The sequence below is a fragment of the Amphiura filiformis genome, chromosome 8 (genome assembly GCF_039555335.1).
Source record: "Amphiura filiformis chromosome 8, Afil_fr2py, whole genome shotgun sequence".
Taxonomy (NCBI): Eukaryota; Metazoa; Echinodermata; class Ophiuroidea; order Amphilepidida; family Amphiuridae; genus Amphiura; species Amphiura filiformis.
In genome coordinates this window covers 51,457,991-51,525,508 of record NC_092635.1, presented here as the reverse complement: position 1 = coordinate 51,525,508, position 67,518 = coordinate 51,457,991, and the positions used below count along the sequence as shown (strand labels likewise).

General features: G+C 37.8%; 2 protein-coding genes across 3 annotated transcripts; one reads left to right on the top strand and one right to left on the bottom strand.

Moving 5' to 3' along the window:
- Nucleotides 1-13,015: 13,015 nt before the first annotated feature.
- On the bottom strand, nt 13,016-32,495 carry LOC140159191 (solute carrier family 35 member F3-like). 2 transcript variants are annotated; one of them, XM_072182576.1, is made up of 8 exons: nt 32,317-32,495; nt 27,343-27,851; nt 20,089-20,410; nt 18,743-18,968; nt 17,554-17,679; nt 15,856-16,045; nt 13,730-13,819; nt 13,016-13,285 (listed from the first exon to the last, which is right to left on the bottom strand). In XM_072182576.1, exons 2-8 carry the CDS (start codon nt 27,422-27,424, stop codon nt 13,050-13,052), a joined length of 1,272 nt encoding a protein of 423 aa, XP_072038677.1. In that variant the 5' UTR covers nt 27,425-27,851; nt 32,317-32,495; the 3' UTR covers nt 13,016-13,049. The 2 variants fall into 2 exon arrangements, with proteins under 2 accessions (XP_072038677.1, XP_072038678.1); XM_072182577.1 differs by having other exon boundaries at nt 32,333-32,495.
- Nucleotides 32,496-35,500: 3,005 nt separating this feature from the next.
- On the top strand, nt 35,501-63,847 carry LOC140159190 (uncharacterized). The gene is given in 14 exon segments (XM_072182575.1): nt 35,501-35,546; nt 42,852-43,064; nt 45,053-45,109; nt 51,162-52,700; nt 52,703-54,547; nt 55,611-55,710; nt 57,057-57,149; nt 58,593-58,646; nt 59,410-59,477; nt 59,480-59,509; nt 59,859-59,960; nt 60,620-60,698; nt 61,575-61,820; nt 63,384-63,847. Coding segments are annotated over 13 exon segments (4,380 nt in total). The 5' UTR covers nt 35,501-35,546; nt 42,852-42,968; the 3' UTR covers nt 63,455-63,847.
- The last annotated feature ends 3,671 nt before the right edge of the window (nt 63,848-67,518 follow it).

The following is a 67,518-nucleotide window of genomic DNA, read 5'->3' as shown; positions in this document are numbered from 1 at the left end:
AGAGATCACTTTATATAGCGAAAGTTGACTTAAAATTTGTGAGCAAAAAGTAAGCTGATCGAGGTGAAGCTTGACCTCCAATATCAGTTAAGGTGAACAAGGATGAATGCTTCAGGTTGGCTCAAAAGTAAAATTGATAACATGTTTAATAGTGAAGGTTTTGAGGGAAAATAGTGAACCTTGGGTAATAATTGGCATGCCACTCTTTAACAAAGGTGATTCCACCGATATGGCCATTGAATGTTCCTGCACTAAGATACAAACCGACATAGACAATGGCCCAAATTCAGATAGTAGTGCAAGTAACAATGGGGATGGCGATGATGATGATGATATTCAGTATTCAGAACTGGTAAAGGTAATTGGCAGCCAATTTGAGAGGAGAAACCAGCCGGCTTTGGAAGGTGAAGGTATTGAAGATTATTTATCAGTGATGTACTGAAGTTCAAATTGATTTTGAGCCTACAAACATCAAAGACCAAAATGCCATTAAAGTAGAAACTAAATTGAATAAAATATGTGGGAAATATTTGGTTATATTCCTAAAGAGAAAATCCCCAAATTTACACTATGTTTGACGAGAGGAGAACTGCAAAGTTTCAAATTTGAGAAGCATCCACAGAGGGATTTGGAAGGAATATAGGCTTTGGAAGGTGTTGAAGATTATTTTGCCAATAGTGATGTATCTGAAGTTCAAAATGATTTTGAGTCTACAAACATCAAGGACCAAAATGCTGTTAAAGTAGAAACTAAATTGAATAATATAGGTGGGAAATATTTGGTTATATTCCTAAAGAGAAAATCCCCAAATCTACACTAAGTTTGACGAGAGGAGAACCGCAAAGCATCAAATTTGAGAAGCATCCACAGAGGGATTTTCGTCCTCATCTCAAAAACTCCGACCATAAACATGGACGGAACATTTCAAATCAGACTACATGGGCAGGTATCAAAAAACGATCCCAATTTTGACAAATTTGGGACAAAATTGAATCATGGCACAACCCTAAAGTTGTTAAATCATTTGTTTGGCTTACATCTATGTACAGGATACACAGACACAAAGTACCACTCCATGGTCAGGACATAGACTGAGGACAAGTACAATAAATATGTGCGCCACCAACACATCATACACAAAGGAACTATGTCTACAATAAGTGTGCGTAGTGATAAGTGTACAAGGTACACGCTTGGGAGCGGTTCATTGTGCAGCAACTGCATAACATACGGGAACTCGCTACGGCCAGCTTACTTGCGGTTAAAGCACAACCAGGAACACTCTGAAAAGAGAACCAATGCAGACAGTTTTGTGCCAATAAAGCACCTTTTGCAGCTCGAAGCTCAAAACAGACTGAAAAAGGCAGCCAAGGTAAGGAAAAATTCTAAGGAAGAAAATTCGCCAGCTGCAGCTAAAACTACAAAAACTTATACGTGCTGAGGGGACAGTGATCCCGAAAGAACAGTCCCTTTTGGCCACTATGAGGGAACACCAGAATAATATGAGCAAGAGTTTTCCAACAAACTCGTTTGGGCGTTTGTTCTGGGAAGAGCAGTTACGTGCAGTCAATGTCAAAGGAACTACATGTTGTCGCTGGCACCCCATGAGGGGGTCGAATGTTATTCATAACCTCATTAATAAACGCGATGTGTGCGATCCAATTACATTTAGTTATTTGTGAAAACGTGAACGCAAATCGAGGTCATTAATAACTCACAATTGACCGCAAAATGCGTAATTGTTCCAATGGCGCACACAATTGACCGGCGTTTGCGTGTTGTTGTGCGTCAAACAAACAGATTGCGCGCTACCATATTTGCACAGATTGTGATACGCACTTTTGTTATTGGTCGTCCTGTTTTAGCCTGATCGAATTTTGGAAAGGGAAGATGTAAAATCATCTATTTTTATAAACTTTTGAGCAAAATTTTATGTTATTTTGTAAGGTGAAGAGATTAAAGTGACGGTTATGAATGAGGTTAATAACTTTGCATCGGTAATATATCGGGCATTGTGAAAAATCTAAACATTTTGCTTTGGACCTCGGAATATTCCTCGGTCCAAAGGCAAAATGTTTAGATTTTTCACAATGCCCTCCAAATAACCGATGCGCAGTTATTAACCTCTAATCAAACTGCCCCACAAATCTACCCTCAGTCAGTGCTTGCACTGGTCAACTCCACGTTCCAATTTCACATTTGAAGCGTTTGAACATTTATGCAGAGAATTTAAGATGGCAACTCTACAAGACCATCAGAAATTTATGGCTCTTATACATGACGAGATGAAAATCAAGTCTGATTTAGTATAACAAAGGCTTACGCATGCATTGGGAGAATGACTGTCCCAAAACAAAGCAGACTTCAAATATGGTGCTACTTTCTACAAATGCAATTGTTAACAATAATATGTCGTTTCCATAATACAATTGACCTATTAGTTTTAGTTGGGGATTTTAGGGATTATTTAGACACACACGATCGAAAGATTGGCCCCATGTCTTATGCCACTGAGAATTCTCAGCATACAAAGCACGGGGACTCTGCCTGTTGGTGAATAGTCTGTAGGCCTATTTCTTTAGTCTATGAGTCCTGTACATAAGCCCTGATTTGTACTGAAAACATGAAAAAAATAGTTGGGCAGAAAACATGGCAAAAATGCTCAAAAAGAATTGTGACTCTTTGCAAGAGCATTGAGAAAATGTTTGCTAACTTCAAAGTGATGTATTGATGGCATTTATGTTCAGCTTCCAGAGCATAGCATGTGAAAGGAATCTCTATTTTTTGCTGAGGAATTGCTTTGAACATCAACATGGTAACTTGCTAGGGAATTATGTGGCAAATGTCAAAATGCAGAGACCAAATGGAGAAAGACAAATTTTAGCAGCATGTCACAGGATTTAGCACCACGAAAAGTGTTGGGCCCTGGTTACGTGTGGGCATACGTGTTTGCCGACAAACGAGGACACACACAAGATTTTTCACCCTAAACTGTGGACCTACTTCCAACCGAGGACTGTCCTCGGTCTCAAACTGCTGCAAAAGACCTCAAATGCATGCTAGATGCTTTAAACGCTATTCATTACAGCGACGGGTCCTTAAAGAAGTTGGGGAAAATTACCCTCGATAAAAAAAAAGCGAGGGCAATAAATCTTGCTCCACTGGTTTCATTTTCCGAAATTGGATATCATTATTTGATCCCATTTGCTGATGTTCATCCTATAGCAAGTCAACACATTCACAGTGCTCTGGAGATAATCTTAGCTTATACTCGATCGCTTTTGCAGAATGGCGATTTTAGCGCATGCTCAGTGTGCACAATTGATGTTGTTGTGTACATTGAGCAATGGCAGTGCGATGATTTGTTTGAAAAATCAATTAAGTATGAACTATTACAGTGCCGGCTCATGTGCGCTCGTTCGCTGAGCCAAAGCACCGAGAAGATTGAGTATTGACGTTCCGCAACATAAAATAGTTCCAAGTAAAAGAATATTATTTAGAGGATATATTTATTTAATTTCATGTTTGAAATATTCAGTGAGTTTCTTATTTGTAAATTGTTTCAATATTCATTGCAACATCTTGAAATGTTTCGGATACAAAATTATTTACCAATCGCACTTTTCATATTCATCCGCGTCACATGGGGTTAAAAAGTTTCACTCGATATCTACTTTTCGTGGAAGAAGGACAGTTCAGAAATTTACCCTCGTTTATTAATTACTTTGTATGAAACTTTAGAATGTTCTAAAAAGTTTGTGAATTTAGCGCCATAATACACTGAAGGATATACTACAATGATGTATAGCACGGAGGATAAAGTCCAGGCAGTTGATGAGAGGGGAAGATGGGAAAATGCAACTGTTTTGAGTACGTCTGATACCGAAGATGGAGATATTACTGTGACATTTGATGGGTGGGCAGCCCTATTCAACCGCGAGGTATCTCCAAATTATGTGAGGAACAGGATTGCACCGGGAAGTAGTGGTGAGTATTCTGAAGTTTTTTAACCTCTTATTTGATCATTTGATGAGAGGAGAACATGGGAAAATGCAACTGTTTTGAGTACGTCTGATACCGAAGCAACTATGTTTTATAAGATTCAATTTCAGTTAGTCAACATCACTTTTCCATCATACCTTCATTTGGCAACATTATCCACCCGTAACCAACATGATTATCGGTATCAACAACCAAACTCAAGCGTAGATGCATACGGCTATTCATTCCACCCAAGGGCGATAAGGATCTGGAATAAACTTCCTGCTTCTGCAGTGAATGCACCATCAATTTCAGCGTTCCGGTCGACAGTACTCCCAGTCATCAGGGATCTGCGTCCACCGCCCAGCCTCAGATGTCTTTAAACCAATTGATTGTAGCACCAGCACCAGCACCTTGTATATACTTCTCCACTTTATGGCACTTCGTGATTTCGTTTGTGGCACCTTGAGTTTCACCGCACCGGCTGATAGGTCATTGGCCACCACCACTCCTAGTTTAGTCTACAAGACTGTTGAGGAGTATAACCACTGAAGACTGAAGACTGAAGAAGATGGAGATATTACTGTGACATTTGATGGGTGGGCAGCCCTATTCAACCGCGAGGTATCTCCAAATTATGTGAGGAACAGGATTGCACCGGGAAGTAGTGGTGAGTATTCTGAAGTTTTTTAACGTCTTATTTGATCATTTGATGAGAGGAGAAGATGGGAAAATGCAACTGTTTTGAGTACGTCTGATACCGAAGCAACTATGTTTTATAAGATTCAATTTCAGTTAGTCAACATCACTTTTCCATCATACCTTCATTTGGCAACATTATCCACCCGTAACCAACATGATTATCGGTATCAACAACCAAACTCACGCGTAGATGCATACGGCTATTCATTCCACCCAAGGGCGATAAGGATCTGGAATAAACTTCCTGCTTCTGCAGTGAATGCACCATCAATTTCAGCGTTCCGGTCGACAGTACTCCCAGTCATCAGGGATCTGCGTCCACCGCCCAGCCTCAGATGTCTTTAAACCAATTGATTGTAGCACCAGCACCTTGTATATACTTCTCCACTTTATGGCACTTCGTGATTTCGTTTGTGGCACCTTGAGTTTCACCGCACCGGCTGATAGGTCATTGGCCACCACCACTCCTAGTTTAGTCTACAAGACTGTTGAGGAGTATAACCACTGAAGACTGAAGACTGAAGAAGATGGAGATATTACTGTGACATTTGATGGGTGGGCAGCCCTATTCAACCGCGAGGTATCTCCAAATTATGTGAGGAACAGGATTGCGCCGGGAAGTAGTGGTGAGTATTCTGAAGTTTTTTAACGTCTTATTTGATCATTTGATGAGAGGGGAAGATGGGAAAATGCAACTGTTTTGAGTACGTCTGATACCGAAGATGGAGATATTACTGTGACATTTGATGGGTGGGCAGCCCTATTCAACCGCGAGGTATCTCCAAATTATGTGAGGAACAGGATTGCACCGGGAAGTAGTGGTGAGTATTCTGAAGTTTTTTAACCTCTTATTTGATCATTTGAAGGGTATGATTGTAACCATTTATTTCCTCGAATGTAAGTTCATACGTGCTGGTAATAAACAATTTCCAAAAGTTTAAACTGACTTTCAGCACAAAAATTCACTAACCTTGAATTAGTTGGCTTTACAGATTTAGATGATGTCCAAAACAGTTTGCGAGACTATGAGAATCAGCTGAATAAAAACACGGAACCAGAACAGTCACTGGCAAAACAAATGTTTGTCATTATGGTACATGTACTGTTTGTGAACATCACCTATCCGATAGCCTAATTCCCCACGACAAATCAGATGAGATTTCCTCTCTCTGTTGGAGAGACACTGAGATTCTTGAGATGGCTGGGCTGAAAGTCATGTCAAATTAGTAAATTCTTCATCCTTTTTGAATAATATTAGTGTCTACCTGATCCTCTTACAATACTCTTCTGCTGACTGTCACAGTTGGGGCAGAGGCACAGTTGATTGATAATATCGATCATTGGTGATCATAATAGGAATGATGACCTTTGATCAGCTTTATAATGGATACGATGATGGCAGTTCAGTCAATTTCATGCTCATGAGTTTTTAGTATTCATTTTACATGGTTTTAGTATTATTAATTCTTGAAATGTTGAAATCCTTCATCATTTCATGACATCATCTACATGTATCAGCAAAATGTTACTAGGGAGTGTAAAATGGTCAAGGATTTCTGTTGCATTGGAGAACACCAGCGGTAAATCACTAGCAGAAGTTCTATGTGAGGTCAGTAGATCCATACATAGAAAACAAAACAAAACAAGAAGCGAAAATACCGCCGACAATGGAAGGTCAATATAACATACAAATAGATCCAGATGTGTCACCAGTAGTATATGCACCAAGAAATTACAAAGGTGTCACTTAGAGACAAGGTAAAAAAAAGGAACTGGATCATCTTAATTGAAAAAAAAATATAATTTCACCAATTAAAGATCAAGTGACCCAGTGGATAAACAGCATGGTGGCATGTCCCACTTCTGACATCATATAACATGTCTGCATATGTGCATATTATATATAAGATTAGTCAGGAGGCTGTGAGAAAATGGTTTATATCTAATTCGGCCATGTTGTAGAACTCCATGATGGGCGGTATTTAGTTAGGTAACAATCAGGGTGTATATGGTTGGGCAGTATTGTGTAAATCCATATACTATAACAGTACCATGATTTCTCCTTCTACACAATTCAGGCCTTTCGTCAGTGTCAGGAAGTATTGCATACCTAACCAAAAACACACGTAATACTGGTAAAACCAAACCTTATTGTGGTTATAGAAACCACATCTCCAGGAGCAGTCCCTAAGCAAGTAATCCCTAAGCAAAAACAAACGTAATATTGGTGGTAAGACCAAACCTTATTCGCAGGTTCGAAATAAAGAGCCAAAATGTGAATGGAAACAAGTGAGATGCCTCTTAACCACAGCCTACCATGAAGCAATTGCACCGGATGCTGTGCAGTGCTGAAGTGACATGCAGCAACTGCAGAACAATTACATAAAATGTGAGGATTGCAGCGGCCCATTTGCATTATTTTGAGACGCTTCCTGCAACTCCATGCAATGCCACAGTCATCCAATCAACAATTGTCATTTCACAAACCCAAGATATGGACTGAGGCACGCTTTAGGGACTACAACATAGACATCTTTTTGGACAGGTCCGACTACAAGCGCTCCACCAGGAGAGCTAGAACTGGCTCATTAGTTTTTGATGAGAAGGGATGAAAAACGATATCAGAAAACTCTTGAACAACTTCAAGATGATTTACGAGCTGTTTTAGTGAAGGTTCGATCAAGTAAATGTGAGTGTAAAGCAGCAGCCGATCCCTTGAAAATCTAGCGAGGTAGTTGTTGCAAGTGTTATGGCATATTTAAAACATTTACCTTAAAAAAAAATCCTTAAAAGTCATGCGTACATTGCTTTAACATGTTCAACAAGTTCAAGGAATATTAACTGTATTAATTTTTTCCTTTTTATTGCAGTTGATGAATCTACCGCATGTACTTGTCATTGACACATCGGTCCTACTTGAAGATTTAGCACATATTCAAATCGATGTAGGACAGGGTAAGTACACTTGTGTTTATACATTGCTTTAACATGTTCAACAAGTTCAAGGAATATTAACTGTATTAATTTTTTCCTTTTTATTGCAGTTGATGAATGTTCAGAACGTATTAGTAGTAGACACATCGGTCCTACTTGAAGATTTGGCACATATTCAAATCGATGTAGGACAGGGTAAGTACACTTGTGTTTATGCTTTGTGATGGAGTGGGGGTGGGGACTCAAGTGTATGTGAGTGTTTCAAATAAGCGCATAAAGCCTGGGCCATTCTGACCTTTTCTCTAAAAAGTTATGTGTTGTAGAAAATTTTATGGGTTTGAATGGTACAATCATCTTGTTGGTGAGCCTGTGGAAGAATATATATTCTTTAAGAACATGCTTAGGGAGTTACTGAGCTGAATGACACAGAATGTCCTGCTTGTCCTAAGGAGCAAGGGAACATTTTCATAAGTCTGTGTTGTTCCAAGCAAGTCAGAAATAAATGGGGGAATAACAAATAAAGTGGGGAATGCAAAGAGACCAAAGAAACCAAAATATCATCAAGAGGACGACGAGGACGTGTCCCACGTGATCGAGTTCCTAGAGGCTGGAGTGAAGCCCACAAAAGACCAACGGCACACTGAGTCATTGGACATGAATATTATGCTAAAGCAGTGGGACAGATTGTCTTTGGAGAGTGGGGGGTTGGTCCGTCAAATTAAAGGGGATGATGGCAGCCACATGGACCAGCTAGTTCTTCCGGATAGCCTTCGCCCTGTTGCCTTGAAAGGTATCCATGACAACTTCGGACACCGTGGTTTAGATCAGACTCTCCAACTAGCCTGCCAGCGTTTCTATTGACAGATGGATTTTCCTCCTCATTTCACAGCTGGACTTCACATCTTTGTGATACAGTATGTGATTACAGGTAAAGAAACCACATCTCCAGGAGCGGTCCCTAAGCGAGTGATCCCTAAACATAATACTGGTGGTAAGACCAAACCTTATTCACAGGTTCAAAATGAAGAGCCAAAATGTGAATGGAAACAAGTGAGATGCCTCTTAACCACAGCCTAGCATAAAGCAATTGCACTGGATGCTGTGCAGTGCTGAAGTGGCAGGGAGCCACTGCAGTACAATTTCATAAAATGTGAGGATTGCAGCGGCCCATTTGCATTATTTTGAGACGCTTCCTGCAACTCCATGCAATGCCACAGTCATCTAATCAACAATTGTCATTTCACAAACCCAAGATATGGACTGAGGCACGCTATAGAGACTACAACACAGACATCCTTTTAGACAGGCCCGACTACAAGTGCTCCACCAGGAGGGCTTGAACTGGCTTGTTAGTTTTTGATGAGAAGGGATGAAAAATGATATCAGAAAACTCTTGAACAACTTCAAGATGATTTACAAGCTGTTTTAGTGAAGGTTTGATCAAGTAAATGTGAGTGTAAAGCAGCAGCCAGAAAATCCCAAGGATATCATCGCTATTGCTGTTTCCGTTGAGTGGCATGGGACATGGAAAGAGATAGGGACTATACCAAAAAGAAGGTCATCAGTGACTAATTTTCTCTGACGAGAGAACATGAGAACAGAGAGTGCAAACTATGAAAGGCTCCCTATGCAGAGGTAGTACCTGATGGAGTTGTATGTGTGTGCTTAACATGCCAGATCGTGCTGCTCTGGTAGGATCTACTGTGGAAGGCCCAGGTTTTCTGTTGCATCAATTGGTTAACACGTAAGGGACGAATACACCACTGCAGTATTGTGATCTGCTTGTGTGACAAAGATCAGTGTCTGACACTGATGCAACACAACCTTTGGTTAGCCTCAGCAAAAGAACCAAACTGATGAATTGGATTGAATTTCTAGTTTTGACATTGGCCATATCATTGCAGTCTGCGTGCATAGCTATTTGATGAGGAATGGCTTCGCTGATCCCTTGAAAATCTAGCGAGGTAGTTGTTGCAAGTGTTATGGCATATTTAAAACATTTACCTTCAAAAAAAAATCCTTAAAAGCCATGCGTACATTGCTTTAACATGTTCAACAAGTTCAAGGAATATTAACTGTATTAATTTTTTCCTTTTTATTGCAGTTGATGAATCTACCGCATGTACTTGTCATTGACACATCAGTCCTACTTGAAGATTTGGCACATATTCAAATCGATGTAGGACAGGGTAAGTACACTTGTGTTTATGCTTTGTGATGGAGTGGGGGGAACTCAAGTGTATGCAAAGATGTTTTACTTTAGTAAAACCTAGATACGCTGATGCCTATACTGATGCACGGCAGTGAACGTAAGCGTTCCGGCTGAAATCCAGAAATGACGTCATTTGTTCTGATGCTGCCACTTCCGGGTAACGCGTGAGAAGAACATGCCTTTTGCAAACAAAATGGCCGACTCGTCCGGCCCCTTTCCAGCGAAAATACAGCTTATTTAGCCAATGTGAACATGAGGTCATCGGTTATAATATTTTCCTATCATATTGGACTAACACGTCAGCTATATGGTATTTCACGATATAACAGTAATAAAAAGAAAACTGCAAACGTTCTTTCGTCGGATGTTTGACGAAGTGACCAGCTCTAATGACGTCATGATGTAAACAACGTCCGGGTCATTAATAATTAATTAGGTAAACCCAAATATGGAAACCTCCAAACCTATGCAAATTAGGTGTTCGACGAATCAGAATACGATCAGCCCACCTCCAAACTTATGCAAATGAGTTCAGGCGGTTACGTGAACATGTACAGTAGTTCGGCTCTTGTGTATACCGACCTCTGTGAGTGTATGTGAGTGTTTCAAATAAGCGCATAAAGCCTGGGCCATTCTGACCTTTTCTCTAAAAAGTTATGTGTTGTAGAAAATTTTATGGGTTTGAATGGTACAATCATCTTGTTGGTGAGCCTGTGGAAGAATAAAGGGGCGGATCCAGGAATTTTCAATAGAGGGGGCGCCGAGCCACCGCCACCGCCGCCGCGGCTCGGCGCCCACACAAAGTCAGGCGCCACTCTGCAAAAATACACAGAGTCAGGCGCCGATCTGCACAAAATAGAGGGGGCGTGCGAGAGAGTGATTGCTGATGACCAAGCGTATCCATTGCAGCAGGTGCGCAGTTCACTCCGTGGGGATGCGCTTAGTATAGTCGACGGGCAAACCTCGATCAGGAGCTTTTTGGCAAATCTCGACGAATTCTTCCTTGAGGAAGGCGACAAACAGTGCCTTCTATAGGATTTTTATGGGGCTCACCAGGCCAAAGGTGAGGGCGCATCCCAATTCCTGATTCGGCTGCTCTCCTTGAAGAGGAAGATCCTGGAGGTCGACCCCAGGGCAGCACCGCAGCTAGAGGCAGATACGAGGGAAGTATTCTGGAAGGGCCTGGCGGACACCAATATCAAGGCTGCCCTGCATTTCAAGTACAGCAGCGGGTGCGAGGTGACCGAACTCATGAAAGATGTACGTCAGCAGGAGCGTGCCGCTCCGAAACATTCCAAGAGCACAGCGCACGCTACTGCCCATGCTCACTTCGCAGAGCCAACTATGTCACAGGTCGAGAAACCAAAAGAAGCAGTAAAGAGGTGGAAGACCTCAGGGAGGAGGTGAAGCAGCTGAGGCTGGCCTTAAAAATGCTTTGGGCGTGTCTGTATGGGGTAATTACTATAAGCCGAGTGTGGTTACGGATTTGTTTTTGCTGTGTTCACAGCACACTCTAATATTGACCTCTTTTGATCCAAAAAAACACAGTTTCTAACTCATTCATTGCAGGGTTTAGTTACCAGTACTAAATTGGTTTCATTGTAAACATGAGGAAAAAACATAAGTGACAAGTATTAGGAAAAGTGTGGTTTGGTGGTGAAATTCTTTGCTCAAGTACATTTTTTCCATGATTACAGATTAATACATCTTTGCTCAAGTACATTTTTTCCATGATTGCAGATTATACAATGTTTTTGTGTATTCAGCTGCACCATGACAAAGCACTTGAAAACATACGGTATTCAAATATATTTCATTATTAGATTAATTAAAGAGGTAGAAATTACTGTAAAACCACTTAATTTTTTTAGGAATTTAATTTCTCTAGAGGCCTTATTTGTGGAATTAAATACCCACAAATTTGGCAGCTTTACATTAAATTGTAAGCATTAATTCCTGGATTAGCAAAATTAAATAACAATGAAAATGATGGTCATTGGGAATTAGCGAAATTAAGTACTTGCGAAATTAAATAGCTTTACAGTATGCCCAAACAGGCAAAGTATATTGGCCTATTTCAAATTCACTTCTTTCTCACATACAATCTAAAACAGATATACAAAACAGGCATAACGTAGCCAAGTCTTTGGCCTACGTAAGGCATTTGGCCTACGTAAGGCAAGCAAGTAGGATTCAAGGCTCATTGAAGTCTTCTTGAGAAGCCTTGATTTTGGAGTTTTTAGAAAGTAATTGTGCTCTTACACATGCTAATCTCAAGTCAAGCTTAAAAAGCTATGAATTTACAAAATTTTGGCAACTGCCAATTCAAGCACACATGTGATAGTAAAACTGGTCCATTTCCAATACATTTTAAAGCAGAAACGCCAAAATGCATCATCTGTAGGTCCTCTCTCCTTGAGATAAGATTGGTAGTGACAACAAAAAGCGTCTCTGCATGCGTGAGAACATTTTGGGTTTTCCCCCTTCACACTCAAGTACCGTATTCGTCCGAGTATAGTCCCACGTTCGAGTATAGTCCCACCCCCCATTTTTCGAAAAATTCCAGAAATTGTAAAAAACCTAGATGCTAGGATCATTCATGGTTGACCTAAAAAAAAAATTCAATGCATTTTGATATCATTAATAGAGTATGACATGAATACAAAATATCAATTTTCATATTAAAAATACAAAACATCTTGAAATTTTTAATTTTTTTTTAGGTCAACCATGAATGATCTTAGCATCTAGCCATCTAGGTCTAGGTCCAGGGACACTCCAAAACCAAAAAAAAAAAAAAAAAAAAAAAATTTTTTTTTTTGAAATTGAGTATAATCCCACCCCTAATTGTGAAAAATTTTCACCTAAAAAATGGGTGGGACTATACTCGGACCAATACGGTATGTTTCATAGCTAGACAACCTATAACATGAAGTGATATCACTACCAATCTCGATATAAGAAGAACTATAGTCAGTGGTGTAGTCAGGACTTTTTCAGAGGGGGGGGGGGAAGCAACTTTCAAGGGGAGGGGGAATATTTAACGAAAATTGTCAAAAATGGGCTAAACAGCATACAAAGGCCTACAAACTTAAGTATCAGGATGGCCAGCATCCTATGGGGGTAAGACTTCTCACAGAGGACAGGTGCCCCCCCCACCGCCCTCCTTGGCTACACACTACCAACTACAGTTAAGTCTTTGGCCAACCTAAAGCAAACCTCATCTTGCAGTCTGAGTATTGTGTTGATCCCTGCTATCCTCTACCCTATTCCAGTTCTCAGCTGGGTCCATATTCATGATGCTCTTCTCGCAGGGACATGAACCTTCCTTCCAGCAGGTGATCTTCTGTTGCCATGGTTCTGGCAGTAACATGATGATGAACCCAAGGATGATGAGAATGGTACCCCAGACCTTGATGTCGCCGTATGGGATATCTCGGAACACCCAATCAGCAGCTGTGTGGATCAAGAAAATATAAAAGAAAATAAATGGGCTATATTCTGAGTAGGATTCCTCTTTCATTGCTTTGTGACCAGAAGAAAACAATTACGGAGAAATTCATCTGTTTCTGGGAAATTATAGAAACTAAAGGCACGGTGGCGCAGCAGTACGTGCTCTGCCTCGCAATCGAGTTTGGGCCCCGGTGGTGCCAACGTATTTTACACTTGGACAAGGCGTTTACCTCACTTGCCTCTCTCTACCCGGGGTGAAATGGGGAGGTGTTATGAATATTGCCCATTGAGCACCACCCAAAGAGTATGCCTTGGCCACTGTGTGGCAGCTGACATATTCTAACAGCAGCAGAATGCATGTAAAGTGCTTTGATACATGTGAAAGGTGCTGTATAAATGCCCACATTTATTTAAACTATGTTAATAGAACAGAGGGGATAGACATACCTGCATTCATTGGAATTCCTATCAGGTTGCCAAGAGCTATAAATAGTGGGAATGTCACTGCTATGCCATAATTGGTAAGGAAGTTGAATACTAGGGTTGAAATGAACAAGAAAAAATAAGAGTTAAAAGTACTTAATAAGAACATTGTCAACTAGATGGACCGCGGTTCTCGGATGTCGCGGTTTTCGACGCACAGCGTCGACCGTGATGCCTCCACCAAAGCGAGTGATGTGGCACTCACAAGTTGAAACAAGCTTCAAGCCTAAATGTTGACTGTACCCACCAAATTTGCCCATATGAAAGTTTTTATCAATTGGACCTCAGATGACCCCTGGGTGACCCCTGGGGCCCTGGTGATCCCAAAATGATCTTCCAACAATTTGCTTCAAATGTTTTATGCCCATGCAACAGTTTTTACTAATTTGACCTCAGATGACCCCTGGTGACCCCAAAATGGCCTTCCAAAAATTTGACTCTAAATGTTGACGTATACCCACCAAGTTTCATGCCCATAAGATATATTTTATTAATTTGACCAGCTGGTGACCCCAAAATGAACTTCAAAATATTTGGCTCCAAATGTTGACTGTACGCACCAAGTTTCATGCCCATACGACAGTTTTTACTAATTTGACCTCAGATGACCCCTGGATGACCTCGGATGACCCCGAAATGACATTCCAAAAATTTGGCTCTAAATATTAACTGTACCCACCAAATTTCATGCCCATACGACAGTTTTTACTGATTTGACCTCAGATGACCCCTGGGTGACCCTGGATGACCCCAAAATGACCTTCCAAAAATTAGGCTCTAAATGTTGATTGTACCCACCAAGTTTCATGCCCATACGACAGTGTTTACTAATTTGACCTCAGATGACCCCTGGGTGACCCCAGATGACCCCAAAATGACCTTCCCAAAAGTTGGCTCTAAATGTTGACCATTACCTACCAAGTTTCATGGCCATATGACTATTTTTGCTAATTTGACCTCAAATGACCCCTGCATGACCTCAGGAGACCTTGACCCACTAACCAATACAAACTTGTTCTGAGGTCAAGACGCACCCACCCACCAAGTTTGAGGAACGTGTGACCCCTAGTCTCTGAGAAAAGAGGTAAATACGGAAAATGGGCCCCCTGACCTCAAATGACCTTTAACCTCAGTATATGACCTTGAATCTCACCAAAAAAAAAGTAGCCAGAGTTTTTGACCATGACCCACCTATCCTGAAAATCTGAAGTCAATCCGCCCATCCATGCCCGAGATATAGCATCCGGACGGAAGGACGGAAGCACGGACATTGCAAAAACAGTATGCCTCGCGGTGGAGGCATAAAAACAGTAAGGAAAGTAAGATCTTATCCTATGCTAATTGAAAAGGACAAGCAGTATGATGAATCGTCACACCTGCAGCAGAAAGTATGAAACCAGCATAAAACCTGACCATACTTGTCTAGCAACAGAGAGGTTCTGGGTTCAACCCTTTCTAAATTCCATTCACTAATGATATTTTAAACGCTTGCTTCCATCACGTCTATACTCAACCCATGAAGACAGCTCCATCCATTTGTCTATTGACAAGCGAAAAGCAATTATTATACAAATATTGACTGCTATGAGGGGCATGGTTAAAATTATAGGCCCAAGGTGATCTCAAGACTATGCCCCAAGGCGTAGCCGAGGGGCATAGTCATGGTTTTGAGATTTTTGATAATTTTAACCAAGCCCCGAATAAAAAGCAGTCAATATTTGTTTAATATACCAAATCTATAAAGATTCTTGTCATCTGTTTGGTTAAAAGCATCGATTTTGGAAAGAGAAATTAATAGTTTCAATGCGAACGGCACAGATTACAATCTGCGTTTCCGCGTAATTATAGCGAGCGCAAATATTAACGCGTGCGTACTATCATTTTACGCTGGGAACTATACCCGAATAATAGTTACTTTTGCGGGCATAGTCAAAACTATGCCCGCTCTTTTAACCAATCAGATGGCGGGAATCTTTAGATGAGGTATATAAAGTATTATAAAATACGTTCTAGTATAATCATTTAGGATAGTGGCGGGGGATATTATATTTATCACCCTCCGGTCAAAAACAGGGGTGTCATAGACTTACCTACTGTAAGAGCTGCACTACCGCATAAATATACCCATGGCATCTCCTCCCAATCCCATCTCTCTATATCTTGGTAATATAATATCAACATAATAGGCCATAGGAACGTAAGATTCAACCAGCCCAGTACTGTGAGGAACAAAGACACCTGACCGTATGTTGCATCATGCATATACCTCTTGAATAATACCTGCAATAGAATTTACAAAGAGAAAATATGGATGTTCATCAAATACAACTTTGAGATTATGCCTATTAGACCCCCTAAACCAGAAGGAATGGTTCAGGAGTGCCATTTTATTTAAAATAACTATAATTTGTGACCGTCCACGGCGAATGAGCCGTAAATTCCTCCCCCGGTCAATTTTGTTTATTTCGTGTTTAAAAAATAAACATCATAAACTTAAAAATGGCAAATCATTTGACTTCAAACGATATCCTGAAGCGGGGTTATGGTTTGTTAAACTTTGCTCCTTCAACAAAATTATAGCTTTTTACGTTTTTACATGTGTCTCTTTTTCCACATTGTTGGCAATAAATATCAAACAGTCATAATCGGGCGGTCATTTCAAATCATCCCCAAGTCAACGAGGTTTAAGAAAGTTCTCTCATTGTTAATTGTTGGTTATGCATACCTGTACAAAATACAATGCCTGGTAACCCACCACTTGAATAGGATTTAGCAATATAAGCAAACAAAGACCAGAGCTATTAAAAGTTTTATAGCCATCTAAGGTAGAAGCTTATTATCCACTTCAACAATAGGATTATTGATTAGTTTTGACTATCGAAATGAGACGGATGTCGGGCCAGCTTAAGTTACCGATGAATATGACCTTCGTACACATTTTACACCGTAACTCAGAATACAATTTAGGGATTTTACTGCTCATTTGTGCTGCCGGGTCACATTTAAGCACAATATTTTAACCTAATAACACTTGTGGACCCTAGACCTCCTCTATCTACTGCAAACCCATACAACCACTAAAACCTATCCACAGCTCCATGCATACACACACTTACACATGGCCAAAGCACAAACTTCAAATTGACAAACTGTGGTCACAGAGCATGTCAAACTCTGTTTTACATGCAAGCAAGTGGACACATCTTATACCTACCAAAGGTAAACTATTAAATGAACAGGTCCAAGCCACTTGTATTTTAGGTTTCAAATGACATCGATTCTGCTCAATTTGAATGAAGATGAAATGTCAACACCAAATGATACAATAGCTTGGATCTGTCGAAGTGCATTTTAGGTACATGTAGGTAGAATATTGTTTATGTCCCTGGACTGAGTTATCGGGAGTACTGAGCCCTGTTGCACATTGTGCAAACACAGCCTGCAAACGAGGTCCTCATTCTGCATATGATTGAATCCTATCTAACGGAGACCCAATTTCAATCCACACACCGTGGACCCACCACACCCGACAACTTCCTATCCAACTGTGAAGTCCTGAACCCCTTAAACGTGGACCCGTTTATGTTATTAGTGTTGTCCTGATTATATCCAGTAACTGAGCACACCCACGGTTGCAGGAGTGTCAACAGTCTCACTGTGTATCCTAATGTAGGTTCACGTTTGCAGGTATTTACATACGCACACACCCCCACATATCTGTGGCACAGATTTACTTCTTATTTATCAAATAATATATCAAAAACACAACAATAGTTTACTAAGTATACCTTGTATAATGCTGCACCTACTGCAGACAGTATTACTAAAACCACACCCAATATGGAAGCACTGCCAAAGCCATCAGCATAGCATATGAGAATTGTACCTCCTACTGACAAGAATACAGAAATACTCTGAAAAACAAACATGAAAGGCAAATAAAGTGATATTATATAGTATTGCTACACCTGGTTACATGACTGTGTCATTCATAATGTTATCCATTTACTACAATACTGAATAAAAATTTTTGGCACACTTTGCCGCTTTTGGTATTACCTCCACTCATCCATTATGCCCCACTCCCCCAATTCAATGTTGGACAAAGCCATGTTGTCAACAGGTCCGTGAGACCCTCCAACAGTGAGAAATGGGGGAGTCGGGATGGGTGAGATATGCTTTACATGTACATATATTGCATTCATGTTTCACTTGCCTCTCCAATTTTGATAGGGCCAATCATTTAGAACAAGTGTGCCAACTATTTTTTTCAAGGATTGTAGGTCTGGTTGTCAAGCTTTCATCAAGACTGCCAAAGCCAAAATAGTGTATAATATTGAAGACAGTTTTATGTGGCCCATACACATTGATTGATCAATATTGGAGGACTGGATACAAAATATTGAAGAGATCTAATGTAGTTTGATTTTACTGATGGTTGGACAATAAAATCACTATTGTGTACAGTGCACAATATTAGATTTTGTATCCACTCTTGTATCTAGGGCCTTTGATATTGATCAAACTGATTGTGTATGGGCTGCATTAGTTGTTGTTTTATCATTTTCTGCGACTCCTATTCTCCAATGAAGGCACCAGATGAATCAAACCTCCTTATACGCGCTTCTAACCAATCAAGGGTCATGGGTAGTTTGATTGACAGTGACGTCAGATGTAAACTAGTCTTTTTTTATCCAGTCTCAGATTATAATTTTTTGTACGGTAACAGTTTGCAACTTTGCATACATTAGTGACTATGTAGAAGTCAATTTTTAAATACAAGATATAGGTTGTATTGCTTTTTGCCATTGTAGCATTGTGTGACGATATACAGATAGTTTTTTTGAGTACAATGGTAAGAATATTTTCACGAGATGAAATATGGGCTGTTCTATTCAACGAGGCTATGCCAACTTGAATGGAACAGATAATAATGTGCTTTACACTAATAGTCAAGTTCTCTTCTGAAACACTTACCTTAGCGGGTAATAACACTAATCTCTCTTGTAGACATATCCATGAGCCTACATACACAAAGGCTGTATTGGTAGTGAATATAGCTGTGACGTCAGCTGGTTGAATTATTCCTAACGCCCTGGCATACATGTAGTTAACAGTAGCCCATATCATTGTAAATGGTCCGACTAACTTGAAACAAGACCACCATGTCAAACCATATGTGCCAAATATTGCTTGGTCTTCACTGAAAAAGGAAGATAAGATAAGATACTTAGTAGTGAATTGCAGTGGCATTATCAGGTTGAATGAATTAGTCGTAATACCCTGGCATACATGTAGTTAACAGCAGCCCATATCATTGTAAATGGACCAACTGAAAAAAAGACCACATGTCAAACCAGATATGAAGTTGAACGCATTAGAGGTAATTTTTAGAACAATAATTCCTGTTAAAATCATAGGTAAGCTTAAAACTCATGCTGAAATGACAAACTACGAACTAGGAATGATGACTTCCAGCTAACTCCCGGGTTTACAACCAGATATTCACCAATTATCGATGCCATTAGCGACCATGTGTGGCCCTCAGTGGTAAGCTTACTACACAAGATAGCATGGTAATATCAGCATGGGGCATTTATTGAAGGGGGGCTACTATTCGAGGAAATACGGTAATAGATGAATATTTAGCAAAACTGACCCAAGCAATGGCAAAAGGAAGTGCATGTTACACAGTGTCAACACCCTGTATTATAAATATTTTTTTTCCATACAGCCCAATACTCCGTTGAAATCAATATTCTATTATTGACACAGATAAAGAAAGTGTACATGTGCATTGTGTTAAAGGACGTGTACCTGGAACTTAACTAAATGGGCTAAACGCATTCCTTAATACCTATAAAGTATAATTGTCATTCTCAAAATTAAATATATCTCAATTTTTAAGTTGGATTTCAAATTTTTTACATTAAAAATGCAGTAAAAGATATCCACAGCAAGCTGCAAGGCCCCGCTAATTAGTGTACTGCTTTTCGAAAGTGAGTGTACTGGAAACAAAACCCTGGTTTTACCTGAAAACACAATTTTTTTTCTTGTAATAGAAACATCATATGGGGTACTAGAGCATGCACAAATCGTAATAATGTGTAGAATATAGAAATGCTGTGGTATCTCATATGATAGTCATGGTATGCTTAGCCTGAGTCGCTCGGCCTATCTCGAACAAAATCGCGATGCGTAGCTATTAAAAAACGAGAGGATTCGCTGTACTATCACAGCAATTTTTAACACAAAGATATAGGGATGATGACGATGTGTGTTAGTGAAGTAAATAAGACAACACATCGTTTTAACAGACTTACTCGTAAAGTTTCCTGAGTCCACCTGCCCTCTTCTCCCTGGATAGCACCATAGCACCTATAATATGTACGGGATAGCACACCATCATCCAAGCGGTTGTAAACCATATTGTGAAAAAAGGTCCATCAAAAGTAGCCGAGTACGTACTCTTAACAAACTGTGTTAAGCTGACCCATGACACAGCGATACCGAGTACAATAATAAGTCCTATAACCACCTTGAGTATTAAGCCCGTGGTGCATTTTGTGGATTGTTTTTCTTCCGGTTCCTCTGATAATGAAACGTTGAATGTCACCTCCACTTTACCAATATCACTATATGTATCTGAAAGAAAAATTATTATTAAAATCAAATGAATATAAGACTTGATATTTTATACGGCTCGTATTCGGTGGCAATTGTTAGGCTTTTACCACTACGCTGAAAAGTACAACCAGTAGTGATATAGTTAGTGACCAGAGTGATATAGTTGACCTGTCTGGTCTATATTCTGCATGTTAAAGAAAGTAGACATTGCCCCTGGACCCCACCATGGGCCCCAAGGCAGGTCCCTGGACCCCACATATTTACCACTTTGCGCCAAGGTGCTTGATATGCACGCAAACTTCCAGGACTATTTGGTCGCATGTCATAAGTTGGGTACAATTTCCATTACATGGTCAAAAATGACAAAAATGTATTTTTGGATATGTTGTATATATTGACAACATCTAATAATTAACACCATTTTTAACCTGATCAGATGCTTAATTTTTGAGATAATGCTTAATTACTAATTAATTAATACACAGGTGTCTATCTAAATCTCAATTTTCAAATGCGTTTTTCTCAAATCGGACCTCTATTACAAAAACGACTGTAAAATTTTTATTTTATGCAAGAATGTCATCAGATTTGGAGGATATGGTCTCAATACATTAATGCTTCATATGAACTATTTAAAATAATTGTACACGTATGTTAATTACATTGTGAAGGTCAATGACCTTTTTAAGAGTAATTGGCGAGACGGTTATTCTATTATTAAGGAAATGAATATCAAGAAGAAAAATGTACATTAGCATGTTGCTAAAAATACTGAAATTCAACTAGGATTTTATTAAAAATTTAAAAAAATGGAACATTATAACCATTTAAGGTGGTACTACACCCGTTGATGAATTTGTGACTATTTTTGCATTTCTCTCATTCTCTCAAAAAATAATAACACATTGGTAACAAAAGTTATGTAAATTATAGGAGTATTAGGAATCAAGTTACTACACTGGAATTTCAGTGACTCGAGACAAGCGGTATACTTTATTTATGATAAAAGAGGTACTGCTACAATGTACCTCATTTTTTAACTTACATAATGAATAGACGGGGGAATATATGAAAATAAGGGGAATAAAAAAAAAAAAATTGCAACAAAAGGTTTTTTAACTGATTTTGGTACTATGGGACCCCAGAAATAACAGAAAAAAGTCCCAAAAATCGGGCTTCGGAAAGTGGTTTTTCAAGATGGCGTCCAAAATGGCCGCCAAAAAATCTTAAAATTACTATAATTCATTTATTTTTCACCACAGTGTTGGAATTTTGGTGTCTAAACCCATGTTTTTGGGGTCAATGATTTTATTATGATCAACAAAAATATTGTAGAGTGATCAGATAACCTAGAAATCCAAGATGGCGTCCAAAATGGCACCGATACCCTTAAAATTGCTATAAATCACTTATTTCTTGTCATAGAGCTATAATTTTGGTGTCTATCCCTATGTTTGTGAGTTCAACAAATTCATTGAGACCATTAAAACTTTCACCAAGTGAGAGCATCCATCTCGAATTTCAAAATGGCTGCCATTTCTGATATATTTTGCCAAAATTGCAAGTTTTTGAAAATAACAAAGCTATACATTAATATATTTATTGTTTTATAAAACTGTTTAAAAATAATACAAAACAAATAAAATGGAATCATTAATTTTATTAATAAATGATTTATTCAATGTATTTCCATCAATAAGGATATTGATATATTATGGGAGCTCTCGATCAACTTCAAACAAGCAACTCCTAATTGGCCAGGAATAATTCACACTATCCATAGAGGAAACGAGCACCCGGGTCAGTCTTTGGTTGTGTTTTTGCCTATGATAGACATGTATTCAGGGGATAAGACCTGTATTCTTTCCACATTGGAGTTCCTTTGCAGTTTGGCAATGAAATATAACCTGTCACCAATAGTCATATTTGACCAGCCCTATGCTGAGATCATCCAATATTGCAGAGTGATCAGATAACCTAGAAATCCAAGATGGCGTCCAAAATGGCCGCACAAAACATCCTTATTTAACTTACTTATTTTTCACCCATGAGTTGCTATTTTGGTGTCTACACCCATGTTTTTGGGGTCAAGGATTCCTCTTTGACTAACAAAAATATTTCAGATTAATCAGATAAGCTATACATCCAAAATTGCTGCCTAAAATCTAGTATTTAGGTGATAGTTTTTAACGCAATAATGATCTATTGAAAGTTGACATTTTAGTATCTACACCCATGTTTGGAGGTCCAGCCAGAAATTTGGCATCCAATATTGTCGCCAAAATTGTTTTATACTGTATATTACCTGTCGTTTGAGGTTGGTAGTGACGTGACTCACTATGATTGGTTGGTAAAGTGAGAAAAACCTTAAAATGACTTGAACTGTATTTATATTATCTTACAAGTACTTCCCAGTGGGTAAAGACAACAGCCACAAAGTTGCCAGCACTGATGGAATCAAAAAAATGCAGTGCGATGGGTGGTTGGTTGGTTGGTTGGTTGGTTGGTTGGTTGATATCCCTACCATCCCTATGCAGGAATACTGAGACCAGTCTCCTAGTTAAGCTGAAATAGATTGCCCAATTTCAGCAATGATAATATAAAAGTCAATATTGGTGAGACACAATAGGCAGGTCAAATGTTGGCTGGCATAAATTGGCTAGTCAAATTAGGTAGAGGCGTAATCCCATTGGCTTGTAAAGAGTCTAATTTGGAAAAGAGTTCATACAATATTATGTAGACTCGGACATAGTTGGTATAGAGAGTTCATACAATATTATGTAGACTCAGACATAATAGGCATAAAGAGTTCATACAATATTTTGTATACTCAGTCATACATATAGGCACATAATGATGATGTTTTACTAGAAGCCTTCATTTTCAATATCATATGACGTTCCTTACTCAGGTAGGACTAAAATTCTGATCATTTTAATTGAGTTAATTAGCTATAGTACATCATTTTCACTCTCCATCATCTTCCATAACTATTTGATTGCTGTATGGGTTGTAACATGAGTCAGTTTGGCAGGGTCCGCATTTAACATGACATGGTAGTCCGTATATCTTTGGCAGCTGCAGCGAGGTGGGCACTTTTTGCAATTACAGTGGATCATTTTGAGTAGGTTATCAGGGGCAGCCTTCATGTCAGTCATGATCGGAAACATCTGATTACTGTCTATTTTCCACCCCTAGTCCAAGACATCCATACCATTGTTAGTCCCCATCCAGACCATAATCTGGTAGTAAACTCTGAGGCGGTGACATTTGGTGGAGGATGCAGTAGGAGGCAAACGTTCAGGAGTGACAAATGATTTTGCAGATGTTATCTTTTTGACAAATATGTTGTAGCGCAGGGTTGCAAGTGAACTCTCCCCATTGCTGCCAAACATAACAGCCATAGCTTTGCTACCAAATCCTCAATGATTTGCCTTGACTGGTTTGGGAGAATGGTTGTTGAGTCGTTGGTGTGTATTGTCTTTGATGGACGGACCTCCACCATACCCATCAAAACCACAGTTGCCAATCCATAATGGAAAACAGTGAAATCTGCATATGACTGTGCAATCAACCCATAACTGTCTCCAGTTTTCCATGGTACTCGATGCAACAAGGAACCGCCACCAAGGACTTAATGATCAGTAATTGGACAAGACTCTTTGAGGACTTCGCAATCACCTGACGTCACATTGCTTGAATGTTCAGCGATAGTGGTAGCTATTTGAGGCTCATCTGCTTCTCGGAAAATGTTTCTAGCCTCAAACAAGGTGGGAGGAAATGTACTGATGTCGTAATCCATAACCTCTTGCATTGAAAGCTCTCCTGTTTGCTACACTACTACAAACCGTTGAAATAAGAGGGCGGGGTCAATGGTCTGATCTGGAGCAATTGGGACAGCAGACGCATCTTCAAGGGTTTTTGCCTTGTCTTTGCGCTTGAATGATACTTTAAAGGCTGGTTGGTCATGCATTTTGGCTACAATTGCCATACCAACTGACTCATACTCATGAACATTAACATCGGCATCGGCCACTACAACATTTCTTAAGGAAGGGTCTGAAGAGAAGTGTGAGTAAGTATCCAACTTTGAACTTAATTTGGATAAGTCTAATGTATCTCTATGTTGATCCTTGATTCAGCGGACTCTTTTATGCTGCTCACTTGTAGAGTAGGAGAGGCGATTGAATTCCTGCATGGCATTGGGGAGCGTACGCGGGGGCGACGGGTCGGGGATGAGAGTGGTTCACGGGGTAAGCCGCCAGTACTCTTCAGTGATCTCATTAACGTCTGTTCAATTACTAGATCTGAACTTAGGCCTGCCCAAAACTGATTACTGCGGCGAATGACATGGTAGTCATTGGAGAATTTCTGGAAAACGTCTGGATGTTTGGTCTCAAGCTCATCTCATGAATGTAGAGATATGCCGATTTCAAGTAGTTGTAATGTCCAGTTGCAGCAAAAATTGGAAGGCAGTCAGCAACAGCACTTAGGCGTATGGACAAACATCCGGTGCGATCTGCCATGATCAAAGCTCTGGCCACTCTCAACATCTTCCAAGTTCTAGCTTGATCTTGCCCAATATATCAGATGTCTCAATACTCTCCAATGTTGTTTCCCCTACCATCAAAGAAGAGTACACATCTTCAGATTCATCCATCAATGTCTGAAATTGGGGATTATCATGCAGCACATCTGATACAATCATTTGGTTTAGACACTTGTCTACCAGCAGGTGGTCCTGGAATGCTCTTTGGACAGACTTTCCAGTGAACATAAGCACAACAGCACTTTCACCATACACAGATTCTAGGATGTCTTTAAGTCCTGTCCCTTGCATTAGAGTACCCATTGCTCCAAGTAAATTCATGAATGTATGAAAACAACCCAGCAGCAAGACGATCCTTTTCAATGGGCTGTTCTCCAGTGCATCATGGATGATCTCAGCATAGGGGCTGGTCAAATATGACTATTGGTGACAGGTTATATTTCATTGCCAAACTGCAAAGGAACTCCAATGTGGAAAGAATACAGGTCTTATCCCTGAATACAATCTATCATAGGCAAAAACACAACCGAAGACTGACCCGGTGCTTGTTTCCTCTATGGATAGTGTGAATTATTCCTGGCCAATTAGGAGTTGCTTGTTTGAAGATGATCGAGAGCTCCCATAAGATATCATTATCCTTATTGATGGAAATATATTGAATAAATCATTTATTAATAAAATTAATGATTCCATTTTATTTGTTTTGTATTATTTTTTTAATTGTTTAATTAAACAGTTATATAAAACATTAAAAATATAATGTATAGCTTCTGTTATTTTCAAAACTTGCAATTTTGGCAAAATATATCAGAAATGGCAGCCATTTTGAAATTCATGATGGATGCTATCACTTGGTGAAAGTTTTAATGGTCTCATTGGATTTGTTGAACTCACAAACATAGGGATAGACACCAAAATTACAGCTCTATGACAAGAAATAAGTGATTTATAGCAATTTTAAGGGTATCGGCGGCCATTTTGGACGCCATCTTGGATTTTTAGGTTATCTGATCACTTTGCAATATTTTTGTTGATCATATTAAAATCATTGACCCAAAAACATGGGTTTAGACACCAAAATTCCAACTCTGTGGTGAAAAATAAATGAATTATAGTAATTATAAAAATTTGTGGCGGCCATTTTGGACGCCATCTTGGAAAACCACTTTCCGGTAGCCCAATTTTTTGGGACTTTTTTTCTGTTATTCCTGAGGTCCCATAGTACCAAAATCAGTTAAAAAACCTTTTGTTGCAATTTTTTGGGTCAAACCGTATATTCCCCCGTCTAGAACCCCTTTGTCTTGAATCACTGAAATTTCGGTGAAGTATATTGGATTCCTTGCCCCAATAATATACATAACTTTTGTTACCAGAGTGTACACAAAATGTAGTAATTTTGTAGTTACTTTTTGAGAAAAACGCAAAATTAGTCATAAAATTTATCAGGGGGTGTAGTACCACCTTAAGTAGTCAGTAATTGTTTTAGTTGTACAAATTCAACATTCAAAGCTGTCAATACATCAAACCCTCACTAGATTTGAAAAAATAACCAGTAGTTATGACATGCTGACATGTGAAATTTCACATAGGCCCTATTGCACACTCCCGCATCCGCCTGCTCCACATCCGCCTGCTCCTCCACCCCTGGCATTTTTCATTTCAACTGATGTGATTTTTTTTACCGAATAATGTATAATTATATGCTTCAGTAGATTGAAAGAGTATAAAATTAGGCTTAAAATGAGGTATCAACCACTGCTGTAGGATATGGGGTTACGGAAAGCCAATCAAATTTAAATCACAATTTTCAAAAAAAGTGTAATCCCTCCACCCTTTTTGCATACCCAACATATGACATGCGACCATTTATGTTTTTATCAACCAACCAGGGACATCTTCTAACTTGGGACGTCCAAGGTTAGTAGACTAATGACAGTCATATCTCCTATTTTCTTACTGGGGACTTTGCAGAGATCACACACAGTACTACTCAGTGCACACACCACATGTCGTCTGTTTTCACACAATTTGGGTAGGGAGGGGTATTAGCATTCATATCCGCATTCAAACTGTGGAGGTGTGGAAAACAAACTGTGGAGCCTTCTCGCAACTGTGGAGCTCCACGGTTGGAGATAGCTTCAAAAACAGCGTCTTTGAGCCATAGAGTAGGGTACAAAATCTCTATTTTGTAATTTACCAATACCTCTAGTAAGTCAATTGTGTACGGATGTGTGGGTGAAAAACTCCACGGTTAGAATGTGTGTGTGCGAAACTCAACAGTTATACACTCAAAAAACTCCACACTTCGGGATAACATACAAGAGGGGGTATGTATGTCTATCTTTTTTTAATGTTCTATCACTGTATAACTTTTTTAACATCAATTCTCTAGCACTTTTACCTGAATTTGTGGCTGCATGTTTTTGCTCTTGAGCATCTTGACCAACAGCTGCGTATCTCACTTGATGCATGTTAGAACTCATACTGAGACAAGAGACTACAGATTGGAGACTACAGATTGGAGACTAGGGACTGGAGACTAGAGATTGGAGACTAGATACCAACAGCTGTGTATCTCACTTGATGCATAACTCATTCTGGAGACTAGAGACTGATGGAGACTGGCTACTCAACAGCTGTATTTCTCACTTGATGCATGTTTGAACTCATTCTGGAGACTAGAGACTGGAGGCTAGAGATTGGAGACTAAGAGACCAACAGCTGTGTATCTCATTGATCTATATTACTTAGAACTCATACTGGAGACTGGAGACCGATGGAGACTAGCGACTGATATGGAGACTGGCTACTCAACAGCTGTGTTTCTCACTTGATGCATATTAGAACTCATACTGGAGACCGGGCTGTTCATCGCTCGCTGAATAAAATCACACAAATCACTGCATTGATCTGTAAAGAGTAATAAATAATGTGAAATTAAGGAGACAAAATGGTATCGATGTCCATGAATAATGATGTTGGCATTAACTGTATCACCTAAATATTGTCTCATGAAAATAAACTGAAACCAAAATAATATTCATAGCACGCAATGATTTTGTCAATTAGTTTCAAACTACATTTTGCAAAACTTGGAGAATTGTTACTTTCTTGGGATTAGAGGCTCATTATCTTTGCATACTTCTTTACGTGGGAATCAATTCCAGAACTGTTTGTAAAATGTTTATGATTGCTTTTTCTATCAGGGCGGGTCCATTAATTAGGGGTTAGAAGTTTCACATGCTCCTTATAGTGATAAGCAGGACTGATGAATATGCCAGCTTGGGGAAGGAATGCTCCCTGAACTGACCAACATGCAGAAACATCACCCAAAATCTATCTGATTCCGTAGACAAGGAACATTTTAGCAATTTTGGAAAATGACCTTTGACTAGAAAATAACTTGCTTTACATTATACTAAAAAAATTTGCTGCAAACCTTTGATGAGAATGTACTTCCATGATGTTATTGTTTTAAACAAGGCACCTCCAAAGCCATGGAAGCATAGTAATAGTAATACCGTAGTACTAAGTTATGTAGTACAGTTGGGGATAGGTAGGCTTAGAGCGAAAACGCAATCTCGCTTTTTTTAGTGCTTTTTTTTTAAACTTTAAAAGATTCATTTCTACCAGGCAGATCTATTTCTCTGGCGAATGGTTGCAGAATTTGACAACCACTGCAACTAAAATAGCTTGTTTGACATGATTTTCCAGCCTGAATTTACAAAACGGTCCATTTTCTGGCACATCCAAGCAACAACAAAAGCAATGTTCTTTACTACTCAAACCTTGCAGTATATTGACTTTTTAAGCTGATAAATTTATGAGGACAATATACTTGTGTATGTCCGAGTTAACAAAACACTGCCCTCAATTTTTTTTTAATTTTCGGCATTTTGAAGTTGCCATCTCGCATTTTTGGGATATAGGCACTCGAGAGGGCAACCTCGCTCAACCAAGCGACCTCGACAAACAGGGCGACAGTATACAGCGATAGTTATGGGTTTAATCCCACACTTCACAATTTTCCCTTCGTTCTTCACAAAATATAAGTTTGGATCATAAAATCTTAAGGTCTTTACAACTTGAGCAGCGTACACCAAAGAAATTGATCAAACACTTTTTGTGATAGGGTGGTGCAAAGCTGGGAGGAAATTTGTATTGTATTTTGAAACACGCAGCGTCTGACGTCGCCAAAGATCATTCACTTTGTGGGAAGTTACTGGATCTGAAAATAAGTCTGTTTATTAACAGTTAAGTACCTTGCATGGATTTGTGGGTAAATATAGCCCATAGTTGGCAGTGGTGATACAAACCCACCCTTTTTATTTCAAACCCACCCTTTTTATTTTATACCCTTTATACCAAAACTCCGAAACCCACCCTTTCTAAGCATGGTTACTAATCATAGATAAGTGGTTATGGTGGTCCAGGAGGTGCAGTTTTGCATCCAAAGAGAATTACATTGAAGTTTTAGATGACCAAACAGAATGGGATTTCAATATTTTTTTGTGTTTCATTTAGTGTCATTCAATCAGAAATTACAATAAGCTTTGAGATTGCAATTGTTGACTTCTAATAAACCCACCCTTTTTATCAGTGACCACCCTTTATATTTGGACACACATTTTAACCAGAAATTTTTCAAACCCACCCTTTTAAGCATTTTGTGGACCCTTCAAACCCACCCTTTCTAAAGCGTGGGTTACCAACAGTGTAGCCCGATCTTTTTGATGCAGAATGGATAAAATACATTTGTAGTAGTACGCAACTTCACACCCATATGGCAATTTTCCTCGACTAAAACATATCAAAGAACACATGGAAGAACTCTCCGCGGCAGACAGATGCATGCAGTTGTAAACGACAGTGATTCAGTCTGATGATAGTAACCCATGAGTATAAACTCAAACTCAGCTTTACAGTAACAATAATTAAATTTACATAGGCACAAATTTTGGCTGTGTTCATGTACCATTACTCACTACTCAGCCAAACATGGCAGAGTAGGGCCCACATGGCACATGTCCTATCTTGACAACATTAATTTTCTCAACAAGCACAGAGATACGAACAGCGAACGTCTAGAGCAGCTAGACTCGCGTCGTATTGGTTGTTGTTAATTCTGCCATTGTCCACCTTGCCAACGAATACGAAGAATGCTCTCGTCAAAGGTTTACAGTAATTTACTATAATATTTTGCAGTTAACCTTTGAAAGAGCATATTTTAAGCATATCATCGTGTATTTACTGTGTTGAAACCCTCGTCTCTGATTTTTAGACACTGTGTCATTCTCATTGTAGGTAACTAGGCTAGGCAAACCTTAGTTAACACATTTACTAGTCAGCGAATTCGCCGAGACCGGGACCCCAACACAAGGATTATTTACATAGCAATTTGACTTTTTTTCGAGAATAGGTGGGTGAAGGAAACCTACATAAATATGTTTTCTATACTTCACTTGACCCAAATATATGATTTTTATGGTGATAATCAAGTCGCACATGGAATTTTAGAGGATTTTGATAGCAGTTCCATTAAAAAAGCTGCTATCGCCATGAGACTAAGATCTAGAAACACCCCCGAAATGCCGTTCTGGGGAATTTTGCTAGCTGAATCTTTTTGATGAAAGTCAATCTTTGACAAGATGTAACTTTGCTACGGAATGTGCTATGAAAAAAAAGGTTTTCAGTTTTGGCTTAGTTTACTCAAGGGCTTTAATTTGATATATAAAATGATGCAATTTGATGGCAAATTTGAATTCACCTAGCATACCTACTCATTGGCTGCTGATCTGCTGAGTGATTGCCAAGTTAGGGACAGGCATAAAAATTTCAAATTAACTCTATTAACATGAATTGTTGTTTATTGGAAGAGAGAACTTCTCAGAAACAATTTGACACCAAAACCAATCTTCTACTGTATTGCTAAGTGAAGTTATGACGAAATTACTGTCGGAACATTGGGCCATTTTCTCTGATAAGACTTACCATAGGAGTGCATGGGGGGACTTGATCATTTTTGTGCCTCCCTGTCAATTTTTTGTTTTCACTGTAATTTTATCTAATTTTTTTGACCAAAACGGTGATTTTCACCAAGGCATATCTCACAGAAAAAAATATTCACAAGTGAAGTCAATGTTGCATTCTGCTTCCTAAAGCATTGAAACTGTTGTCAATGCAAACTAGAGCATCTGAAACAGATTAATTTTGGTTTTATTCATCATTTTCTCCAAAAATGGTGTTTTCAGTGGCACAAAATGGCACAGATTTACATAGGGCTTTATTATCAAGTAAAATAAATAGCGCCCTCGCTCAGATGTGCCTGTCCCTAGCCAAGTGAAGTGGAAAGTTTAATTTTTTATGAAATAATGAATGAACTTTGCGCTGTACGCATTGTTAGCTCCGCCTTTGCAACATCACGGTAGTATGGGCGATCTTTTCTTTTAGACCACCCGAGTTATATAAGGTTAAAATTACAAATTTACCAAATTAAACTTTCGCGACAAGGTTAAACATGTTCTTAGCTATACAAACATACCTTTTATTTCGTCGAACAAGCTTTATTTTGTTCCAAAATCCACGTTTTATCGCAATTTTTGACGTAAAAGAGCTGAATACAAAACCGGTGATGCAAACTCCAAAACTTTTCGCGTAGCACGGCGCTTGATGTACGCTTTCGTTTTGACGGTGATTTACGCTCGCGTATCAAGCATTTCAAGCACGTTTGACAGTATTTTACTGCATGACGCAATTTTGCATTTATTCAAGATGGCGAATTTCTCGAAAAACACGATGTATTTTTCTTTAAAAAAATCCCTCATTTTGCACATTCTTTGCCACTTTTCACTCATCTGATCATCTTTTTATGTGACGGAAGTGATGCTGATTGTATGAAGGTATGTTTTTTGTTTTTCCGATAATTTTTAAATTGTTTTTCGAGACAAAAACTTCTTTGCAGAATAGCTGTTTTCACTTGTTTTCAAAAAGTTGTTTTAACCTTGTTTTTTACCCCATAATTTCCCTCATTTATCGAAGCCCTGCCCTCCTTCCAATACATTAAACCTTGACTTCAAAGTGTTTGGCAACTGTTTAACCTTGATGCAAAAGTAAACCTTGATGCAAAAGTAATATTTTAGTCCCTATATAGCGAGGGTGGTCTAAAGGAAAAGATCGCCGTAGTATGTGCTCTTCAAAGGTTTACTGCAAAATATTATATCCCCATGGGCACTCTTGATAGTTTGTCTAATTGAGTAAATTGGTGCAGAATTCGACAGCTTTGAACAATAATGTGTGATTGTCCTCGCGCGAGTTGACCGTTATTTCTTGAGTCAAAACCTAAAGTAAAAACACATTTTACTGACAAATAATTTACCAAAATAAAACCTCACTGTTTATCCCGATAAAGAAAGAGAAAAATTGAGTTTCTGATACTACGAAAGTATTCGAAAACTTCAGCTGAAACTTCGTGAACTTCTTCCAGAGAATCATAAACAGCAAAATCAATGTGAATTGTTTCTAGAGATTGGCAACTCATCTTAAAAATTCTGCATTCTTCACAAGAATTCTACGTCAGCATCAAATTTTGCTTTCAATAATGATCTCTTTTAAATTTGCCAGAAATTTCGTTGATTAAATGAGTAAAGAAATTATAATTTGTAAATGGGTAATGTATTTTCCTAAATAAAGACACATTTTCTAAAATAAAATTTAAAGGGATATTGGTAGTCTTGTTACAAGTCATGTCTAGAAATATACATTTTGTTTGGTTGCATGATTTTGTGCCATGCCAGTGATTGATAGCCTAATTAATTTAGGATGATTTATGTGTATTTGATTTATTTTCAGGGATTAAAAAAAAAGGAGGAAGAAGTAGAAGAAGAAGAAGAAAAAAAAAATTTTGGATAAGGGCTGTGCAATAATTATGAGCCCTGGGGGCGGGTAAAATTGGGGGGGGGGGGTGGCAAGAAATTTTGGCGAGCCGAAAGGGGAGGGGGATGTTTTGGCAAGCCGAGAGGGGGGGGGGGCAAGTGATTTTTGGCACACATTCTTGGGGCGCCTTTTAAATAAAACGCTCTAAAATGGCTTAGGAAAACCGTACGGAAATGCTTAAATATGCAAATTTTCCTGCTCGCAACATATAGGCCTAGGCCTAGCAGCTTAAAGGGGCATTTCGTGATCCACAGCCTCATCCCCCCACTTTTCCCAAAAAAAGTTGATATTTTTACACCACTGGATACCTCTGGCTACATAATGTTTATGTACCAAATATTTCTTGCAGATTAATTCGTTTAGCAAAAATATCGCCAAATTTGAATTTCGTTCTGGTGCACCAGAACGAAATTACAACACATTGTCTATGGAGCAGTGTAATACACATAATCATGCATAACTCGCGAACGCAAAATCGGAATCAACTGAAATTTTGGAAATAAGCTTTTTTCGTGGATATCTACTGAAAAATGTCATAAAAAGAGGATGATAGGATCACGAAATACTCCTTTAATATATATAGACCATTTAAGGTTTGCAAATTGGGATCCCAAAAATTTGGCATGTGCAAGGGGGGGCAAAGATTTTTGGCGGGCCGAGGGGGGGGGGCAAGCGATTTTTGGCGGACCGAGTGGGGGCAAGCGATTTTTGGCGATCCGTTTGGCGGCTCATAATTATTGCACAGCCCTTGAATCCTGGAAAAACCACATTGTTGTGACATGTAGGCCTACTATGATTATAAAATTTACTTCCAGAAACAAAGATGCGCAGATTTCTCCCTAGCTCGTTTATAGGTAGGCCTACCCACTATATGTTACCATCCCCATCTTCTGAGCCTTTTAATAGGCCTAAAGGAGAGCTTAGTTTCTGTTGGCAAGTCATGATAGAAAGGCAACACTCAATGATCTCACCACATGTGCCGGTAGAGGCCCGAGGCAAAGAAAAAGTTTCATCCTGGTTCAATTTTTGTTTTATCAAATAGGCCTATAATATGAGCCTATAAAGCAACAACTGAACCCGGAGCCCGATGATTACAAATACTGTAGGCCTATTATCCTAAGCTATATTGTAAGCCTACATGGGGCCGTTGGTCATGGGTGGGGGCCACTCAACTTTGGAAGTGAAGGTATGTGCCTGTCAATAGGCCCCCTCTTTTGAAGTCGACTATAGACCTTTTTCCCTCTTTCCCATCATGCACTATTCCAGGGGGGTATGAGTGTCGCAAAATACATCATCTCCCCGGGGGAGTACATAGTTATGTTCATTACATTCTGGAATACGGACATTTCAGCTGGTGCCTTCATCACAAAAAAAGGAATCCCCGATAATCACGATAATGGCGCCGTGATCATTAATACCTTTCGCGGGCAAAAAACAACATTTTTATGCCTTATGGACATGGTGTATTCACCCAAAAAAGTTTCCTGCTATTGAAACCTAACTTTGTATACATTTTATAGACCTAATGGTGAAAAACTGATGACGGGACACGCAGTGATATTTTACCGGCGTCCGTTTCACTTTTTTTTCGGACTTGAAAATAAAACGAAAACAAAATCTCTTACACAGATGTTCTGCATCGCTCCGTAACTGCATCACTCGTGTATTCAATAATTGCATAATTAGTAACATCGATGTCCTTTACGATAATCCGCATATATGGAATCAGTATGCCCATATTAAGACAAAATAATTGCAACGGCCTGGCAAAGACCATCGGATGCACACGATCTATGAGGTTGATGAACTACGTCATACCCCCCTGGAATAGTGCATTGTGGGATAGAGGGAAAAAGGTCTATACCCGATGACCCCGGGCCGATGACCCCCTTTTTTAGTTGCGGCTACCCCAATGACCCCGTTTGCTTGCGTCTTAGGCCTACCCAATGACCAAATTACATGTAGGGCCTAAGCCCTATAGGCCTAGTTATGATGGGGTGACTCACCGTCTTTTTGGCGGCGGAATTTGACACCTAAATCACCCCCCGAAATTTTCCATGTTCCAAGCCGAGTTAAAATTAGTCGCCCGTTAATTTTGAGACCAAATAGGGAAAAAAAACATGTTTCACGTCCCCTCCCGCTTCCTTTTTTGAGGTTTCTTCAATTTTGTTTTTATTTTTTGAAATTCGTTATAACCGTGTTTCTAGGAAGTAGAGATGCTTGCTATAGAGGGGGCCTATCTCTCAGAACAGGGAATAAAAAGAGGCCTCCTCCTTTTTCCAGGCATGACGCTAAAACAGCTCTATTGGGTATTCACACCGCTTTACGATAAAAAATAAAAAGCCCCCTCTTCCTCCTTTTTATTTCAAAAACCCGGACGTGATACATGTTTTTTATTTTACTTGGCCTTAGTTTCCTGGTCAAAAATACAAAATAATTTAAATAAAATAAAAATGACCAAGTTTTACACGAACATGAACTAAAGAGAGCTTTTATCAAGTCTATCCACAATCTATCAATTAAGGTCATGACCTTTCTATGTGGCTGGCTTTCAAGATCTTCCGACAGCTTCCCCATGCCTGAGCCCACGTATTGGCATCAAATAATCTGTACAGCATCGGGTACATATTCACTGGTACGTATTGCTGACTTGCGACATTTTAGGAACAGATGGTAAGAAAAACCTGTCAAACTTCATCATATTTTATGTAATTTAGAAAATCGTTACATATTGAAATGGAGTTGATGTTATAGATAGTTGTAGGCAACTTTCTGCCTGTGTGTTCTTTCTTGTTGATGGTGAAATTTCGTTCTTACATGGGTTCTGAAATCGCATTGTTTCTCAACGCAATTCATTCGATACATTTTTTGCACGGCTAGCAATTATACATGATATGGTCAGTGATGGTGGGTGTAATTTTAATTGCCATATTTCCTTGGTATCTTTTTGAAGTTTTTTGTATACACTACTGGTAACACCTACACCATATTCAACCACACAGCCATGCAGTGTTTGACAAATGTAGATGTAGTATTTAAAAATTACATTGTCGTTGAATTTTAAAAGGGCATTTCGTGATCCACAGGCAGCCTCATTCCCCCACTTTTCTCAAAAAAAGTTGAGATTTTTATATCACTGGAATACTCTGGCTACATAATGTTTATGTACAAAATATTTCTTGCAGATTAATTCGTTTAGCAAAGATATCGCGAAATTTGAATTTCGTTCTGGTGCACCAGAACGAAATTACAACGTATACTATTGTCTATGGATTCAGTGTAATACACATAATCATGCATAACTCGCAAACGCAAAATCGGAATCAACTGAAATTTTGGGAATATGCTTTTTTCGTGGATATGTACTGAAAAATGTTATAAAAAGAGGATGCTAGGATCACAAAATACTCCTTTAAAATTGAAATTCATTCATTCATATTTTATTTTCATCAATCATCAAAATCAAATTACAAGTGACACTAGCAGCTCAACAAAGTTATAATATTAAATGCAAACAAAAATCAATGATATAAAATAAATAAATATCAATACATTTAACTTTAAGCAGTAACATAACACAAGCCCTTTCGCAATTTCGGAAAATTGCAACTGTGCATGCTCAGACATCGTCACACAGTTCTTTGATGCAAGATAAACACAAGGAGGCTGCAGTGTGTAAACTTGCAATTTCAAAAATCTCCAAAATAATGTCCCCACCTTTACATTTGATTTTATGAAGCACTATAAATCAATTTAAAACCCTTCCAAATTGTGCAGAATGGGTGAAAAGTTTCATGTGTATCCTGTAATTCAAAGTACCAAAAATCATGATTGTACATCAAGTGGTGGAGTGGGGACGAGTGTTACCAAGTGATGTCAAAAAAACCATGTCCCCTCCTTTACAGCATTATTCTCTCTGCAGTATATTTTTGCAGTTAGGTAACATGTTTTTAAATTACATTTTTAATAGCTCAAGGTGCAACCATTGTAGAGATAAGAACCAATTTTTGAAATTCACTATAGATTTTTTTCTTTTGCCACATCATAAAATGTCCCCTCCTTTACGCTTGATAATACAAAATCATGACTTTGTCTAATTTTATATATTCTCACACTGATAGAGTGGTGAAAAGTAAAAATTTCATAATAGGAACTGCTGATGATAATTAAGGGTGATTTGTGGAGAAATAATTTGCTATTCCAATTATAAGATTTCAGCCTGTCAAAAAAAATGTACCCCCTCCTTTACAATCAATGGTTTTTGCATTTTATTAAAATAATAGGATTGTCTTTGTTTCAACTACATAGAAAAGTGAACCTAGGAATATGGCTTGGATACAAATAGACATAAAAATAGCAAAATCCACTTGGTCAATGTTATTATTTTGATTTTATGCTCCAAATAGTCAACAAAACTATGTAAAGGAGGGGACATTTTTTGACACATTTTCCTTCATATCTCAAAAACGCTAAGTAGTATGACTGTCAAACTTGACATGAGACAAGATACTAACCCACTGCTTCATGTAAATTATGCATATTTGTGGTCGCATGTCACAAATAGGTCACCCAAAAATGGAGGATCCGTAACATGAAAACGCTTTCTTCACACTTCAAGTTTGGTTTATTCCAAAAGTATAATACCTATTGTAGAAAGTTTGGTGTCATTTTGTAGATAATTATGTTCTTTGTCAAATACAAAAACCCCTAAGTCAATTAGAGAAATACTTTGAGATTTATACTTCAATATGTAAGATGTGTCAATGGAGGATCCGGGCGGGAGAGCAGGGTGGGAGAGCCCCATAGGATTGTACACAAAATTGTGAAAATATGGCCAACTTTAAACCTTTGTATCTTAAAAAGTACAAGTAGCATGGACCACAAATTGCACATATATCATCCTGGATTGTAGATCTACCTCATAGTAGATCAAATGTAACAAAAGATGTAACTAATAAATTGCCTAATTAAATGCTAATTAAGACAGTTTTCCCTATATGTTACTGTACAAAGTGTGCATGTAACGCTCCGACATTTCAAGTGGCTTATCTCTTGCCAGAGTCACCCTGCTTATTCAAAAGTACACATATTTTTAAGGAAATTTGATGAGGAATTCAATTATGCTATTAGTTTTAGTGCCAGAAATGGAGTTAAAAAGTTTTGATTGATAATGTCATTAAAATTGTAAAATTATTTTACAATTTTGACCACCCTATTATGTTTAACGAAGGATAGCAAACTCTTTCTTCCTAATTTGCTTGAAGGGCCCATGCAATGTCTTTCTGAATCCATATTTATTTTGAGCTACATAGCTTTCAGAAAAGAAAAATATGGGGTTCATCATGACAAGAAAGATGCTAATTTTGTTGTTGTTTCACCCTGTATATTTCTTACCCACCCTGTATTATGATGTTATACTTTGTTGATTCGGCATCCTTGTAATATTAATAAGCTTTCCAGAAATATATACTTTTAATGGTCTAAAATGTTTTCATTAAAAGTTGTGTTTAAGTGAATCAAAATTGGTGATTTTTTTCTCATTTTACATTATGTTACACAAAAGATGACCAGTTCATGACATGCGACCTTGTGTAGATTTTACTTGTTTTGGTAAACTTACAAGTAACTTTTCTTACATGTAGTCAAATTCAATATTTGAACTTTTGAATTTTGGCACACTGAAAGCAGACATCATAGATTTATTGGTGCAAAAAGATGCATATTTAGACCATGCACCAGATACAGCTTTTACAAACATGAAAATCTTACCGTTTTAAAATATAAGGACGTTTTGTGCATAATGTTGACATTTTTTTACTAAAACATTGATTTCTCAGATTTCACTTTTAACAATATTGCACAATTTTTGTGACAGATAACTTAATATGCAAGCAAAAGGTAATTCCATAGGGTAGGTGCATATGGGAAAAAAGATTTTTGAGACAGGGAGAGATGGGAAAACGGAATAACAAGGGCGCAGCTGTTGAGATTATGCGAAGGCCAGGGGCGGGTGCAGTTTAAATGGGTTTGGCGAAGAGCATAGCTTGTGAAGGATTTTGTACAAGTGGCAGAGTGTGGCCAGATTGTGACGTTTGGAGAGGAGGGGGAGGTCTACTTTTGAAAGTAGATCCTCATGGGAAAGCTTCCATTCCTGCAAGATCACACGGAAGGCAAAGCGCTGGGTGGATTCTAACCGGTTTGAGAGCGTCTGGTTTAAAGGGTGGTACAATGAATGTGATTGAGCCATATTCAAGGGTTGGACGAACAAGAGCCAGATATAGAGAATGGCGAATATGGAGTGGGGCATTGTGGAAAGATCTGTGAAGGAAGCCTATTGTTCTACGAGCTTTTTTGCAAATGCTATCATCATGACTAATGTTGGCCGATCCAACCCAAGATCGGATCTGCCGATCTCCGATCTGAAAATTAGCAGATCGGGCCGATCCGATCCCGATTCAGATTCCTTAAATGTTTTTTTTCAACCAGTACAAGTTCATTCAAGTCGGGCCCCAGTAATGTTAACGGTCAAAGCTTAATTCCCCAAACCTGTAACTATGTAATATGATGACCGTTTTAGAGGTTTTTCATGTCAATATCAACCCAAATAAAATACCATTTTACACCCCAAGTCCCAGCGTTACTCACTCAGTGCCTCCGATTGTCGGAAGTTTTATCATTAATCCATTAAATGATGTACCATCGTACGGTTTCGTAGTTCTATGCCACTAGTTTTAATATTGACAATGTGGCGATCGTCTATAAATAAATGATCGCGCATGCTCAGTTATGACTTAAGAGCTAATGGAATTCCCTGTATGTTACTGGAGGGGGTAGGTATATTGGGCAATTCACAGATCCCTTCGGCCGAATGATGGCAGGCTTTATTTTTGGAAAATATTAGTCTTTGCCCGCGAGCGTGCAAGTTCAATTGATAAATACAACAGCAAGGTTTGCGGTATGTGCAAAAGGTTACAGATGTCAAACAGCAACAAGTCATGACGACAAAAGCGCAAGCACAAGACAGTGAGACATGTGATTGTTTGTTTACATTTTAATTTGGTCTATCAAAGGGTGGATACATACATACATAAAATACAGTATGAAACGACAATACGACATGATTCTTGCGGTGGTAACAACGTTTTTTGGAAATATATTGGCATTAAATAGTAGTAATGTTACATAAGAAAGTAATGGTAAGCTTAAAGAATTGTTGTGTACTTTTATTACTGTCAAGTTCAGAGATCGGTAAGCTAGATCGGCAGCTGATAGCTCATCTGCTGATTCAGATTCAAGGCCGATGCAGTCCATATCGGCACCGATCTCCGATTCACAGATCGGTATCGGCCAACATTAATCATGACCTTTCCATGAAAGATTGTTACTAATCCAAATGCCCAGAAATTTAACAGAGCAAACTCTTTCAATGGGCTGTTGATTCATATAGAGCTGCATCTGTGGGTAAGGTTCTTTTTTTGTTGATATTATCATGGTCTTGGTTTTGCTGGCATTGGCTGAGAGATGGTTGGAGCGGAACCAGTTATGGATAGCATTAATGTCCTCTTGGAAGCCCGTCAAATCAGAATTGCAAGTAAGAGGCTTATAAAGTGTGGTGTCATCTGCATAGAGCACCAAGGCACTGTCCTGGGAGAAATTAGAAAGGCAAAGATCGTTAGCATAGATAAGAAAAATACACCATTCTGTGCAATTTTTAGCTTAATAGAGTGACAAAATTGCTTTTTTCACATGTTTTATTTTCAATATTTTGAAAAAAGAGACGAATTTAAAAAAAAATGAAAAAACCTTCCCTAAGTTCATGTCTCTTCCTTATGAAAAGCTAACTGAATTTTTTTGTCACAAAATCATTAGGGTAAAAAAGTGAATTTTTGTGCTTTTTTCAAAAACTCAAGATTTTTGAACAAATCTGATGTCACCATGGGATTCCTTGACTAATTTCCTTTCCAAAAATGTATAGTTTTATATACTTTTGACATACAATTCAGAAATAATGATGCTCGAAAAGGTCCATGTTCTCTCCCATTACACTGGCCTTAAAGCCCTTGAGTAAAGAAAGCCAAAACTGAAAACCTTTTTGTCATAGCACTTTCCGCAGCAAAGTTACAACTTGTCAAAGATTGACTTTCATCAAAAAGATTCAGCTAACAAAACAGCATTTCGGTGGTGTCTCTAGATCTTATTCTCATGATGATACATGTAGCAGCTTTTCTATGTGGAACTGCTATCAAAATCCCTCTAAAATTCCATGTGCGAGTATCTCATCACCATAAAAAGTCATATATTTGGGTCAAGTGAAGTATAGACAACATATTTATGTAGGTTTCCTTGACCAGGTTGTCCAATCTGTTCTTTTAAATTTCTATGTAAATTATATGTACGGTATTGTGTTTGGGCCCCGGCCTAGGCGACAACAAGGCTACAACTTTTGTTAACACATTTTGTGATGATAGATTGAACCTCACCCTGAGTCAACTCTGTGAAATGGTCAAAATTATTCTCAATTGTAGGCAAAGAGCTAACACGGCTACATGTATTACTATATCTGCTTGACTTAAGACTACTTCTAATATTATCTACTTTTTCAATGAAAACATTGGCAAATTTTTTACCAAGCACATCAGGAGTATATAGGGAAGGCAGAATCTTCTCATTGCGGTTTTAAAAGCAAAATACCTAGTGTCCGAAAAGTCTCTTTTGACTCAGCTTCATAAAGTGCATCAGTAAAATGTTTCTTTTTAGAGTCCTCTAACATTTTAATGTACCGAAGATGTTGTTTTTGATAGTTTTCCTTATCATCCACTTTGCCACTTTTAAGCCATCTTCGAACAATGCGGGACCTGGTGGTTGAAGGGGCATGAGTGTCAAGGACACTACTGCAAGCATTATTAAAGCATGTGTATAGAAAGTTCCTGAGAGTGCAAGTTACTTTAAGAGCAGGCGGCTTTCTCTGTTGTAAGATACAACTGATCATTTTGTGATCTGAGCCATAATAAAGACCAACATCCCAGAATCTAACCAAATCTTCACTCTTACAGGTGATTATCAAATCAAAAATTATCTGATCAAAAAACGAGTAACATTAGATTTATCAGGCTCATTGAGGTGGAAGTTGAAATCCCCTAACATGATCAGTTTGCCAGGCAACAGGGAAACCTCTTGAAGGAAATCCTCAAATTCTTCAAGGAATTGCGGGTATGGTAAATTTATTAGTTTTGGATGGTGGAGGCCGGTAGATAACAATGTAGTGGACTCCATTATTAGGGTCCAGGATACTGGCATATTCAAAAGTGAATGAGTTTGTATTCAACTGTTGAGCCCTGAAACCAAGTTGTGTCTTGCTGAGAATTCCGATGCCACCATGGTTACTAGTACCATGAGCAAAGTTTTGGAAAGAGTACCCATTAGGCTTTAATGCTCCAAAAAGTATCAGGTAATAAAATCAGGTAATAAAAAATTCTCACCCACTCTCACTTTTTCAAAAAGGTAGGATATGAAACTATTGGATGAGCCATAACAAACTCCACAACAACTAAAACCCACTTGCCATGAAGTGTCAAGTGGGATGAAAGGATCAAACCTACACATGGATGAGCACAAGTCTCTCTGCTTGCTGAGCTAGTCTTGAGATGAATTGGATCATGGAAATAGCAGATGATTGGATTCATTGTAAAAAAACACATTGTTGAAATGCATACTGACTTGCACCAATTATACAGGGCACTGAATTAATTGATTTATGGCCATGCAGAATAACAGTCCTATGTAATATAATGTATGACTGTATATTTGGCATTTTTTATCCCTTGCCACATGGATCTGTTTTCCTTTTATTCTTTGTCAAGCAGAGCCCTCTGAGTTGCAGTGAACCATTCGATTGCAGGGCTCTTCTTAAGAATTATCAGTTTGATATCATTCAGATGTTCATTGACCTTAAAATGTCTGTTGGGCTTATTATTTCAGATTTCATTGGAAAAGATCATCATCTATACCTCCTAGGCTTGAATGCCTGATTGAGGCTTGGCACCTCATCTACCTACATCTTTGACCGATAGCTTGACAGGCTCCTTTGATTACAACATGGCTACCTCTGATGACATCACCAATGACACAGTACTCAAAGTGAAGTACTTGCAGGAGAAACTATCAGCTGAGACTCCGCCTGATAACCATTTGGTAAGTAGAGACATGACCTTTATATAGTGAGTAGAGACTCCGCCTGATAACTGATGGCAAGTAGAGAACTCGCCTGATATAAGGAATAACTATCAGCAGAGACCACTCAGACTGCTAACCATATGGTAAATAGAGACTGCACTTGGTAACTGTATGGCAATTAGAGACCCGCCTGATATAACCGTATGGTAAGGTGAAGTACTTGCAGAAAACTTATCAGCAGAGACCATTCCTGATAACCATATGGTAAGTAGAGACCCCGCCTGATAACTCTATGACGAGTAGAGACCCCATATGGAAAGGTGAAGCACTTGAAGGAAAAACTATCAGCAGAGACCACTCCTGATAACCACATGGTATGTAGAGACCCCACCTGATAACTGTACATAGTGTATGATGAGTAGAGACCTCGCCTGATATAACCCTGTGGCAAGGTGAGGTACCTGCAGGAAACTATCAGCATAGACCACTTCAAATATGTAGAAACCTCACCTAATAACTGTATAGCAAGTATACTTGTAGGGAAACTATGATAAAGGTAGAGACCCTACCTGATAAGGGAACAACCCAAAAGTGTGATGAAGCCCTACAAACAAAAGTCCTATCGTTAGAAGGCTACTCCCCTCCCCTCTAACGTAAGTGTCAAATATCGAAAATTCCAACCCGTATCCATTGGGCACAGGGCCGTCGCTATGGTCGATGGGGTTGTGGAGGGGTGCGACAATGCTAGGATATTGAAAGATGTTGTGGTCACGTTTAAAAGAAACAAATATTCCATTTTATTTTGAAATATTTTTCTTCATAAAAAATTAGAAGGACTTGCTGGATTTTCAAATAAAAAAGAATCAAATTGCGGTACAGCTGCTTTAACAAATGAACTTACAAGTTGCAGGTTGCGAGTACTGCACTCTATATTTATTTGAAATTATTTTGAAGCAACCACTGTAAAATGTTGAGTGCTTCAGAAAATACTAAAATTTTAAAATTATATATTAAATCCTCAAAAAAAGATCAACTTTGACCGATGTTTTAACTACTTCTTTACAAATGTAATCGGACTGTTTGTATAAGGCTTCATCAAACTTTTGGGTTGTTCCCTAACCATAAGGTAAGTAGAGACCCCTTGATACCATTCCTGATAGCCATATGGTAAGCAGATACCCCATCTGATAACTGTATGGTAAGTAGAGACTCTGCCTGATAATTGTATGGCAAGTAGAAACCCCTTTGATATAACCGTATGGCAAGGTTAGGTACTTGCAGGAAAAACTATCAGCAAAGACCACTCCTGATAACCATATATGGTAAGTAGAGACTCTGTACCTTGCCTGATATATCCGTATGGTACGGTGAAGTACTTGCAGGAAAAACTATCAGCAAAGACCACTCCTGATAACCATATATGGTAAGTAGAGACTCTGTACCTTGCCTGATATATCCGTATGGTACGGTGAAGTACTTGCAGGAAAAACTATCAGCAAAGACCACTCCTGATAACCATATATGGTAAGTAGAGACTCTGTACCTTGCCTGATATATCCGTATGGTACGGTGAAGTACTTGCAGGAAAAACTATCAGCAAAGACCACTCCTGATAACCATATATGGTAAGTAGAGACTCTGTACCTTGCCTGATATATCCGTATGGTACGATGAAGTACTTGCAGGAAAAACTATCAGCAAAGATCACCCCTGATAACCATATATATATGGTAAGTAGAGACTCTGTCTGATAACTGTATGGCGAGTAGAGACCTTGCCTGATATAACCGTATGGTAAGGTTAGGTACTTGTAGGAAAAACTATCAGCAAAGACCACTCCTGATAACCATAAAAAAAGTAGAGACTCTGTCTGATACCTGTATGCCTGATATAACCGTATGGTAAGGTGAAGTACTTGCAGGAAAAACTATCAGCAGAGGCTACTCCTGCCAACCATACGGTAGTAAGCTCTTGTCATGATATTATATTGGGTTTTTTTCCCACAGATGATGAAGATTTTGAAGAAGTTGTGTCAGCTGCCAGTTACTGTGGCCATACTACAGGTACGTATTTTTGAAACGAATAATCAAAGGGACATTCAGAGATTTTGGGTTTTAAATTGGTTGACCCAACTAAACTAAGTTTGAGGAAAAATCATTTTGGCATATAGAGCCCAGCGAATATGAGACTTCAGAGAGACTTAATCAGAACTATATGATAAGAGCCTTCTTTATCTGGCACTCTTATAATACACAAAAGCAACATTTTCAGTATAGAAGCGTAACATTCAAGGGGCCTATTGACGCAAATAAAGTGCACAAAAAATGTGAAGATCATAATTGAGATATTTCGACTGCTCAGTGCCGGAAGTGGATATGTGCAATTGCTGCCCTGTGAACATTTGGCAATTTCCACACAGTACATTGTACTCACCTACACACGGCAGCTATTGCACTTGCCTACTTCTCGCACTAGAGCAGTCGATATTTGCTTTTTCAGCTTGGAAATTTGATGCATAGATTTTGAGTTATTGGTGTTGTTATTTTTTTGTGATACAGTCTTCAGACCTGAAACTTTTCTTCTTTTTAGCGGATTTTAGCTTTTTATTTTGATCAAATTTATTTTCATTTTCAGCCCAATTTGAGCCATTTTACCCCAATTTTACGCTGTTTTTCAGCTTTTTTAGCATTTACAGCGTTTTTCTCTAAAAATTAGTTTCAGGTCAGAGGCTTAATACATGGTAAAATGAAATTTTTAAACAGTTCTTTACAGCAAAATAGCGACCTGCCTTTAATATTGAGCTATTCCAGTTGAAATCCATGCACCCCCTACGGAAGACATGACCTTAATCTTCCACACAGGGAGTGTAGATTTCAAATGAAGTCGCCTAATCAGGTAATCACATTTGAAATTCACACTCCCTGTGTGGAAGATTAAGGTCATGTCTTCTTTAGGGGGTGTACTTGACTACTTGTATGTATTCAAGCTGGAATAGCTCATCACTGCATTCACAATTGAGATGTCTCAGGCATACAAGCACTTTGCGATGACATGTTTCACATGTTTACACACACAATCACTTTTAATGGGTCCCTGTCTAGCAAGCGTGGAACCTTAACAATAAGAGTATGATCACAAAACAATGCAATACAAAACATTTGAATCCAGCCAGTCTATTATTTCCCTTAGAATTTTTTAGTAAATATTCAGACTTGTTATTTAAGGGCTGGGGTATGAACGTTTGGACAGTATTTATTGTGGGACATTAGAGCACATCAGACATATCGAATTGCATTCTGAATACGAAGAATGTCCTTCTGATATCAAATAATTTTGATTTTTTGAAATTACGCAATTTAATACACATTTTATGGCAAATCATTAAAATTGATATTTTTGATATTCAACAGTACTTGAAGTAAACTTTATAAATCTGATGATTTATACTTAAAGTGTATGTAGGTGGGATGAAAAGCCGACGATCAATTGAAAATTTTGACCTTTCGTATTGAAGATATGGATTTTTTTTCAAAAAACACAAAAAAAATTAGGTCTTTTTGGGAAAAAAATCCATATCTTCAATATGAAAGGTCAAAATTTTCAATTGACCGTCGGCTTTTCCTCCCTGCTACATACACTTTAAAAGAATATATCATTAGATTTATATAATTTACTTCGAGGACTGTTATATATCAAAATTTGAAAAATATCAAATTTTTATAATTTGTCATAAAATTTGTATTATATTGTGATATTCAAAAATGAAAATTATTTGATATCAGAAAGACATGCTTCAGATTCAGAATGCAATTGACAGGTCCGAGGTGCTCTCATGTCCCACAAAAAATACTGTCGAAACGCAATAAACGCTTCATTCTAGATCCCTTAAAGAAAATAAAATTCACAGAGTGAATTATAATTTACAGATTGAATTTTACTGAAAAAAAAATTATCAACACTGCTAGTCATGATAGAATTGACACACATTTGCCTAAAAATTTGTAAGTGCTTATAATCCTGATTCAAGTGAAATTGTATGTAGGTCCTCTTGTAACAAGGGATGCTTGAGTTGACTATAGTTGGTAGTCACTTTCAATTTATGACTTGGTGATAGTGGACTATTAAAATATACTGTATTCATTCCATTAACCGCCCAGAGGGCTAAAAGTGTTTTTTGGTGGGTGCTTATTTTCATTATTTACATAATTGCATACACAAAAAATGGACCAAAATATTCATCCATCATCTGCAGTGTGCCATGTTTCAGAACATGATCCTGATTTGCATGGGCAATTAATAAAATCAGTTTGCTTGTTGAAAAGTCACTGGGTGGGCGCTTACAGGGGCATGGGTGGGTAATTAAACGAATATGGTAATATAGGGGACATAAAATGCAGCTAATTTGTTTTGCATTATTGAAATTTGGCTACTTCCAAGTTTTATAGTGTTTATTAATGTTGCTTGCACCATATTCATGTATTTCTGGTACGGAATTACTTTAGTGTTTATTAATTTGATTATAGTCATCGTAGTCACTACTTTTTGGTAACGACTAACTACAAAAAGCTGAAGTTGTGCAACCTTACTTGTAATGCAATTAATTATCCTAAATTAATATCCTAACTTTATACCATTTATTACTTCCCACGTTTCCAGCTGGAGTCAATATATATATTGTGGGCAGCTTTATTGAATCGGGTTAATTTTCGGCATAAGCAGTGTATTTTATTTTCAATGTGTTTTTCTAGCACTTGTTCAAATTATGAAGGGTAAAGATAAATTCAAATTTGACTAAAAAGGTAGGAAAGTAAATCCGGCTCATTCTAATCTTGGGGAGGGGGCACACAACATATAATGCTCTCCAGGGTTCAAGACCCTTGTTTGTGGATCGCACAGCTCTGAAAGGACCCTTGAAATTTTTCCAAGACAGAGTGCTGAAAGGCTTGATTTTGATAATTTCAGCTCTAAATGACCCATAAATTGTCCATCCCTCTCATTTCAGGGGTATTCCAGGCGATTTTCAACAAGAGAGCCAAGAAAGATCATTGATTTTGGCAGTTTGCAGCTCCAAAAAAAGCCCCTTATACTGGTACTCCAACAGCTAGCTCCCAAATATCCACCATTCCCAGTTCTGTGGGCAGGGCGGATCCAGAAATCTTCAATAGGGGGGCGCCGAGCAGCGGCAGCTCGGTGCCCACACAAAGTTAGGCGCTGCTCTGCACAAATACACAAAGTCAGGTGCCACTCTGCAGAAATTAGAGGGGGCGCGCCGGGTGCACCCCACTATAAATCCGCCCCTGGTGGGGAGCATCCCCATCAAAAATTGTTGATATGCCACCCAGCCTAGGAAAAGGAAAACCAAAACTTAACAAACAAATGAAAATAATTTTTTAAACATTTATTTATACTTGGTATAGAAATGCATAATATTATTAGTTAAAACATGGAAGTTCCATGGTTAAAATTACATCAACATGTGAGAGAAATGATTTTTGTCAATTCCAAGCGAAGTGACAAAATTAATTCCTAATTGCTCTGTATTTATTCAATTCAGCATATTTCATGTGAAAATGCAAGTCACCACAAATGTGTAAATTAACAGCAGCTGATGCTATTTAGTAACCGGCACAGTCCAGCATTACACATTAAAATGTGCGCCTACACTACACATGGTTTGTAATACAGTATTCTAGCAGACACTACAGAAACTAAAGGCAACCTAAACCAAACTTTAACCCTAAACTGGACTAACTCTAACCCTAACCCAAAATACATCCGAGTCAAGGTATCCCTATTCTTGGAACTATTTTTCCAGATTTAAAATAGTTGTGAAATTTGAACAAATTTAAGATTAATATTGATTCCTTTAAAAATGTAACCAAATTGGGACTGTTGCAACAAATTATTAGGAAATCTCATCCAGTTTTTAGGTGAAGGGCGATAAGTGAGCTCCTTTTACACTGATTTTCAAATCTTGGATCATATAATAAACTGCGTAGAAGTGTAGATAATTCTTTATCTTTTGACCATGGATAATGTAGACTGTGTCGAAGTCTAACATTACAACCCAAGGCTAAATAAAAATAAAAAAGCCAAGTTTGTTTCCGGTACTTGGCCTGAAAACAAAATGCAAAATGTATTTATTTATTTGTTTGTTTGTTTGTTTGTTTGTTTGTTTGTTTGTTTGTTTGTTTGTTTGTTTATTTATTTATTTATTTATTTATTTATTTATTATTATTATTTATTATTATTTATTTATTATTTATTTATTTATTTATTTATTTATTTTTAGAGTCAGGAAGTATGGTAATATATGCCTCAAATTGCTTGTATTTCTGTTTATTGTCAAATCAGTGCAGATGTGAAAATTGATAGGAAAATTAAAGATGGATTTTCATAGGATATTTAGTGATTTCATGTTGCTTTTATAACAAAATTTGTAAAACAATTTGTCATAATTTTTTTGCTTGAAAATGTCATATTTTCTGAATTTTTAAAATAATAAAATTAAATTTTGGTTAAATTGCTCCAAAAAAATGAAATGCCCTCAGCCCACAGGAAACAATTAAGTTTTTTTTTGTTGGTATTTTAAGACACAGGCAATATGTGTTGGTTTATACATTGTACACAATCCAGGTTAGGTTTAGATTGGATAAATTCTTCCCACTTAAAAATTAATATCAAAATTACCATAAATCTTTGCTATGAATCCGAATTAAGCCTATATATTTGCTTGATGTCAGTCTGTAGAACATTGCAGTGATTCTAAGAAGTGAATATGTTTTTAACTGTGTCTTTGTATGCTCATGTGTCCAGTAGAGCATTTAATAACAGATTTAATAACAGATTTAATAGGATTGTGTAAATTAAATCAAGTGAGTTTTATGTTATAATCTTTTTGAAAATGATCCTTGTCTTAAAAATGTTCTTGACACTGTTCATGTTTGTTACAGCTTAGAAATATACATACATGTGCATGTATAGAGACATAGGATGTGATGATAGTTCAGTCAAAAGGTGGACACATACGATTTTCACAAAATTTACTTTCATGCTTCAATTTTGGGTTTTGTATAAAAGCTCAGATTGTAAATGTGCATGTGCGGGCATTATACTTGATTTTATAGTTCTTTCCTCATAATATGAGCCGCAGACCGTATTTACTAAAAAGCAAACATGTGCACTACACATACACAGATAGGCAGACACATGAATGAAAGTGAAAGGACAATTTCAAAAACTGAGCTTCCATGCTTTGGGCTTTAATTGATAGGCTGACATTGACATGTGCTTTTGTCTGCATGATGTCTGTGTGGGTGGGAGATGTATGTGGTTGTATATGGCCATATTTGGAATCAGCATGAAAAATGTATTAAAATAAGTACAAACAAGCCTTGTATTGGTTCAGTGGTTCTTAAGACAGCTCTTGATTTTTTGAGAAAATATCTCATGGAGTTTTTATGTTGAAGCCTATGGCCAGCACGCAGCACATTAAATCTTTTACATAGTAGGTGTAGATGTCAAATGGAGTCACGCATTCAGATATTCCCATTTGAAATTCACACTCCCTGTGTGGGAGATTAAGGTCATGTATTCCATAGGGGGTGTATGGATTTCAACTGGAATAGCCCTGTATGTGTAAGCTTTAGTCTTTTTTTCCATCAATTTAATTTCCTCTTATGATGTCATAATCAATTGTCCAAGCATTTTGTAATAATCAAGAACTTAAATACCCATGATTCCTGCTAACTACTATTATTAGAATTCGTGTACAGGGTTGTCGTTTGCTAAATTAACTCTCTTTCACGCGGGTGTCGACTGCAGATGACAAGTATCAAATTTTGTTTAAAAATTTAAAAATATCAGAATTGTAATTTTGCATGACCATATTTGGAATTAGCATGAAGAATGCATTAAAATGAGTACAAACAAGTCTAGTATTGGTTCAGTGGTTTTTATGATAGCTCTTGATCTTTTGATAAAATATCTCAAGACTTTTTATGTTGAGGCCTATGGCTAGTATGCAGAGCATTAAAGAATATGCTCATTTTTGGTATCCATTTAATAGTTTATCATTAAAAACCCAACTTATTTATATTTCCCTCTTTATAACAGGACACAGGTATTGGCAAGGACATCAATGGTTTGAAAAAACAGGAAGGAAAAATAGGTAGCTTAGCTCGTGACCTTGTCCAGAACTGGAAAACTATGGTCCGCACTGCCAACAGGGAAAACAAAATTATGCCAAAATCACATCCAGAAACGCCAAATGTGGCGGAGAAAGCAAAAGATGAAAAGACGGTGGATAAGCAGCCCTCATGGTCGGGTTCAACTGCCCACGTTGGACGTATACCAAAAATTAAAGTTGAGAAACATTCAGATGGGAATGAAACTAAGCCGGATAAAACCAGCGGTCAGAATACTAAAGTCAAATCTCCTCCCAGTGAGGGCAAGAAGAAAGAGATACACTCACAAAGCCCATCGAAAAGGAAAGCAGACGATTCACACAACCATTCGAACAAAATCAAGAAAGAGGAGGAGACTTCTCCAAGTCGAGGACTGCTAGTCGAAACTGTGTATGCTGGGAGCTCTCGTACAGCTCGTCTGAACAGTAGTTACAATGCTTTTATACAAAATACTACGACTCCAGATCGTTGCGATTCTGAATCGGACGATCCTGACAGTGCAAGATCTCATCCTCTCGATGAGGTCAAAAAGAAACTTAAAACTAAAGACGAACGGGTTGATCATAAGGAGAAAAGGTCACATCACAGTGTGTCAGACTCGGAGGATGCTGTTAGTGACACAGAACATCCTCTAGATAAGCTAAAAAAGAAAAGAGCGAGTCTGGAGAAGAGGTTACAAAATCGTGAAAGTGCGGAAGATTCTGTAAGTGACACAGAACATCCTCTAGATAAGCTAAAAAAGAAAAGAGCAAGTCTGGAGAAGAGGTTACAACATCGTGAAAGCTCAGAAGATTCTGTCAGTGACACAGAACATCCTCTTGATAAACATAAAAAGAACAAGGCAAGTTTGAAGAAGAAGAAGGTACACCGTGGTGACAGCTCAGAAGATTCTGTCAGTGACACAGAACACCCTCTTGATAAACTGAAAAAGAAAAAGGCAAGTCCAAAGAAGAGACTAAAACATCGCAGAAGCTCTGGAAGCAGTTCCAGATCGTCAAGTAGTGATAGAGATAATTCAGAAGAGAAGCGTCGTAAGGCATATTCTTCTGATTCCGAAGACTCTTTCAGCACTAAGACGCATCCTTTGGAAAGGAGCATCAAGAAAGAGAGAAAGTCGGATGGTAGCGGTAGCGAGTCATCTAATAGGTATTCCGATTCAGAAGATTCCTTGATCGGTAAGGAGCATCCATTGGATAATCCAAAGAAGATCAAGAAAGAAATCTCTTCGAATTCAGACAGCGATTCACACTACACTAAGATGAAAGCGAAAAGTAAATCATCGTCCAAGAATGAGAAAATGTCTTCTAATAAAAAAAAAAAGATCACCATAGAACTAAACACGATACAAGCTCTCGTAAGATTAAAGGCGAGAATAAAACCACAAGTGCCAAACCAGCAAAAGATTCCATCCATAAATCTGATAGTCACAAAAAGAAAAGTCATTCATCATCGTCTAGCAGTCAAATAAAGAGCGAACCTGTGGATGTTTCCAGGGATAAATCAGAGCAAAAATCATCCTTGGAGTTCGACTCCAGTCCTCTGGCAGAGGCATATGATTTCAGCAAAGTGGTTTCCTCGTCAGAAGATGAGATAGCTAAACCAGTCACAACAGATGCTTCCATGGATATAACCAAGGAGAAGCCAGTTGATAGCAAAAACAGTGTATCAGCAGAAAAGAAACCGGTCAAACCAAAGAGAAAAAAGAAAATTGTGGATGATTCAGAGAAAACATTTGAAAACACAGGTATGTCATTTGCTGCTTGCCTTGGGGCATTGTATCCAGTGAAAAAGTTGAAAAGGAAACCTGCTGCTAAACCAGCTGCTTCTAAGCCAAACAGTGCATCTAATGAGAAAACTGATCCCAAGATTTCAATGAAGAAAGTCGATGAAAAAGTGTCCAAGGTGTCAAGCCCTACGGAGAGCAAAGTCAATTCTAAAGATGCTAAGAAAGATGAAAAAGGTCACCATGGTTCCAGTAAGACATCAGTATCTCCTCACAATGAAACTGATGGTAAAGACCACGGGCACAAGACATCGCATCACAGCCGTGATAAGAGTTCATCCAAAAAGGATCATAAATCGCCACCACATAAAAGTAACCATCATGTTAGCTCTGAAAATGGAAGAGGCAGTTGGACGAATTCAGATGAAAGTTCCGGCGGCCGCTCATCCGATGATGATTCCGATGTAAGTCCAGCAAGAGAAATGAGCAACCATATGAAATCAAAGACTTCGCATTCGGATCATTCTAATAGTTCAGTAAAGATTAAGAAAGAGAATCTTAAGGATTCTTCTCATTCGAATAGCTCAAAAGACTCTCATCATTCACGCAGCTCCAGTAAACATAAAAGTTCCTCTCATAAGGAGAAACATAGGTCAGATTCTTCTCACGACAAACATAGGTCGGCTTCTTCTCATGACAAACATAAGTCAGATTCTTCTGAAGACGAACATTTGTCTGAATCTTCTCCCAAAGACAAACATAGGTCTGAATCTTCTCACAAGGACAAACATAGGTCTGAATCTTCTCACAAGGACAAACATAGGTCTGAATCTTCTCACAAGGACAAACATAGGTCTGAATCTTCTCACAAGGACAAAGAGAGGTCTGAATCTTCTCACAAGGACAAACATAAGTCTGAATCTTCTCACAAGGACAAACATAAGTCTGAATCTTCTCACAAGGACAAAGATAGGTCTGAATCTTCTCACAAGGACAAACATAGGTCTGAATCTTCTCACAAGGACAAACATAGGTCTGAATCTTCTCACAAGGACAAAGAGAGGTCTGGATCTTCTCACAAGGACAAACATAAGTCTGAATCTTCTCACAAGGACAAACATAGGTCTGAATCTAATCACGAGGACAAAGATAGGTCTGAATCTTCTCACAAGGATAAACGTAGGTCTGAATCTTCTCATAAGGACAAAGATAGGTCTGAATCTTCTCACAAGGACAAACATAAGTCTGAATCTTTTCACAAGGACAAACATAGGTCCGAATCTTCTCACAAGGACAAACATAGGTCTGAATCTTCTCATAAGGACAAACATAGCTCTGAATCTTCTCACAAGGACAAACATAGGTCCGATTCTAGTAAATCTTCAGGAAAGCATCATAAAGATAAAGAGCATCATAGTTCTAGCAGTAGTAGCCATAAGAAGAATAATAAACATGATTCAATGCATGATAGAAGAACTGATGAAGTGACAGATAATGGGACAACTAGACGCAAATCAAGAGAAGAGAGTCGTATGGAGCGGAAGCGGAAATGGAGTACAAGTGGGGATGAAACTATCACCAGAAGCCCTAAGGTAAGAATATGTTTTTGAAGGTTATTTTTGCCCTATTCTGGAAAATCTGGAAAAAGTTTTTACTGTACAAAAAAATACCGATTCCAGGAGGAGATTTTTTTTTTCTTTCAAAATTGTTGACATCCTGAAAATGTTTTCAAAAGATTCTTCACATTTCTTGACTGCTTTAAAGCATGACTGAAGCGATACAGTAGAATATAGTACAGTAGAGAAATATCCCAATTCACACGTATTTGGGCATTTTATTAAGCTAATTGGGCCCATAGATCTAAAAAAAATCTCACTGCCTGACCCTACCCCGTGGAGGGGATTTTTGGACAAACAAACAATATTTTGGCCTTATTTCAGGCCATATGAGATGATGAGATGAGGACTGCAGTCACAAAACATTGGGAGCAACTTTATTATCATTACCTCCACCTTGACTATAATCCTAACCTTAATCCTAAAATCTTTAATCTTAACCCTAATCTTTATCCTAAAGGTTAGGGTTAAAGGTTAAACCTAACCTTTAACCTTTATCCTCTCCCTAAGCCCCAATCTTAACCCTAACCTTGATTAATCTCTAATCTCTAAAGTGGTGGCAGTGATAATAAAATGTGGCCTAAATTTTTTACTTCATTTGTGTTGTTAGTATTTGGGAAATGTGTACCAAGAAAAATGTGCTTGACTAAGAGCGGTCGTTGACTGGAAGAAGATTTTGTTCTGATAACTAAAAGTTTCTTGAAAATTGGGTGGCATATTATCTCTGGGCAATATGCCCTCTGAGGTGCATTGAATAATCCAAAAAAAAAGTACGGAAATTGCAGCACAGTGGCTTATGGGGCAATGTAATATGCAATTCTGCATAACCAGATAGTTCATTGTCCGAATCAAGCAAAATTTTTGAAATATGCTTTTTTTTTCGTGGGTATCTATGGAACCATATCATAAAAAAGAGAATGATAGAATCAAGAAATGCATTTAATGAAAGTGTTGTATTAGTTTTTGCTTTCAGGGTGTTTTTGACATTGGTTTTGAAAAGTGAATTCTGACAACATGATTACTTCTTTTGCTATTACAGGCAAAGAAAGAGACTACAGAAATTTTATTTAATTTGCCAGACATCCAACCAGACTACAAGCCTGTACACATGCCTATCATTGAACCAAGGAAAATACAAGGTAAGCGTTTCAGTAAATATCCAACCTTAAATTTGATATCCCGCAGTACCATAATTTTACAAGTGAGCCGATCCATGGCATCCATGGTCATCCTCTTGGGTTTTCCCTGGGTACTGGTACTACAGTTCTTGCCCTATAATCTAAAATTGGACCTGTTCCCATATTCTTGTTTCATCTTATCCACTTCACCTTGTTATATGATATAGCTACATTAGATTGCACTTCACAACAGTGCCTATAGATCCCCTTGGTGTATGCAAGTCATGCGCATTAAAATCCCAGTATTGGGATGACCCCACGCCATCATGAGTATTGATAACACGTAACACGTTTGGAGTGGTGGGCGTATGTATCGCGTTCTATGCGTAGACTAGTGCAGAATACTTGCACACCCTAACAGGACGTGCAACAGAATATGTGAAGTTGTAAACAAGTTTCGCTTCATTTTATGATAAAGGGTTTTTACTGACGGTAACTCAATTTTGCTTAAAAATAGTTGACAGTTATTGAAATAATATTTAACTGACTAAGAATGAGAATAAACGATAGGAATTTTTGTTTTTACTATCCTATGGGCCTATATGCACCGGCATCCAATACTCAAAATGTTGGACCTGCCTGGCGTTTATCACATGGTAGTGGTAGAGGACAGTAAAAACACAAATTCCTATCATTTATTCTCTAAGTGTTTTATGTAAATTTATGCACATATTGATAAAGTATTATTCAGATTTCCTTTTATAAATTAACCATCCCGTATACGCGCGACGTCAAGCGTGTGCATTGGACCATGTGCAAAATAATACGCGCTGGAAGGCTAGCAGTACGCTTAATTTGTAAAAGGAAATCTGAATAATACTTTACTACAACCAATGTTATATACAGCATTCCTTTCAAAAGTTATGAATAATTGAGCTGTTCCATTCAACTTTACAAAGCCAAGTTGAATGGAACAGCCTATTATATTTCACCTCATGAAAATATTCTTACCATTGTACATGTACTCATAAACATTCCATATTTATATATGATTATGCATGTGACACAGTGGGATTAATTCAAGTTGGTGAATACTGATCAAATACTAAATATTAACTCCATTGCCTTTCTTACAGAGACTCTGTCAGAGTCCCTGATTGGTTAATTACATGATATAATCATCATAGTAACCAATCAAAATAGAGCTTTTAGATCTCATAGCAGTTTTAAACTTAATCCCCTTTAACACGACTAGCTATCTTAGCATATCTTTGATTGGCTCAAAACATTGTACAACCCTCTTTGTAACCAATCAAAATAGCCCTTAGAGATTTGTTAGATATTTTGAATATTTTCTCTATCACCAGAAATGAAGATGGATGACCCGGCTAAAATGATTGCATCACGTCATAACAGAACCAAAGTTTTCTCAGGAAAAAAAACACAACATGTGTTAACAAGTAAGTAACAGTTAGTTGTTATTGTTCGGCCATAATATGGCAAAGTGGGTGTATCTTATATTTGCCTACCATGTTACTTCTTCGGTCATAGCTTGGTCAACTTTTTGAACACACCTTCTTCTTGGGCTCTTGTTGAAGGAAAAAAGTCTTTATGTAGCCCATCCAATTTCATCACAATACCCTTACTGCATTATCTATTATGGGGCCATGTTAATAAACAACTTTCTGCCAGAGAGCTCCCATTCCATGGGTGAACTTGTTGTATGGCTTCTCTAGAGCTCTATCTATGCCATTCTTGAATTCATTGGTAGTCTTAGCATGCACTGTACTTGTCGGCAGTCCATTCCATGCGCTCACCACTCTATTGCTGAAAGAATTTTTTTAATGACCCTCGCAAGGTACGAGATTCTGAATATATGTAAGACCAAAATATGTCGAAGGTTGAATTTTTTCATCAGTTTTTTGTAATTTGGGGAAATATTTCAGGCCATAAGACAAATTTATGGATCCAATTCTAAAAAATAAAAAAGTACTGGTAACTAGACCTTTTTCTCTAGATTAATACTATGAAATATTTATTATTTGGAGTAGAACTAGTTGAGGTGGACTAAAAATTTAGGGTTGAAATAGTATGTTTTTGGTCCTTTCAGAAATTTGCATTTTTTTCTCAATTTCAAGCTTATAGGGGGGCCTATAGCTATAGATTGTATGCAATAAATCAACCGGAATGGCATAACAATTGAAATGGCAGCCATGTTGGGGGACAGTTCAAAGGTAATAGAGGGACAGGTCAATAGTTTGATTCCACAGCCATCCATACCTACCGTAAAACCTTGTCTATAAGCATATAGAATGCTTCTGATGAAAGCTAAATTAATCCAGGTGCCATTATGGAGTTTGAGCAAATAAATGACACATCCGAGCATATACGAACAAGTATTATTGTAAGACCAATCTTTTGTATTGACATATTTACACTAGTTTCGTGTGAACTTAGCTTTCATCAACAACACTATATATGCTTGTAGACGGGGTTTTACGGTATATTATATCACCTGTTGTATTGTATTATCATGCAAATTGCCCCATGGTACCTTACCGAGACCAAACGTTTATTAAAATGAGGATGACTCTGTCGTGAGTGACCTCATATTGCATACCCTCTATTCCTTTCATCATTTTATATTCTTGTCTTTGTTACTTTAAAAGTTGGTAAAAATAAAATAAAAAATTTTCTGCCAAATATGATCCTGCGTGCATCCTTGAAGTACCAAATAGAGTTATGCATCATGAACCAGAGCAATCAATTCACGAATGCCTAAAAATCCTTGCAGCTTCCTTTTATGCAGAGAGAGAAAGTAAACGTTTTGGTTTGAATAATGTGTCTTGTTTCGTAGTTCAATATAGACATAATGATATAATCACTTGTTTTGTTTCTTCCAGGTGTCCCCAGGCTGTTTGATCAGTGCATGGGAATCCTGTGTGATAATATAGATGGTAAGTCACGTCAAGCCACTTCAAACAAACATGAGACCTGTTCTCACAAGATGAGCGGAAAGTTGGGAAGAAAAGGAGAGATTGATCCTAGAACATGCCATGAAATATAGGGTACAATTACCAAATAGGGTGCAACTTGCTAGACTTGAGTCCAGTCCTCGCTTACGGAGTTTAGGGTTAGGGTTGGGGTAGGGTAGTCTTGTAATAAGACTATTCGGCAATCACTCCAAATATAGAAAACAAAAAAAAAGTGCTTTTGAAATATTGATTTTTGAACACTAAGTGTAGTCAGGGATATCTTGGCAAGTTATAGCCTATATCATTTTAAAGCTTATGATTTAGAGATTATAAATCTGGCCATGACTCAAAATTGAAAATTTGTAACTTTACCCTCATTTTGTGGGAACAGGTTTCATATGAATATACAAATTGTTTTGCTTACCATATAATTTTACGCTGCTGGATTTGACATGATAACTATAAAGGCTGGGCACGTGTACTTTTCACACTTAATTGTTGGCTTACCTCAGATCGTGAGACTGAGTGAATAGACTGCCGCCCTCAGTCGTCAACGTTCTTGGTTGACGACTGAGATACTTATGTGTTAAAAATGTCGGACTTTTCCCCAGCAGCTGGGGTCTGAGCCAAAGTCATGCAGGAATATTTCATGAGTCCGAGACTTATTTGAACTATTAAACTGAGAAATGATTTGTCACTTCTCAATTCTATAAAATATTGTCCTGCTTTTTTGTTTCCACGCTAGCATTGGATGAGGTAGGAGGTGTGCCAGCAGATATCTTGAGACCAGTACTAGAACGATGTACCTTTCATGACAACTATTCCATCTGGAAGATGTAAATCCAGTAAGTAATACAGTAGCATATTTGGGGTGGGGTAGACACCTGTTTTTATATTCCACATCCAGCATTGGATGAGATTGGTTGGGTACCAGCAGATATCTTGAGACCAGTACTAGAACAATGTACCCCACGACAATTATTCCAGGCTCCTCAGGCCATTTAATATGAATGCATTAGTAGAAATACAACTGGTATCTACTGGTCAGTTTATACTCTCATTTCCGCATCTGCTTTTTCAAAGTGTGGCTTTAAATGAATGCAGTAATGTGTCTTCAAAGTGCCAGTGGATTGATGGAGCTTATTTCAAAGTAGCGTTATAGTGATGTTATCATTTTGTATTGTTCTTCAACAGCATTTTCTGGAAGACACAGATGACTTGTGGAGAAAACATGCAGAGAGAGATTTTAGGAACAAAAAACCTGATGAATTTGAAAATTGGAGGGAATTCTTTATCGTAAGTCAAATATACTTCCATGTATTAGGCTAAAAAAGTTAGTTTCCTATAGGTGGCCTGTGTAAGTGGAAATTTTGACCTGTTTCACTTGGTTTTATATTCACGATTCTAAGCTTCCTATTCACACATTATTTGCGGTAGGTGCTTGGAATGCAAAAATAAATGTAACACAAAAATTTTCACTTCGTACCTTACAGGCTTTTGAATGTCTTAATTGGGTACCAAAACATGAAGTTAAGTTATTGGCAATATGTACCGTGAATAGTGCTGTTGTCGACAAGGCAATTTTCCCGATTGTCGACAAAGCAATTTTCCCGATTGTCTTCAAGCATGGAAAAATTGTCGACAAAAAACTTGTCACTAAAATATTAGAGATAAGCTTAATATATGCTTAACATCACCGTTATTTACCATAAAATTAAAATGACTGCATCAGTCTTCTATTTCATTCGTGAGTGGTGCAGATTATCTTTCCATTACAATCCCAATATTCAAATGTGTATATGTGGTAATATTTTGACTTAACTGAAGTATTGCTTTGTCAACAACTTGTCGACATCGGATCTTGAGATTTTACGATTGTCGTCAATGAAAAATCTACTCGACAACAGCCTTAACCATGAAGTTCATAATGGATTTTATTCAATTTTGTTTTTCAGAGACGTTTTGATGAAAGAGAAGCAAAACTGAAATCGCTGTCTGCAAACATCAAGGCTTCAATGGCAGCCAAAGACACAGGTAAGCCGGATTCATTTGCCTATTTTAACCACAGATATATAAATTGAGGGACTTTAGCAACCTGCCAAAAATATCTTAAGGTGCTGTTGTGAATACAATTTTGTCCAATTTTAGAATGCAGGAGGAAAGCCGGAGAAAACCTCAGGATGGTCATGAATCGGCAATCATGCTCCTGATAATGTCTTCATCCATTTCCTTTTTCCACACAGCTACTGTGAATTTTGAAAAATATATGGACAAGTTGGATTTGTGTGAATCCCAATCTGTGGTGGCCATATTGGATGTGAAGGTGAAGGGAAGGTGAATTTTAAAACTGTTCATGAGGAAGAATCATTTGAAATGTTACTTATATAATTGTAGTATGTTTTCTCTTACCCGCATAACCAAAATGACCACCATCAGCTTATGTGCAACTCACAATATTGAGACTTATGCTGGTTTCATACTACCCTGCCGCTTGCCGCTGAGCGGCGTGGCGCACGCGTATTGCAGACAAACGGACACAATCAAGGCTTGTCATTGGTTGAAACGCCCTGCCGCTTGGAAAGTATGCTGGAGGCTTTATGCTGGGAGTGTGATTTCATGCAACTCACAATATTGGGCTATTTCAGTTGAAATCCATACACCCCTTATGGAAGACATAACCTTAATCTCCCACACAGGGAGTGAGAATTTCAAATGGGGTTACCTGAATGGGTGATTCCATTTGAAATCTACACCCCCTGTGTGGGAGCTTAAGGTCATGTCTTCCACAGGGGTGAAAGGATTTCAACTGGAATACCCCATCGTGACTTGCATATGTAGGACATGTTAAAAAGTTGACTTGACCTCAGTCTCCCCTTGATAGTTGTCATTGATGATTTTTCCCCTCTACAGGTCGATTGACAAAGATGGCCTTCATGGATGGGCATGCGAAACCTCCACGCAATGTGAAGCGAGCTCAGAACACTCACGGCACCCACACAGGGGATTTTGTTCCTAGACCTCCATGTTCTTCAGCATCTCGTACACCCAAGGAAGATGACAGTGATAGTAGTCACAGAAGCAGAAGTAGGGTTAGTAGCGTAAGTGGAGGAGGGGCACTGGCAAGAAGTGTAATTCAGCACAGGGCTCAACCCAAAAGTAAGTATTATGTCAATCACCTTTGTTTCTTAACCCATTTTTAAACACGTTTTAAACAGGTTATACTTTTGGTTTTGGTAAAAACATTTTGATAGCATTAAATGTTGGGTTATATAAAGATCATGAAAACATTTTTGAACTTTGTGTATGAAAACACACTGCAACAATATTTTTAATTTGTTGTCAAAATGTTATTGTAAAATGTTTTTTGCAAGCATTTTTCCCACATATTTTGTCAACACTTGAATAACATTATGTTAGAATATTTGCAGTAAGTTATCAAAAAATGTTTTTGAATGTTATGAAAATGTCTAATACCCGTTATATGTACCCTTTATACAACCCGACTTTGAAACATTTTCTGGCAACCTTTTCTAACCTCCTGCGAATGATGTCAAAAATGTTTGCTGGGAAGCTCCATGCACTATATGACCACAATGACCTCATCCCAATGGCAGAGTTCAATAATCTCAATTAAACACCCATAGTGCAAAATTTGACCTCAAGTTGCAGAGTATGAACTTTTGTACCCAAATTTTCTAAGGTCATTCACTGAATGTACAAATGTATTGGGGTTGAAGAACTGTGCCCTGATAGATGAACATGTTGTGGATCCTAGTGATGGACACAACTGACTTTCTTATAATGCCCCTGATTGGATAATTACATGATAATAATCATTTGAGTAACCAATCAAAATAGAGCTTTCAGGTTTTAACTCTTTAAGGGATCTGGAATGAGCGTTTCGACAGTATTTTTTGTGGGACATGAGAGCACATCAGACATATCGAATTGCATTCGAATACGAAGAATGTCTTTCTGATATCAAATAATTTTCATTTTTGAAATTCACGATATAATACAAATTTTATGACAAATTATTAAAATTTGATATTTTTCACATTTTTGATATATAACAGTCCTCGAAGAAAATTTTGTAAATCTAATGATATATTCTTAAAGTGTACGTAGCTGGGAGGAAAAGCCGACGATCAATTGAAAATTTTGACCTTTCATATTGAAGATATGGATTTTTTCCCATAAAAGACCTATTTTTTGTGTGTGTTTTAGGAAAAAAATCCATATCTTCAATACAAAAGGTCGAAATTTTCAATTGATCGTCGGCTTTTCATCCCGCCTACATACACTTTAAGTATAAATCATCAGATTTACTTCGAGTACTGTTAAATATCAAAAATATTTATTTTTAATCATTTGCCATAAAATGTGTATTACATTGCGAATTTCAAAAAATCAAAATTATTTGATATCAGAAGAACATTCTTCGTATTCATAATGCAATTCCATATGTCTGATGTGCTATAATGTCCCACAATAAATACTGTCCAAACGTTCATACCCCAGCCCTTAAGAACAATTTTACATTTAATCCCCTTCAACCCTAGCGACTATTCTTTACATATCTCTGATTGGCTCAGTACATGATTATATAGCCCTTTTTTAACCAATCAAAATAGTTTTAAAAAATCATGATAGGTCACTATGACTGTGATGATATGATGTACAGCACTATTAACTTGTTAATTTTCTTTTTCCGTTTAGCTATCAAAGTTGTCGCTCCTATGATGCAGAAGTCTCTCAAGTTGTTCAAGAAAACGCAGAGTCGTCGCTGAATCATCTTGGATTCAATCATTTCAGGGTAACAGTAAATATACTGTATAATGCATTTGAATAGCACTTTTGTTCAAAAGGTCACTGGAGTCATCATCGCTGAATCAACTTCACTTCAATTTACTTGAGGAAGACAGGTAAAGTTAAAAATACTGTGTCGTATATTGGGACATCACTAAAGCTGTTGTTATAATGTATAGAAATAAGACATTTACAATCATGTATATTAGCTTATTAATGTACAGTACATATTTTGGTGACTGTGATTTCACAATTTTTCCTGGGAACTACTGAAAGAGATCAAGTAGTGACTTAGAGTAGGCTACTAGCAGGGTTTGCTCTTACCTGTTTTTAGCAACTTACATGTCAGTACATATTGATATAAAATTGGATCGTTGAGCCCATATTTATTGAAATCGAGCTATGAGTTTTAAAATATTGACGAGACGTAGTCGAGTCCAATATTTTACAACTCATAGCGAGACCAATAAAGATTGGGCGTAAAGCATCAAATAATATTATTCTTATGTTTTGGATCCAATATTATCACAACTTGGATCCATCAAAACATAATAATGATATAATATTGGATGGCTGAGCATGATACCATAACATATCGGATGAGTCATAAAAATATCGGACGAGCCAACGGCGGGAGTTCGATATTTGTATGAAATCCGATATGTTATGGTATCATGCGAAATAAGCCATCCAATATTATCATTATTAGGTTTTCTTAACTCCTAATAACCCTGAAAACATAATAATGAGGTATATTGGAACAGTTCACACTATGCTCAACACCATTTTACTACATGCCCGGGCGGAGCATTTACAACACTCAGTGGTGGATGGATAAGTGCTTTTAAGAATTTAAAAATTCAGTCCTGATGATTTAAAAGCAACTTATTGAAGTAATAGCTTATATGTTGTTTCATTTTGTTTTATGTGGCTGTAAATATGTCAAGAGTTAGTGCAAGGAAACCCCTATCAGCAGTAGCTTCTCTATATACATGTGACAATTTCTGCATTCTCAGGGAAGAATTTTGGCGAATCCGCTGAATCGATTCAAGCGTAAAGATTCAAGCAAAATGTGTACCAGCGTGAAATTTTTATTTTATTTTATTTTTATTTTTTAATTATTTATTTTGTCGGTTTTGTAGTGTCCCTGGACCTAGACCTAGATGCTAGGATCATTCATGGTTGACCTAAATTTTTTGGAATTTCGGGCACCCGGGCAAGGTATTTCCTGCCCGGGTAATGTAATTTCGGGCGGGTACCCGCGAGCCCGCCCGAAAATCCCTGGCTTAGTTGACACCACTAATATAATTACATTTAACAGAAACACTTAATTATCATGTACCTGGCTGAATTTTATAATATTAAATCCATGATTCTTAAAATCCATGGATTTTCAAAATTTGCGAGAATCTTGGATTCTCGCAAAATTCTTCTGCGAGAATCCAAACGGATTCTCGCAGCAGCTTACGAAATTCTAACCCTGATTCTATATGGTAAACATCTCAAAAATGTGTCACATAGGGCAGCTATCGCAGATGGGTCTGTCTTGTGCTATCCCCTAGATGTGTGTTCCATAGACTGACTTGTGTCTGTTGTAAAGTACACATTCATGCATAAGAACTTTGAATGCCATTGGCACATAATAACATAATTCCAGCACTCGACCACAGCAGCTGAAAGGAGTATCCCATCAGGCTTTACGGTACCATAAGGCCAAAAAAAAATATTGTTGTGTTGCCCTCAAGTGGAAAAATGGGAAATTTGGGTAGGACGGTCGGATTATTTTATTTATTTTTTTTAAACCTTCAGTTTTTAAAAATCCCCTCAAATATTAAATAATGCTTGTTCAATTAGGGACATTTGTCAATTTTGACTTCTGGATACCTGTTAGACAACAATTAAAGACTAGTCTTACAATAAAATATTAATTTTAAGTGAAAAAACATTGAGTTTTTGAACAAATCTGTAAAAATCATCATTCAAAAAAAAAAAATAATAAAATTACGACCCTTTTTTTTTTTCAGGATTTAGGGTAGAACGGTTGAGGGCAACACAACAATAAATTTTTTTTTGGCCTAATAGAGCTACACGTGCAATAGAAAAATTATCATGAGTACGACATGACATGACGAAGATTACTCAAGGACTGTAGCTTCAAAATTGCACACGATAGTTAAATATTTGATGCTGGAGTCCATCATGTTGTCCATTGCTATCGGTTTTTTTTGTAGATCTAAGAAAATGTACACAAAATCCCTCACTTCAACTTTCAATTACTCACTCAAATTACGAGTGCTTGGACTTTTGTTTGAAAAAATATGACCCCTAAAGTATAATTGTGAAACTATCTATATGTCTTAGTATTTATAAGCAGCTCTTATATTTTGTGTACATTTGCTATGGAGCAAGCAAATACACTGCAATGCATGATGGGATAGCCCTTCCAGCTGCTGTTGTTGACTAAATGAGGTAAAACAGCACTGTAACATTATGATGATATAAGTGTATCCTATGATGTAAGTGTGTGTTTTTGGTAATTACATAATTACCTTGTATTATGTATATGACTTGTATAATGAATCTGTTCCTTGTATACCAAAACTGCAAGGCAAAAACTTGACTTGTACTATAGCTAATTCACATCAGATTACGCAACTGTCAACAGACAAGAAAGACTTAACATAGGAAAATGAAAGCTTACTCACACTTTGTTAGGCTGATATTTGGCCACAGTTGGGCTTGACTTGTTCTCTTGAAAACAGTAAGAGCAGTAGCTGCCTTGTGAATATTTGGCAATTTATACACAGTATATTGTGCTCATCTACACATGGCAACTATACATGGCAGCTATTGCACTTACCCACTTCTGGCACTGAGCAGTCCAAGTGTGAAGGTGATTTGATCTACAATATTATAAAGTGTGTAAGAAATATGAGTAGCTATGATGACCAGGATGTCAGCAATTTAAAAAGAATTGTAAAAATCCTTGTAATTACTGTATCTAATGCAACTTACAAATTAATTACATTATTAATATTACTTTGTTGAAATTTTAATTTCCAAAAAGTACCTACTTCTTCTGCTGGATGCAATTATTTTCTCTGTCAAATATGTTAAAGTATAGATTCTCGACACATGGATTACAAACAGCGGTATGAATTTAATATTTCTATAGAATTATGATCCAGGTGTTCATCTATGTGTTGAGAATGGGCAAATCCAGATGAAATCCATGCACCCTGTATGGAAGACATGATCTTAAACTTCCACACAGGGGGTGTAAATTTCAAATGGAGTCACTCCTTTAGGTATCCCCATTTGAAATTCATACTCCCTGTGTGGAAGAATAAGGCCATGTCCAGGGAGGGACAAGTGATTTGCGCGGAGATTGCGCGGAACTTTTATTCCGTGCAAATCATGTATCTCTGCCCATAGGAAAAAAATAGCCAATTGCGCGGAAAAAAAGTTCCGCGCAAATCACTTGTCCCTGGCCATGTCTTCTACATGGGGTGTATGGATTTCAATTGGAATTGCCCAATCTATGGTAAAAGTGCCTTGATTATGCCTTCCAACCACACAACAATTGTATTAATTTTGTAAAATAAATGTCATCAATTCAGAATTTCAGTTATGAATAAGATATGAGTTATAGAGATGAGTATATAATTATTGGGAAAGATCCAGTAGAATTGATGATATTTTACTACTGTTCTCAGTGACTAAAAATGAGCTATATGCAACCCCTAACTTATTGCATGTCACAGGCAGTGTGAATTTCAGATGTGGTTAGGCCCAAAAAAAAAGTTTGTCTCAAAGCTCACGAGCGGTTTGAAAAGAAATGCGAAATGCATTTTTTTTTTTTTTTGTTATTCCGACTTGGTATTTTTATGGTATTTTGAGAAAAAAAATCTGATTTTCGCCGATTTTTTTCCGGAAAAAACATAAAAAAATTTGTATTTTTGAAATAAAAGAAATGTCTGCATTTCTTTTTCTTCAAATTGCGCGAGTTTACAAACGTTCGCGCAAGCTTTGAGACAAACCTTTT

Excerpts from the sequence above, each read along its gene's own strand:
- LOC140159191 (XM_072182576.1), bottom strand. The coding sequence starts at position 27,424 with ATGAGTTCTAACATGCATCAAGTGAGATACGCAGCTGTTGGTCAAGAT. Across the intron at positions 18,969-20,088 it reads GGACTCAGGAAACTTTACGA|TGAAGACCAAGCAATATTTG; the intron begins GTAAGTCTGTTA and ends TTCCTTTTTCAG. Across the intron at positions 13,286-13,729 it reads AGGAATTCCAATGAATGCAG|CTGCTGATTGGGTGTTCCGA; the intron begins GTATGTCTATCC and ends TGATCCACACAG.